The sequence below is a fragment of the Petaurus breviceps genome, unplaced genomic scaffold (assembly GCF_028583685.1).
Source record: "Petaurus breviceps papuanus isolate PSGF00001 unplaced genomic scaffold, PetGlider_PUasm1.0 99, whole genome shotgun sequence".
Classification (NCBI taxonomy): Eukaryota; Metazoa; Chordata; class Mammalia; order Diprotodontia; family Petauridae; genus Petaurus; species Petaurus breviceps.
The window spans coordinates 21,182,101-21,244,692 of NW_027187465.1; the positions used below are offsets into that span (position 1 = coordinate 21,182,101).

The 62,592-nt window shown below is 43.7% G+C and overlaps 1 protein-coding gene across 4 annotated transcripts; it reads right to left on the minus strand.

The window, feature by feature from the left end:
- Window positions 1-7,647: 7,647 nt before the first annotated feature.
- MAPKAPK5 (MAPK activated protein kinase 5) lies at window positions 7,648-57,421 on the minus strand. Of its 4 annotated transcripts, none has more exons than XM_069081423.1 (14): window positions 57,314-57,421; window positions 40,101-40,174; window positions 39,263-39,338; window positions 38,034-38,131; window positions 36,606-36,714; window positions 34,716-34,805; window positions 33,847-33,942; window positions 26,262-26,342; window positions 23,425-23,612; window positions 18,085-18,205; window positions 15,932-16,062; window positions 15,500-15,615; window positions 14,345-14,449; window positions 7,648-11,544 (listed from the first exon to the last, which is right to left on the minus strand). In XM_069081423.1, exons 1-14 carry the CDS (start codon window positions 57,347-57,349, stop codon window positions 11,450-11,452), a joined length of 1,416 nt encoding a protein of 471 aa, XP_068937524.1. In that variant the 5' UTR covers window positions 57,350-57,421; the 3' UTR covers window positions 7,648-11,449. The 4 variants fall into 4 exon arrangements, with proteins under 4 accessions (XP_068937524.1, XP_068937523.1, XP_068937526.1 ...); XM_069081422.1 differs by having other exon boundaries at window positions 15,494-15,615; window positions 34,716-34,801; window positions 36,602-36,714; XM_069081425.1 differs by having other exon boundaries at window positions 15,494-15,615; window positions 57,314-57,416.
- Window positions 57,422-62,592: the final 5,171 nt, after the last annotated feature.

Consider the following 62,592-nt stretch of genomic DNA (forward strand, 5'->3'; position numbering starts at 1 on the left):
AATAAGGCATGCCAAAAGGCACGTCTCCATACGCTGGCTGTCTAGACTCCTGCACCACCACTGGCAGCAATCACCATCTTGCCTGTAGGTGTCTGCTTGGCGCCACAAAGAAGTGCCCTCGAAGCACTCAAGAAGGTCATATTCATCCCCTGGGAGTGAACTCTCAGCAGCAGTGTCCAAAAGCAGTCTGAGCCCTTCCTTGTCTGGCCGCAGTGGTCCTTCCCACAATCCTGCTGAATGCCTCCTCCTTGCCTTCATTTATTTATTCCAGTCTCCAGAGAAGGATTTCCTGAGCCTCCATTAACCTGGGGCAGGGTTTTTGATAAGGGCAAGATCCTTTGTGGGGAGACAGAAGTTCACAGAAAGAATGTGAACCAGTCACTAACACTACCCTCAAAGGTAACAAATCTAATCATGATGCAGGAGTTCTGGTCTAGACTCAGGAAAGCCAAGAGGCCCTGCTTCATGCCTGGACTGTGGATGAGATCGCACTGAACTATGAATGTTGCAAACTTAAGGGCATCATCAGGAGAGAAGCATTTGACCCTTACTAATGGAGTGTGATAGTAATGGCAATTAAAGATTCCCCTGTATTGGCTTGGTTTTCAAATTGATTGTGTTAAAACCCAGAGTTTGTTAATCCCACCTGTGGGATGGGCTTGTTGATGTGAAAAGAAAGTCCTGAATTGGGAGGAGCTGGTGATGTAGATTTGGAGAGACAAGAGAGAGGCGGAAGATCTTTTTGGAAGCAGCACCTTGTGGAGAGAGAGAGACTAAGAGAATTGCTGGTGGCCGCTTTGAATTGCCCTGGACTTTTGAGACCTGCCCCCTGAGCTGCCAAGGACTGAGGAGACATGGCTGTTTTGCTGGTACTTTGTCTGTCTGTTTTGATGTTATTTTGCCAGATTTGTCTACTGGTAAAAGACTGTCCTTTTGTTGAAGAAGTCCTGGAACCTGGCTGTTCGCTAAGAAGGCCTGCGACTGTCCTGCAGACAGAGAGTGAATACTGTCCACTGGTGAGGGACAGTACTGTTGTTGCAGGGGTCTGGAGACTGTCCTGCAGACAGAGTGAATACTGTCCACTGGTGAGGGACAGTGCTGTTGTTGCAGGGGTCTGGGAGCCTTTCTGTTGGTTCAGAAGCCCTGAAGAAGGATTTTCTTGTTGCATGTTTACAGAAATCCTGGGAGAGGGCTTTGCTAATGTGTTCAGGGGTTCTAGGACTGTTCTACAGACAGAGGATAAATTCATGAAGGGACTGGCAATGTATCTTGTGGCTTTGCTAAGCCTTGTCTCCCCAGGAACTAAGATTGCTGAGAACTTGCCTCCTGTCAAGATGAAGAAAAGACCTCCATTTGGGTATTAAGTGCTGTGTTTAAACTTGATGTAACTCTGGGGTAGATTCAATTGTGATCCAGGGGTGGGGAACTTTTGACCTTATGTTTGGAAACTAATCTCCATTTGAGAAAAGGGGCTTTGTGGTGGACTTAATTAAGGTATAGCCTAGGGGTGGAGAAGTATTTAGAACAGAGACTTTGTAATTGATTGAATGATTGGAAGGTCCTGGGGTGGGGTAGTACTTGGAGATTATTTAATCACACTTAGTAAATGCTGTATTTGGAATGATGTCATGTTTCGATCTTCTCTGTTCTGGGTTTGTTACTGAATAAAATAGAGAGCACCTATGCTGGTATTTTGAACCTGGGAAGTTGCCTTTTTTTGGCATTACATTACATGGAGGCATCACCAAGGTTTACAAATGTTCCAGGATCATGTCCCAAAATGAGATGGACATTATCATATTCTGTCCCTGGTCTCACTAGTGGTGAAAATTGCAAAGGACTTCCTGAAAGTGCACAGAATCTTCTGGCTCAGACCTCTCAAAGCCACTGACCACCTTTATCACGACATCCTGTCTGTAGGCACTGATATGTGCAAGGACCATCTTGACCATGTTGCTAGTTTACGTCTGGAACTACTGATTTTCAGTATCCAACAGCTCCTCATTCTGGGGCCCCTCCAGGTCTTCTTTTTAGATTCTGCACTCTGGTTCTAAGTTTTTGGGTCTCTTCTGCCTTAACTCTGCAGAAGCTAAGTGGGCATTCATCCAGGAAGTATGTGATGTGTCCAGACACCCCTGAGACTGAAGCAGATGCTGCCAGACAGGAGGGACCCAGTTACATTGGGATGTCATTGGGTAGGTGAAGGTACGGAAGTTTTTGACAAACCACTCTCTTTTTAGCTTCAGGTGAAATCATCTGCCTCTTGCTTCTCATACGCACCAAGTAGACCACTTTTCCTACAAAGTCTTCCTTCCCCAGAAAGAAAACCTAGGCAAGACCATTCTACAAAAACAATTTACTCAACTTCTGGCCAAGATGGCTACCTGAACAGAAGCAGACTCCTCAGCTTTCACATACCTATTCTAGGAAATTAATGAACTTCCTATCAAACTGAAAAATGGCTCCACAACTACAGTAAGGGGCCTTTTCCCATCCCAGAACTGCACAAAAAGTGTCAGAGGCCCACAGGCAATATGAAGGGAGGCTGCCAGTAAAGCCAATGCCAGTACAAGCAAACAAGACAAGCCTCCCAGCACAACCAGAAGACAGGCCAAAGACACACACAGTCAGGCAGTCAGGCAATACGCATTTATTTATAATGCTTGCTTTGTTCCAGGCATTGCTGAGCAATGGATACAAGGATAATATAACAAAGGATGAAAGGAAAGCAAAACTATCCCTGCCCTCAAGCTTGCAATCTAAAGGGAGGCATAAGCAACAAACAAATATATACAAACAAGCCACATATAGGATAAGTGTGACATCATTAAGCCTGAAGGCACTAAAATTAAGAGGGGTTGGGAAGGGCTTCCTGTAGATGAAATTTTCATTGGGAGACTATTCCAGGTACAGAGGAGAGCCAGAGTTCCTGGACTGAAGACTATGTGGTAAGGAAGGTGGGGGGCAGGGAGGAAGACTAGGTTATGAAGAGCTTTGAACATCAAACAGTGGATTTTGTATTTGGTCCTGAAGTGATAGGGAGCCACTGGAGGGAGCCTGTAAGCCTCTGTATACAGACAAAACAAGAGCAGAGAGCTCCTTCAAGAAAACCCCAGGCAAAGGGAAGATCAGAAAGCCCCAGAGTGGTAAGAAATCTTTAGGACCATCAGAAATCCACAGTAATGGCCTTGTAAGCCCAGGGAAACATTAGTAACCAGCCCAACAAAGTGGCACTCGGCATGGGACAGTCTAGGCACACAGGTGTTCTGAGGTCCCTAGAACTGTCTTGAGATGCCATAGAGATTCAACGCTCTGAATAGAAAAGATGAAGGGAAGGGGAAGGGCTAGCTCCAGTAAGCGGGGTCAACTAAGGTAACAGAGGATAAGATTAAGCAGCACTGATCATCCCAACCAAAAGCACTGAAGGGGGCAAAGTCCAGCACTAGCATAAATCCCCAATTCAGAAATTAGGTTAGAGATGAGTAAACCAAAAAAGAAATCAGCAGTGGAAAAAATTACTGGAGACTTAAATGTGACTAAAAATCTAGCCTAGAAGGAGAAAGTGACCCCCTAACAACTATAAGTAAAGTTTCAAAGGAAAAAATGAGTATGAATATCTAAAATAAAAATTTCAAGGGAAAATAGCTAATAATCAGGAAAACTTGATTCAAATAACGGAATCCTTGAAAACCAGAACAGACGAAACAGATATCAATCACTGCATGCAACTATAAGAAATATTAGAACAAAATTTGAAGATTTAAAAAATAGAAGAAAATGTAAGATATCTGATATAAAAAACAACTGACCTGGAAAACAAGTACAAATATAATTAAAAATCACCGGACTCTGAAAACCACAATTAAAAAAAAAAAAGTTGGATACTCTCTATCAAGAGATCATAAGTGATATCTTTCCCAGATATATTGGAACTAGAGGGCAAACTGAAGATAGAAATGCATTTACTAGGGGCAGCCAGGTGGCTCAGCGAGTAAGAGCACCGGCTCCAGTGTCGGGATGACCTGGATCAAATCCGGGCTCAGATACTCAACACCACACCCAGAAATAACTAGCCGTGTAACCTTAAGCAAGTTACTTAACCCCTATTGAATAAAAAAAAAAAAAAAGAAATGCATTCACTATTTCCTAAAAGGAACCCCAAAAAGTAAAGTCAAAAGAATATCAAAGCCAAAGAAAAATATCACAAGCATCCAGAAAGAAGCAATTTAAGTGCCAAGGGATTATAGACAGGATTACACAAAAACTGGAAGCTCATGCAATAAACTAGAGGAGATCTTGGAATATAGTAGTCCAAAAAGCAAAAACAAATACAGGTTTATAACCAAGAATGACTTAATCTGAGGTAAAGTATACTTTTAATGGAACAGAGGACTTTCAAGGATTGCTGATGAAAAGGTCAGAACTGAGTATGAAATACAAACACACGAGTCAAGAGAAACATTAAAAAGTAAATTAATTTGAGCAATTGGAAGGATCTGTATGATGCTGTAGTGCTAACATTCTTATTAAGGGAAAAAAACAAGTATCCCTTCTGAACCTTAATATCTTCATAATGTATAGAGATAAAATGATCCAAGACAATTCCAAAGGACTCATGATGAAAAATGCTATCCACCTCCAGAAAAAGAACTGATGAGCTCTCAGTGCAGATTATAGCCTACTGCTTTTCAATTTATTTTTCTGTAACATGACTAATGTGGAAATGTTTTGCATGACTTCACACATGTACAATGGGAACCATATTGCTTGCTTTCTCAATGGGTGAGGGAGAGAGATAATTTGGAACTCAGGTATTTTAAAAAACGAATGTTAAAAAATAAATATTTAAAAGAAAAAAGTACATGGAAATCTCTTGGAAAACGTATTGGGGAAAATTAAATAAGAAAAATAGACGGGGTTGGCTAGGTGGCGCAGTGAATAGAGCATCAGCCGTGAAGTCAGAAGGACCTGAGTTCAAATCCAGCCTCAGACACTTGACACACTTACTAGCCATGTGATCTTGGGCAAGTCACTTAACCCTGACTGCCCTCCAAAAAGAAAAAAAAAAAAAAAGGAAAAAAAAATTGACAAAGGGGGTGAATTGGCTCCATTCTGAGAATTTTAAGAGGGGAAGGAGGGTAAAGAAATACACTAGTGTAGAAAGGAAGAAGGGGGTGGAATTTGCTAAGAATATATAAATATGGAAGAAGTGGTAAAGAAAGTTTGATGTATTTCAAGTCAAGTAAGTAAGCATTTATTTCGTATTTATTCAGTGACAGGCATTGTGCTAAGTAATAGACCAAAAAGAAAGTCAAACAGTCCTGTCCTTGAGGAACTCATAATCAAATGGGAAACAACATACAAAATACTATTTACAAACAAGATATATACAGGAAAAACTGGAGACGTCAGACTGAAAGCACTTGCATTAAAGAGGAGTGGGAAAGATTTCCTGCAGAGGACTCAACTTTAGCTGAGACTTAAAACCAGGGAAGCCAGGAGGCAGGCATGAAGAGAGAGAATATTTCAAGCCTCAGAGACAGATAGGGAAAACACTCAGCTGCCATTTAGTACACCAAATGATATGTATGTATTCAATCTCCCTTTGTCTGTTTCAGATAAGAGTGGGGGGTAGAACAGTTTATGTAAAGACAATAATATGGTAAGAATAAAAAACTCCAAAAGGCTCAAGGACTACCATCAGCGGAATGACAAATCAATGGTCCAAAGGACTTATGATGGATTCTGTTCTGTACCTCCTGACAAAGGTGACGGACTGAAGGTATAGACATTTTTGGACATGGCTCCAGGGTGGGGTCAAGTCTTGCTTAACTATGATTAACTTTTCTCTTGGTTCTGATTTTTTATTTTTATTTTTTAAATTAAAAAAAAGTTTTGTTTTTTTTTTGGAGGGGCAATTGGGGTTAAGTGACCTGCCCAAGGTCAAATGGCTAGTAAGTGTTAAGTGTCTGAGGCTGGATTTGAACTCAGGTCCTCCTGACTCCAGTGCTCTATTCACTGTACAACTTACCCACCCCCATCTTGGTTCTGAATGGGATGCAGAGTTAGTGGGGAGACAAGTGGGGTTGGCAAGAGTAATGCCTTGCTTAAAAAGAAACCATTTTTTTTTAACGTGCAGCAAGAAGTTCAGAAGGAAGAAAATTAAAATGGACCAGTTTTTAAAGTAATATGTGGAATTTGTAATATTACATACTTTTCCTTTTTAAAAGCAAGAGGTGAGAGATGGGAGATTCAGTTTCATATACAACCCTCTTTTTGTATTCTACTGTGTATGTGGAAATGCTTGTTTTTGGAGTGTCTCAGTGCAGAAATTTTTAAAAAGCAATTTGTTTTAAAGAAACATACTGATTCCAGGACACAGCACTTACTGGGGAGGACCTCCCCTGAAAGCAAGAAGAGAACCAGTCTGTTAAGGTAGGATGTCAGGCTTGCTCATGGCTGCAGCTTCCTGGGAGAGAGGTCAGATTTCATGGAGCAGCTGACAATTCTGGGTCTTGTTTCTTGGCATCTTACCTCAGTTCCAGACCCCATCATTGACATGGTCCATAATCACGGATCTCCAGGTGACGCCTGCAGTGTGGTTGGTTTCAGCCGCTGAGCATCCCGGCAGGTCAGGTAAACCCTCCGGCTATCTCTTCCCCATGCTGATCTCCCTTTTGTTTCTCACAGTCTCTGACTCTGTGACCTGCCCAGAACCAGAGCAGCTTTAGTAATACTTGGATAAGTGGGCTCCCTGTAAGAATTCCCTCTGCCCGCCCGGTGGGTTCTGCCAGTACCCCAGTTTTAAGGACAAGGTTCAGAGAAAAAAGAATTCTTTCCTTTCTTCTACAGCTCAGGCACTGTGACCCATTCCCACACAGCAGACATCTCTTACTTGATAGAGTCACTGAACTGAAAAGGGTTGTGCTGGGACAGATCAGGTCTGCAGCCAAGGCTGAGGGCTCACACTCCTTTCCCCAAAACTAGTACTATTCTCTGCTCACCTCCCACATTCAACAATCCTTTGGCTCCCAAGGTCTTTTGGAGTTGGCCATTAATATTGGGTACTTATCTTTAGAAACCACCACTCCTCCATACAGACATAGACCTCCCCCAACCCAACTTTCATATTCAGAGTTTTTCTCTCATTGGAAACTTTCTCAGGAGCAGAAAGGTGCATGAGTTCCCCCCCGAACCCCTTTTTAAAAAATAATTTCTGGTGTACACATTTCACAATTGTAAATAAATACAATTTAAAATGTTTTCTACTCCATCACATATTTACATAGGAAAGTACACAATATGTAACAAAGATCTGCTGTCATTTGCTAAAACAAATATGGATAGGCTGTAAGGCATGTGACTTAAACACAGGATCACAGATTCAGAGCTGGAATAGAAGGGTCTTTAAAAATTATATAGTACCGTCCCTTCATTTTACAGAAGGAGAAAATGAGGCCCAGAGAAAGAAAAGGATCAGTCCGGTGACTGAGTGTCTACCCAACAGCCCAAAGATAGTCAAGTAGCAGATCTGAATTTGAACCCATAAGAAGGTTGCTACCCTTCTGGTGAGAACAGTCAAATATCTTCCCGTGGCTTCCCATGGCTTCCCTTTTATTCTAAAAATAAGACTCGGCATCTCTTAGCTTTAGTAAAATCATTTTATATACAACAATGTAGAATATTTACAATATAATACTGATTCCAAAATAAAAATAAGCATACAAGTAACACTGAAAAAGGAGAACACTCTTGACCTGACACAGAAATGAAGGGTAGGTACTAAGTGATATCTCACACGCCATCACTGTTGTAGACCAAACTATCTGGGGTGATGGTTTCATTATCAATTTACAACATTTTTCTCCTTGAACAGATGACAGTTTCTCTTCATCATCTGACAAGGAGATAAACACTGTCAGATACTTGAGTCATTAGTTCTGAAGAACACCTCTAAGGACCAAATGATTTCTAGACACATCTTTGTCTTTGCATTTCATACAAAAGAACATTCCTTTAAAATTGTCCAATGTGAACATTTCAATTTGAAGGATCTGGGGAGAGATTCTTCCAGGATGTCAACAAAAACCATTGCAATTACATATCTGGGTGATTATCTTGAAATCAAAGAGTGGGATGGCTTAAGAGCAATCATTTGTAGGGGAGGGACCATTTGGACCTTTTATTCCACTGGTGTAGCAAACTCCCAGTTTGGAAAATCCCTGCACTTGAGGCAAATCCCAAACTCATCTGTACCTTCTAGTTTTAGACTCAGAGTAAATGACAGCAGCCCTGAGAGGCCAAGTGCTTCGGCCATGGTCACCCAGCCAGCATGTGTGTCAGAGACAAAACAGTTCTCCTGACTACAAGGCCAGCCCCTAGTCATCACTTACACCATGTTCCACAGTAACAGCTGACATTAATGAGTTGAAAACTTACTTCACATCTATTACCTCTCTTGGTAATTAAGTTAATGATTTTTTTCACTTAAAGGATTAAAGCATAATTAGAAATTAAATTACATCCCATCTTTGTTCTAAAACAGTTGTTTTAGATATAACATGCCTGAAATCATAATCATTTGACCTTCGACCTTATGTTACTCTACTCTTACCTACTGATCCTTCAAATTGGTCCTTTCTCAAATGGATAATACACTCAACATGAACTCTCAAAAAAGAAGGGGGGAAGGGTAATTCCTTATATCCACACACTTCAAACACCAACTCCTGACAACCCTCTCCCTGCCAATACACATCAGCTTATAAAGACACACAAGGACACGGGGAGGATGGCTCTGCCACCTGCCAGACACGTCACTCTGGGTGACCCAAAGGCATTTCACTAAAGAACAATGGCTTGCCTAAATAACTCGATGGGGAAAAGTCAAGACAGTCTCTACCTGATGACTCCAGGCAGGAGCAGTCTTCTTATTGACTCTGCAATTCACAAGCCCTACAGATTAGCAATAACGTGTCAAAGCCTCTCAAGAGAAGGATGTTCCCTAATATTTACACAAGAAAGAAACGCATGAAAGTCTCCTTCAGGTTTGGATCACATCTGCTTTTTGCTTCACCGACAAAGGAGAGATTGTTACTTCAGAGTAAGTACAAGCCCCAGGAGGCCAAGAGGCCAGGGCAACAGGCAAGCACACCAAACCCCACCACCCACACCAATCACTCTGCTCTTTTAGAGCCCAGGACCTATACGGTGTCAGCTCCATCCTCTGGTGGGCATCAAGACATTTCCACTTGGTTCGATGTAGAGTAAGGTAAAGTACAGGTAACCTACTGATCACTGCCTCGGAGGCCCCTTACACAACGGTCACAAGTTCACCACTTACAGCCCTAACAAAAATGAGGAGAGTTCAAAGTGATTGTTTTCAGAAATGTATGGCCCATCAGAACTCTGAGGTGGAGATGATGTCCCCAAAGCCACCACAGAAGGAACAGCTGAACAATAGTAAGATGGGGATGACAGTGCTCCTCAGACACAGGTGTCTGCTTTCAATACAGCCTCGTGCCTCCCTTAGCCCTCACCTAGATGCCTCAACCCCCATTTCCTCCTTGGACCTCCCCTCTATCACCAGGACATAAGATGGGAAACTCCTCATGTTTGGCTGCCAGAAACAACCCAGTTGGGGGTTTTCCTGACAGACGTCAGGGTCTTTTCAACTACCTGTGACCTGGATTATCTCCAAACTAGGTTTTTGGATCAGTAAAGAGAAAAGTATCCATTAGACTTTGCTCCTTAACTCCCTCAGGTTTGGGCTTTGCTGATCTCAGTCAAGAGAGAACACAATTATTTGTAACCATGACCATGTAATGGCTCCTCTGATGGCAGAAAGCATGCCTAAAGTGGACTGGCCTCTAGCCTTGCTGGGTGAGCTGGACAGAAACATGATAAGGGGACCCCGGGGACAAGGAACCTCTCTAAATGGCCACTGGCCTTCTTACAAAATGCCAGAGTTGGCCCCATGTGGTTCTAACAATCTGAAGATCTGTTCAGAAAAGAGCTTTGAAAAGGTAAACAGCCATGGAGCAGCAGCCCAAGGGATCCAAATTTCCAACTGGAAATGCAGAACTCTAAGGGGCTCCCCGAAAGCAAGGTCAGTCTCGCTTTGGCCTCTGACCCCGGAGCCTGGCACTAGGAGGGGTTGATCCAGAGCAGGAGGGGCTTTGTCAGGGCCTGCTGGTTAAGAGACTGCTTTGTCCTGACAGAAAGGAAGATCCTTCAAGGCACTGACTGCTGCGCTTTTGCCTCTGTGTCCCCAAGGCCGAGCCCAGCGCCTTTATCAGTGCTAGCTGACTGCCTTGCATGCTACAAAAGGGACCAAACCTACCTGAACGGGATCTCAGGTTACATCACCTAGTCTGCTTGCCTACATAGGTACCAAAGTCTTTCTAAAGGCCTCCATTTATTAAAAAAAAAAACATCACAACAGATTTGTTCTATGTTTTGAGAACCACTTTCTGAATTCTGTTCAGTCTCATGAGTGGCTATGACAATTGAGTGAACATATGGGAGCAGGAGGGAGAGACACAGCTAAAAAGGCTGAGAGAAGAGCAGAGATTTGAGGAGATAAGTCTCTAGTCTCAGTCAACAGATATATACAATGCACAGCCTTCCAAGCCTTCGACCAAGGTTTAGAATCAACAGAGGAACAAGGAAGGAAGAACACCAACAGAGAAAAAGGAAACAGCGAGAGAGAAACTGGAAAAGTAAGGCTAATGTAAGGCTAAGGGCCGTACAAGCAGAAAAAGAATAAATGGACTAGAACCTGTCTTTACTAAACTATTCAATTCCTCTTCATTCCTAACCATCACACAGAGAAAACCTTAGGGAACCTTACTATCCCACCCTAGAAAAACGAGAAGAAAAACAGGAAAGGAAGTAAGACAAGTTCTGCACCAAAGAATCCCGCAAGCAAAGGCAGGCACAATGACAGGCCAGGCGGGCTGAGGAGCTGCTTGCTGGGTTCTCCCAGAGGGCCCCTCCCCCCACCCCCCAGGTGCTCCAGCTGTCCCAGCCCTGATAGGTCAGGGGGGAGGACACAGGGCGCCGATGGAATTCTACTCCACAGAGCCTGTTCCAGCTTTCTACTGAGCAAGAAGGTCCATGGAGCTCCTTAGCTGCTCATCACCAGAAAGGTGCTTCTGCACCCATTACAAGCCAAAGGATCTTGGTGACATCATTGTCCTGTCTGAGAGACATACAAATGAACAATACAAGAGTCACAGTCTATCTCTAAGGACTGAGCTTGTCTTAAAAAAATAGTACAGTACCAATGATTCTTGTATCTACACCTATACAGCATCTTTCAGCAGTATGGAAATTTAATGAAATTATGATTTATTAATTTACATAAAAATTACTTTGTACAGTTAAGGAAGAAATTTTCAAAATGTAAAAAATAAAACAAAAACAAACTAATGCTCTGAGGCTGTGGCTACTGGGACTCATGAGAGGCGGTCTGTTCTTCAATCACTTGTTTCACAATTTCTGCCAGTTTTAGTCGATCAACTTTATCTGTGAATCCACGGCCTGAAAACCAAAAAAAAAGAAAGAAAGAACAGCGTCAGCATCAACAGGTTTGCTGTGGCAAGAGAACACCGCAGGGGCCCAGATCCAGCAGGAGATGGGGTTCCGGGGCCTGAGCCTGGCTCACCACATAACCCAGCTCCACGCAAAACAGACTCAGCATGGAATCCCCAAGGCAGGTCAGCAATGCATACTTTCATTGGTCCTTTAACCACCAATGCCTGGCCAGCCCCATCACCCAGGGTGGAAGAAAGAGATCAGAGAGGTACCTTGAGTCTTCTATCACAAACACACATACAACCTCAATGGAGCTCCTCTCTGCCAAGGCTAGGGGTCTGTAAGCTAAGTGATGGCCACACAGTGAGCCCAGGCACAACAGAGGAATCTGTCCCTTCTCCCAGCATTCTCACAGGTCCAGAGATCTGGAAAACCCCTATCTGCCTCCAAATCATCCCTAAAAAGAAATCATCCAAGTCTGAATGAAGACCTCTTGGGGAGCTGTTACTCATACTGACCCTTCTCCAAGTCCTGTCCTTTGGAGAACAGCAGGACAAATCTAATCTGTATTCCAGTCCTTCCAATATCTGAAAACAGCTATGAACCTCCTCATCTTGGCTCCCCCAATCTTCACTTTCCAAAAATCTCCAATTCCTCTACCTGGCCTTAGTATGGCATCATTAGACCCCCCCCAGTCATCAGCTTACTGATGTTCCTGCTCTTCCCAAAAGGTGGCATCGAGCCTGGCATACATAATTCCAAAGCAGCCTGAGCAGGGCAGAATACCACGGGGCTATCAGTCCTCATTCAGGACATAGCCGCTTTTCAGGCAGCCTAAGATCATGTTAGTTTTTAGGGCAGTCTCATCACCCAGCTGACTCCGAAGGGGGAACAAGCACCTACATGTGCAAGGGAGTGTGCCAATTATTTTACAAACATCCTTTCATTTAATGCTCACACACCCCCAGGAAGTAGATACTCTTATGATCCCCACTTTATAGCTGAGGAAAACAGCCAGAGGTAGAGTGACTTGCCCAGGGTGACACAGCAGGTAAGTGTCTGAGGACAGAGTTGACTCAGGTCATCCCGACTCCAGGTCTAGCTTTCTATTTACTAAGAAACCCAAATCTTTTAAAGATGAATTGCTCCCCAGCCAGACTTCCCCCTTGTTGTATTTGTGGTGACTTTGTCACTATGACCATTCAGCTTCTCAAGTTCAGATCAGCGTTGTAACCTGTCCCAATCTTCTTGCATTCTTACAGCCAACGCGCATGTTAGTCACTAGTGCTTCCTAGATTTGTGATGTCTACAATGCTGAGAAGCATGCCACTGATACCAATGTTCAAAGATCCCGGGGGCATTCCATGACAGCCCTCCTTCCAAGGCAACCTGAGGCGGGGAAGGACTCTTTTGGGGCCCAATTTCAATGCACCTGGGTGCACACTCCTCTAAGCCCATCTGATTCATTTTGTCCACAAGGAAATCATGAAAGTCTTCCAAGCATTCTGCCAAAAGCTCAGGACATTAAAATTCTGGCATTCCTCCAAGCTACCAGGTTGGTAACTAACCTTGCTCAGGAAACAAAGGCTGTAGAATATGATTTGCTCTCTGCAGTCACCACCTACCTTCCTGTCTAGATGTTCACTGACCATTCCTCTGAACTTTGCCAGAAATCAGAATTAAGCTCATTGGTCTATAGTCTATACGTGCCGCTCTCTTCCCTTTTTCTGAAAAAATCAGAAAAACACCTGCTCTTCTTCAGCCCTCCAGGAACCCTTCCAATCTCAAAGACGATCACCACGACCGGCTCAGCAACCACATCAAGAACCCTCTCTGGGGGGAGCTAGGTAGCACAGTGAGTAAAGCACCAGCCCAGAGTCAGGAGGACCTGGCCCGAAACACTTTACACACACACACAAAAAAAACTAGCTGTGTGACCTTGGGCAAGTTACTTAACCCCAACTGCCCTCCAAAAGGCAAAAAACAACAAACAAACACAAAGAATCCTCTCCATGCCCTGGAACAGTTAGTCTGGGTCTGACATCTGTTTATCAGGCCCACCAGGACTGAGAGCAGGTAGCCTTTGTTTGGCTATATCATGGAGAGTACAAGACTCCCCATCGGCTAAGTCCAGACCTAACGAGTTCCTTGTTCCCTCACTACCTCTCTTCTCCTAACTATAGGCTGACATAAGAAGAGACGGGTTCCCTAGAGCTGAGCCCCATCTCCCTGCCCTCTACACTAGGCAGCCTGGTGACACAGAAGACTGAGCCAGGCCTGGAAGACACCTGCTCACCTGGTAGTCCTGGGGAGGTGCCTCAGTTTCCTCATCTGTAAAATGGGGATAGTAACCACAGCTACTTCCCAAGATTATTGTGAAGCTCTAATGAGACAATACTTGTAAAACATTTGCAAACCTTCAATTGCTCTATAAAGGCAAACGACCATTATTGCCCTTTCTATCAGTGGCCAGAGGGCTACTTCAGTTAGACGGTTTCTCCCAAAGTTCTGCATCTTGTGAGTTACTGCACCTTCCACCCTCCCCCTCCTTGGTGTAAATGCTTTGGGGCTGCTCTCCTCCAGGATGAACATGGGGTTCTGAGAATGGCTCACCAAGACTCATTACAGCAGCAGCAGCAGCAGCTACCACCCATGGAGAGCTGCCTGAAGCCCTGCCCCGCCCCACCCCGCAGCTCCCAGCCCAAGGTCCGGCCACCTTCCCTAGACAGTAGGCCCGCCTTGGCATGCCGTGTCAGGGCTGGCCTCAGGCAGACCCATGAGAGAAAGCTCTCCTGGCCTGCCTTACCGTTCCAGCTGAAGGTCTGCAGGGTGTCCCGGAGGAGTTTGCATTCCCGATTGTACTTCCACGCCTCCTGCATCACCTCATTCAGCTTCTCATCTTCATTCTCTCCTATTGAAAGGGATGAACAGGAAGTTGTGTTTTCTCAGAAGCAGCACAGGACAGAAGGAGCATCAGAGAAGTCCCTTTCCTTAGGTGAGGCTTGGAGGGACTGGGGGAGGGGAAGGAGAAAGGAAGCAGGAGGGAAGGAGAGGACCAGGAGACAGGATTCTTGATCAGTTGATTATCAAAGACCAAATATGTAAACCCTCTATCTTACTATCCTTCCCTACTTGGAAACAGACAGTCCCAGGTCAGGAGACACCCTTGGTTTGCCGCAGTCTCATCCATTTCCCCTCAGAGTATAGCCCTAAACCCTTAATGTTGGGAACATAATCTGAATCTAATCCTTAGGCTTGATCAAACCCTGAACAGGGAGGCACAGCCAACCATGACCAGACTCTGAAACCCCACGCCAGGCAGGACAAAGCTCAGTGGACAACCTGACTATATCTTGAGCTCATTTCCTATCTCAAAACAGCTGGATCATTACAGAACTGTCTTAAAAGGGAAATTTCCTAAAATCTGAAAAGTCAGTGAAGAAAGGTGAGAAAAGTGAGGCCTTTCAGTTAGTCCTCTGACTGCTGCAAAGATCCCTCAGTGTCTAACAAGAAGCAAAGAAGAATATACTATGATTATTCCCCACAAACACCAAGGGCCTTAAGCTTGGTACACTTTGTACACATCACAAAGTATCAGTTTTAAACTACTAAATGTGTTGGGTTTTTTTGCTGCCACGATGCTGAGCAAAGTCTTCACCATAGATTCCTAAACAAGAAGCTGGAAGAAACACTCAGCAATCTCCACCCTTCGATGCCATCTATACTGATTCACCTAGATTTCCTTCTCGCCTTAGATTCCTACCCTTGCTAGGCTTTAAAGAAATCTCCCAACTTCATCTATTTCCTCAGAGACAGCGGACACAGGATGACCCTGAAGTCTTTTTAAAACACAAAGATAGAGAAGCTGCTGTAAAAAGAGCCACTAAAATTCCAGGCTAAGCGCGCGCGCGCACACACACGGATGGACAAAGAAAGTATTCTTAAGGAGTGTGACCTTTACCAGCCTGGGGCAGAATGCACTGAGCAATGACATCTCGAAGCTTCTCCAGCGCCACATTGGAGTCCTCTGCTCCATTCTCAGGGTCATGAATATAGACGCCATCCTTTGGCTTCGTGCTTTGAAACATTGGAGGAAAAGTCATTTTTTTAAAAGTCAGATTTCCCGGTCCAAATCCCTGAAAAGATGTTAACCCCACATGCACCCAAGGAAAAAGACTTTGAATAGAAAACTGCTCAAACAATGTCACAGTAACATCTCCCAAATTCTGGCAATGCCTTGAGCAGATTGAATCAGATCCTCTCAGGGCACATGCAAGGAAGGAAGAAAATTGCAGATTCCTTGCACAGCTGGGTTTGGGCAGACAGAACCAAACAACATTAGTCTGGTTGTTTGTAAGGGGAATAAAGCAATCCAGAAACAAAACCAAATTACCCAAGCAATTTCCTCTTTCTGAGAATGGGATTATTTACAGAGTGCAGGGGTTTGAGGCTGACTTTGAGGTCCTGGATCCTCATGTTGGCCAGCTGCTCTGCGTGGGCCTGTTGGATTCCAGCAACTACCGCCTGAATAGAAAGCAGCCAAGTTAGTTTAGCATTTGACACAGTGCCTGGCACACAGCAGGCGATTAATAAAGGCTCACTGACTCACTGAAAAAGGCATTTGGCCATGGAGGAAACTCAAAGCCATTAAAATTCAATTTCACCAAGTATCACAGGGATGGTTCTACCAAACCAAGTTAAGGATCCCATCATGGCAAGTGGGTTACCAAGGACATCTGGGTTAGAAGAACTACGGAGGAATTAAGCTTTCAAAGACAATATAGTAGCAGCACTGGTAGTAACAACAATAATAGTAAAAATGATAGTAGTTGTGGTAGTAATACCCTTCACTTGTGTACTCTTGCTGATACCAAAGCATTCTCACATACAGCCTCACCAGGCCCCAATGAGACAGGAGTGCAAACATTCCCATTCAATGGCTAAGGAAATGAGTGTCACAGACACTAAGAGACTTGCTCAATATCCCAGGGCAGCTACTGAGCTCACAGAATAGAGCACACTTTCATATTTCATAAGATTGCTACCCCGACCTTCTGACCCTAAGTCCAGGGTTCTTTCCATCATCTGAGAGCTAATTTCTGGCACTATGGTGAAGCCCTACAAAGAGGCTGGGTAGAACTAGTACTTAGTAAAGAAAGTCCCAAATCAAGGTTCTTCCTCCCCTGCCACCTGCCCCCTAAATGTGAGCCAGTCTTTGGACCTCTGACTCTCTTATCTCTACATTCACTCCTTTGAACAGTTTGTCTCTTCTCACAGCTTCATCACCCAGACCATCTCTGTGGTAATGACGCCAAACTGGCCCCTCTGGTCCTGACCTCTTGCTTGAGCTCTAGCCCCATATTTCCAACTAATGAGTGCTTCTACCCAGACATCCTACCATCTTCTCAATAAGTCTAAAACCAAACTCAAACCCAATTTCCCCAACATCCCCCCCAACTATCTTACCTCTCCCACTTCACCACTGCTCTCTAGGCTCAAAACCACTAAATCTTCTCTGAATTCCCCTTGTATCTTCTAAATCTAGCCAGGAACCAACTTCTTCTGATGGATTTTTCCTTCCAAATGTCCTTCATATTCCATTTATCTATCCATCCCTTCCTCTTTCTTCCAAATGCCAATAAACTGCCTCCTCCCCTTCTCCCCTCCTCCCCCCAAAGCCCTGACTACCTTTTACCTAGATTACTGCCACAGGTTGCTGGATGACTTCTCCACCTGCCATCTCTCCTTCTAATCAGGTCATACACCAATCACAACTAACCTTCCTAAAACACCACCTTCTCTATAGCCCTACGCCATCAGAAGTCTGTAATGGTTCCTATGGCATTAAGTCCAAACTCTTCCACCTGGCTTTCGAGGCCTTTCACAATCTGGCTCCCTCTACCCAATCAACTTTATCTGCCTTTAGCCCACAACCTGAGTCAAACTCAGCTTCCTCCACGTGCAGATTCTAGGCTTTTGTTCCCTTGCTTCACCGGCCCCTGGGAATGTCTGGCTCATCTAAGGCCCAGCACAAGTCCTAATTCCTCCTGGACCTTTCTCTGATTACTCTAGGACCATATTAATTATCCACTTCTCCACATTCTAAAAGCCTCGTCAGTTCTACACAATGACACAATTATCTACTATCTGACACTATTCTCCAACTATTTTCTACATTAGAAACAAGGCTTTAAGCAGCTTGAGGTCAAGGACTGAGTCTTCTCTATAACCCACAATGCTGAATACAGAGGTAGACAAAAGGGAGGCATTCAAAAACACTGGGAAAAAAAAGTAATTGGGATTAGAGACCTATATTTCAACCACTCCAGGAACAGGTGGGTCACTTGGGGTATTATCTCCCAAGTCTTGGTCTAGTCTTTTATGAAAACAAATACATCCTTTTACACAAATGTTCTCTCTTTGATACCACCTTTCTGAGTACAACAGAAATCTCCTAAAAGGACAGCTGACCATAACATGATACTTTGCCCCTACATTCCTGCTAGAACAGCCTTTCCCAGAAACAAAAGAGGTGTCAGCAAAAACCTTGTCCATCATCAGCTGGGCCGATGGTAACACGTTGTCCAAAGCTTCGTTTGAGTTTAGCCAGGGGTGGTCCAACACCCCCTCAATGGTAAGTCGCTCCTCTGGCTTGACCTTCAGCAACCTGTGGGAAGAAGAGAAACACACGTAACATGTCCAGTTGCTGGTGGGAATTCAAATGGAAACACATGGCCTAGAGCTGGTTTTCATCCTTCCCAGCTCCTCCTCACCTTCCCCAATTTGCCAGTTAAGCTCACTGAAGCTTACAGTATATGAAAAAACCTATGGCTAAGAAATCAAGAAGGCTCTCCTATTCTATCCTGGGGAATTCCAGTGTCGATACTGCTGTTCCTTCAAGAATCCCCAGTCAATTCACACTGGGGCTGAATTGCTAACCTATCATTAGGATCAGACCCACTAGGCTTCAGGTTACAGATGGATGACTTGGCAGAAGCAGAAAGGATATGCCACTGAGAAAAGGATTTAGTTCAGGTATATTTAGACACCCTCTGAACTTCATGTAGCTCTTCAGAGGCAACCTGAGATTCAAGTCTAAATGTCTGAATATTAATTATTCTACACAGAGGATGACTGCAGCTGAATGGTTATTCTGGTCACCGGTGAGTGCAGATGAGGCTACAGAGGGACACAGCTGTGAGCAGGCCCGCAGCCTTGCTCTTACTTTCCTGGGACACAGGCAGTCTAAAGCTAAATGCCAGTATTTCTGAGGGCTGGGGACTGGCACTCAGACTTGGAATACTGCCACATTACTTATGGATGGTTAGATCAGACTTGGGGAACTCACCAATAAAGTTCTGGTTACCCTTAGCAAACATAGTTGGCTTCTGGTGCGTTCCCTCCCAACTGCATAATTCTTCCACCCAAGTCTCAGTTACCCAGATGATCTTTCAAAGTTTGTGACTCTGTGGGTTACTCAGTTCAAGTTTCTAAAAAAAATTATCTGGAATGGATCTATATTTTCCTATCACACTAATTACATATTACAGAGATCATTTACAACACTTTCTAGAAAGCTAGAGACTGCAGAGAAACTACCAAAAAGCCACCCACACAGTAAAGATTTCCATTAGAATCATATCATCACAATTTAGATTTGGAAGGGTTGCTGTCATTGTGTCCAATTTAGAGACACGGAAACTGAGGCCCAGAGAGATGAAGTGATTTGTCAAGACCACCCAGAAAGTCAGTGGAAAACTGAGGATAGGAGCCCAGGCTTTCTGTCTTTAAATCCAGAGTCCTTTCCATTAAGCTTTGCCTGCTGACGGGGTAATGGCATGCAAGCAGATGTGAAGGACAAAACTGGCGAGAAACACTAGGCAGAAGCAACAGTAAATGAATGCCACTGTTCTAATTTAGGAAAACCAGTTTCTCTGTGCATACATCACAATAATGTTGTCTAGTGTAAACAGAAGTTAGATCAACAGGGGTGGCCAGGTAGCACAGCGAGTAAGAGCACCGGCTCCAGTGTTGAGAAGACCTGGAGATCAAATCCCGGGCTCAGACACTTAGCACCCACCCAGAAACACCTGGCCATGTAACCTTGAGCAAGTTACTTAACCCCGATTGCTTTTAAAAAAAAAAAAGAAGTTAGATCAACAAGTGAGATGCCATGGGAAGGGGCACATGGGAATGGCATATAGTAGACTTAAGAAGAAGAGCTGCTTGGCCACAAGGACTGAAATGGCAATTAGAGTGGAACTCTGTAACATATTCATATAAAATATAAACTACTCTTCTGTATGGCTTCTAAAAACTTCTAAAAACCTGGCTCCCACCCTACCTTGCCAGCCTCATTCTATATCATTCCCCTTCACACACTTGGCAGTCCAGCCAAACTGGTGTTCCATTCTACAAAGCTCTCTCTCCCATCTCTGTGGTTTTGCATTCACTATCCCCCCATACCTGCAATCCTCCCTCCTTGCCACAACCTCACAATGTCCCTCCCTTGCTTCAAGACTCCACTCAAGCACTGTCTTCTACAGAAAGCCTTTCCTGATCCCCCTTAGCTCCAACCCAAACCACCTTATATTTATCTGGATGTTCTATACTTCCTATGTACCTGTTGTCTTCCCTGATGGAGGATAAGCTCCCAGATGGCAGGGACTGCTTCCTTTTTGTCTTTGCATTCTCACCTCTGAAAAGAGGGCCAGACAGATAACAGGCATTTAAGAAATGTCTGTTGACTAAATGATAATGATTCAGACCCAGCAGATATTAGTGGCATGACACATCATCAGATCTTCCTGGAGAGGCTGCCAGGGGAGCTGTGTGTTTGTGTATGTGCCCGCACATTTCGTGTGTGCATGTGTCTGCTTCTCCCTCCCTTGAGCATCTTGTGTGCTATGACTAGGCTTAGGCCCTCTCTGAGGCTAAGGGTCAATCTTCCTAAATTAGGTGAGACTGTGAAGATAAGGCCTACTGGAAACAGCCTAGACTTGCAGCTCTACAATAGCAAGAATCTGACCTAGTGAGCTCACAACTCAGTGCTTAGCACACAGTGGGAGCTTAATAAAATGCTTGTTGAATTGAACAGAATGGAATTGGCTTGAGAATCCCAGACATAAAGCATGGAGATACATTCCAAAGGCATTATGGAACATACATAGGCATTAAGAGAAATGGCAAAGATAATTCCCATTTTATAGATGAAGAAACAGACTCAGTTTTGCTTAAGGCAAAGCAGTGCAAGCAGAGCATGGCACTGGAGACCTTAAGCTACACTATTTTATGCAGAGGTGGGTGAAAAAAAAATATATTTCTAATCTCAAATCCCATATTCTCCACAAGGCCTTTTGCCTTTGCCCAAGCGGCCAGTGCCTTCCCCTCTGAAAAACCTCTCATTAACCTTATACATACCTAGTATCTATCTAGCTCCTTTAGAATGTAAGCTCCTTGAGGGCAAAGAATGGTTCTCCCTGGCACGTAACAAGCACTTAATGAGTTCTGACAGAATGATTTTCTATAAAATCTCTCAGTTGCTCACAGGGTCATAGAGCTGGAAGACCTCTGTAGCCATATAGTATATTAGTTCAATCTACACCTGAAGAGGAATACCCGACCGCTGATGGCCAGCAGCGTGTGCCTGGAGACTCCATAAGGAGGATGAGCCCACTGTTCTCCAGGCTGCCTACTGCCTTTCTGGCAGCTCTACGGATGTGCTGCCCTCTCCTCTCCTTCTGTCAAAGCCCAGGCCACCCGCTGCCATTCTCCAGTCCTGCACCCTCTCTCCAGGATCACTGAGGAGGGTTTAGCGAGCACACTCATCAATTCCTTCAGCTTCTTTAGAGTTCATCTGTGCCAGGTGATGTATAAGTCATCCAAGTCTACTAAGTCTGTCTGGCCCTCTTTTCAGAGGTGAGAATGCAAAGACAAAAAGGAAATGGTCCCTGCCCTCTGGGAGCTTATCCTCCAGTGTTTCCTGATTATTTCCTTATTTGTTTAGGGTTTAGATTTCCCTTTTAGCTATTTTCTGGTTTTTCCAGTCCAAAGAATATTCTCCTTGGCAGAGGAAACAGAAATAAAACAAGAATGAAGTATTTCTATATTCTGGTATCATCATCCACCATCTGCAATAGTCACAACCCCTCTTGGATCTGGTTTCCCCAAGACATCACCATCAGTAAGCCAATGACCTGTGACAGCATCATTACAGAGATCCCACACAAGCCATGGACAGCTTCAATTCAACAAGCATTTAGGAAGCATCTTTTCCATACAGGTTCTGGTGTAATAGATAGAGGAATGAACAAAGTCAGAAAAGCCTGGTTCAATCTCTGCCTCTGACACATGCTGGCTTGTAGGACCAAGACTAGGGAGTAACTTAAAGTCTCAGTGCCCCCAGGAACGCTCGAAGACACAAATCGGTTGTTGTTAGGCTTACACTGAAGGAATCTCCAAACCAAGAGACTCCTAGACAAGGATGAAATCAAAGGCCTGGCCTAACCAAAAAAAAACAGGTAATGATTAAGACATGCTTTGGTATGCAAAGACAAAAACTGGTCCTTGTCTTCAAAGAGTTTGCTCTCTACTGGATATAACTCTCAGAGACTTTCCTGAGGCTGGGTAAGTAGTTAAGCAGACTGCTTGTGGTCACAGAGGAAGGATCCAGATTCTGCTCTCTGCTCAGTAGGTCAGTCTGTCTGCTGCTAGACCACCTTCAGGACAGCCAGCTCAGAAGTCAAACAGCACTGAGCCGGGTTACTGGGAGGCTAGAAGCTATCTTCAATCTGCTGCCTACAGCATCCCTATCCAAGCTAGGCCCATGTGGCCATTAGTACTGCTGATTCCAGTCTTCCTGCACCATATCACTTACTTCTCTGTCAATCCTCTCTGCCCTATCCTGCTTCAATCATCTCTTAATAATCAAAATTGGAAGAAAAACCTGGGAGATTGTATATGAAGAGAGCAGAATCAGGTGGTCATTTCTGACTCTACATGACCCCATTTGGGGTTTTTTTGGTAAAGATCCTGAAGCAGTTTGCCATTTCCTTCTCCAGCTCATTTTACACTTGAGGAAACTGAGGCACTTGCCCAGGGTCACAGAACTAGTAAGTGTCAGAGGCTGGATTTGAACTCAGGTCTTCTTGACTCCAGGTCCAGAGTTCTATCTACCTTACCACTGAGCTGCCTCTGAAAACCTTAAAGGGCTGTATCTTTTAAAGGTCAGCTCTTATGTCCCACAAAAGAAGGACTGTACTTGTCCTGCCCAGCCCTGAGGACAGAGCTCAGAGCGAGGGGGAAGGCCTCAGGGAGCCTGGTTTTCAGTGCAATGTAGGAAAAAAAACTTACTCAAAACCATGGCATTCCAGAGTACAACAAGCCAGCTAGGAGCCTCTGGGAATGGGAGGTAGGGGAGAAAAGCCAGAGCTCCTGAGCCAACTCAGAGCAGGGCAGCCCCATCTGCATTTCCAGCCTCGAGGACACAAGAAGACCCAGGTTTCTTTTTATTTTTCTTAAAGTGGACTAGGCTGCCTGGATAGCTAGAGTCCCTGGTCACTACAAATCCCCAAACAGATGATAGATCTGACCACACTAGCCATAACATAAAGGGTATGTGTCCTGTGTATGGCTTGGACTAAATGACCCCCAGCAGGTCTTTTCAAACTGAATGACTCTGGGTTTCTGGCCTCAGGCAAAGCCTCAAGAGTGACGAAGGAAACACTAAGGGTGGTGGTTTGGGCTCCTGTCCCTCCACAGCAGGGGTGGGGGGTCATGTCAGCAATCCCTCCCTAGTCCACCCCACCAATGCTAATCCTCCCCCACCCTTCCCAGTCCCTTGGATCTGCTCAAAGGGATAACAGAACAAAGCCTCTGCAGACTCACTTTCTCACAATGTCTTTGGCCATCTCTGAGATTTGGCTCCATTCTTCCTCAGGAAACTCAAAGCTTCCTGTCATGATCTTTCTCCGCATGTCCTTTGGAATTGTCCGGCTGTGGTGTTTGGAGTAAAAAGGTGGGTAGCCGCACAGCATCACATAAATGATCACCCCCAAGGACCACAAGTCACAGCTCTGAAAGCAAGGAGAAGGTCACTTTGGGGCACAACAGAGGACAGAGAAGAGCCAGGAAACAGACTTCCCGTGACCTACAACAGACAGCTATCTGGTATACAGGCTGGGCTGTAGTTAATTACTGCTGGAGAGAGATGGTCCCAGCTCCTAAGACAGCAAACCTTTCTATTCAAAGAATCTTATTTTTATGCAGCCAAAGCAATATCCAGACACAAAATACATTCAATTCAACAAGCATTTATTACAAGCTGCCCCAGGAGGAAAATGTAAACGATGTCACAGGTCTTCCCCTTTGCTAGCCCCAAAGCATATGTTTAACCACAAGCCTAGACGGAGATGGAAGATAAAATCCTTTTCCTGGGTGGATGTCCTGCTTGGGGAAGAAAAGATACCTGACCTTGACACTCAATCAAGACAAGTGACTTCTGAAAGGGACTGCCAAGGAAGCTCCTGGTACACCTTAGAGGCTTCGTGGACGAGCACTCCAGTCAGCTCTGTCACCAGGGTATCATGAATGGCAAAGCTTAGGACACAGAGGCTCTGGGTTTGAATCCTGGCTCTGCCACTTACTAGCCATGTGACCACGGACAAATCATTTCCTGGGTCTGTGCCTCAGTTTCTTCATCTGTAAAATGAGAGAGCTGGACCAGGTGCCCTTTAAGTCCTTCCAGCCTTACATCTCTGATACTGAGTATGGGCCCCTCCCCCAGCCTCCCTGCACAAATGGAGGCATCCTGACAAAAGCAGAGCTGCTCTCTGCTAAGTATATCGCCAGAGAGGGGCCAGTCCTGGGCTCTGGCCACGGGAACTCACCCTTCTCCAGACCCTAAGCAGGCCTCCCAGGTGACTGTCCTGTCACATGAGCTGGGGTCTCCCCCAGCCCCCACAACGAGCCCTTCTCTGAGAACAGTAACAATGAAAACAGGTCCCGCTGCAGTGCTCCAAGGTCTGCACACTCTCCCCAGGAGGTTTCCCAACAGCCCCACCCCCAGGGAGAGGGGAGCCAGGTTTCCCCAATTGAAAAAAAGGAACCAAAAGGCCCTCCTTGGATCTTTCTGCCCCAAGCAGTGAATGCTTCACTTCTTGTCCTTCTCCCTTCCCTGTCAGACATCTTGTAGAAAGTGCCTGCCCCTCCCCCTGCCGCACCTTTCCTCACCTGTGCCTAGCATCACCTCCTTCCTTCAATTTTCAATTCTTAACTTTAAAAAAAAAGCCCACCTCAAACATCACCTCTTCCATAAAGCCCTTCTTGATTCCCTAGAAGCTAATGACCTTCCCCCACAGAACACTGTGTAGTGCAGCTGGGCCTGGATTCAGGAAAGCCCGAGTTCCAAGCCAGCCTCAGACTTCCTAGCTGTGTGACCTTGGCCAAGTCACTTCATCTCTGTCTGCCTCCATTTCCTCACGTGTAAAATGGGAATTATAATGGTACCGACCTCTCAGGGTTGTTGTGAGGACCAAATGAGATAATATGAGTAAAGCCCTTAGCACAGTGCTAGGCACACAGGAGGTGTTATACAAATACGTGTTCCCTCCTGGCCAGGTCCCAAACAGAAGTTTATATTATAGTTATCTGTGTTCAGATCTTTTCTCTATTATACTGTAAGCTTCCTGAGAAACAAATATTATGTGTGATTCACATTCTGCATCTCCTCTAGTACTATATGTTCAGCTAACAGCAAGCACTTAATAAATAATAAATAACGTACAATAACAGAAGGCTAAATTGAGAGCTAGAAGTCTTCTAGTCCAACCACCTCATGATGAAAATGAGGCAATGGTCACCCAGGGAGTGAGGGGCAGAGCCAGGATCTGAACACAGGTCCTCTTAATTAAACTCAGCATTCTTTACACGTTATCATGCTGGGGGGGGGGGGGGGAAGGCAGCTCCCTGCCAGGGTATCGGGAGACACCCAAGTTCAAATTTCACTTCAGTCATTTATTAGCTGTGGGATGTTGGGCAACTTAGTCTCTTTGAACCTCAGTTTCCTCATCTATACAATGAGGGTTTGGACTTGATGACCTCAAAAGTCCCTTCCAGCTCTATGACAATCCTCTGAACAAGAAGAGATTCTCTTATGTAAGCATCTTCAATACCTCAAGGATCGGTGATTTCACTGGCGTGGGCAATCCAAAGGTGACACCTGCAATGTGTCTGAGTGTCTAGAACATGGAAACTACCACACTTATTTCTGGCACAAATTTCTCTGTTATCTTTCAGAAAACATCAGACAGCCCATCATTACTGTCTCATCAAAAGCAGCCTCACTCTTCCTGTTCATTTTGAACTAACAAAAGGGAGGAGTGTCAATGAAAGTAGCTGAGGGATCTTTTGTCCCAAAAAGAGATGTCCTCAAAAAAGCTTTGAGAAACAGAATCAGATACAGCACAACGTGAACCTGGCAAAACAGAACCAAGTGAGAAAAGCACAAACAAGCCTGAAGTTAACCACAGCCAGTGGGCCCTCCCACAGAAATCCTACTGCTTTGCATCACACATCAGGCAACAGGTAAAAATGTCAAAGCCCTCCCCGGGCCATAGCTCCGGGCTCTTTCTGGCAGATACCAAAAGTGACTAACTCTCTATACCACCTCTCGTGGGTGCCACCCATAAGGAGATAGCAAAGAGATGTGCATCCAAGAAGCTTACCTTATTATAAGTGTAGGGTGTGGGCGAGGTAGGTATGATGCCAGACTTCTCTTTCTGATGCCTTCTTTGTGCCTCCAATACCTGTTGGACCAAGTCAAAAGCAGAAAAATCACCATTAACCATCAAGGCCATTCACCTTGACCTTAGGACTTCTAGGAGAACCAGAGGGTCAAACAACTGCTAACCAGAAAGGTCAAAGTGGCTTTAGTCAGCCTCTCAGTCATATAGATCTCTCAAGTCCTTTTCCTACCCTGCAAGGTTAGGATCTGGTTGGGAAAGTTTATCTCTCCTAAAACATATCTTGCTAAGCTTAGAACAAATTTTAATTATATTCTGCTATGTAAATCATCATCAGTGTTTATTCTACTGAGAAATCTATATAAACTGCTCTCAATCTGTTCCCAGGCTGCTAGGTTGTGAGAAAAGAGCTCTCAAAGAATTTCCTTGAAGATGCATCACAACTCCCTACCCAAGGGAAGGGAGATGATGGTACTTCTTTCATAGGCACCATTCTCTGGATTTAAAACCAGGCAGGGCCCCAGAGATCAATCACCTCATTCTGCACATGAGTTTGCTTGAGGGCCAGAGAAGGAGAGTTGCTTTCTTGAGATCAAACAGTTAGGAAGAAGCAGAGATGGATTCAAACCCATGTTTCCTAACTCCAAACTGAGTGTTTTGCTGCCTTTTTCTAAAGGCGAGGTATTCACTTGTTCAGGCTCCTAAGAGCCCATTCCTAGTTGATAGGATAACAAGCCTCTGCCAAAGTCATGTGAAAAAGAGAACCCAACTAAAGATGGACAGAATCAGGTCTTTGAAAACCAAGAGAGGAGAAACCTGGATGGAATCAATGAGTTCGAGTCACCAGCCTCAGATGAAGTCCTTCCCAGATTCCTCAAGGACTTGGGAGTTTGTGACAACTCAGAGCTGAAAGAACATGGAGAAGGAATGTTTCCCAAAACTAAAAAGGGGGAAATACTGACTGAATCTTCAAAAAGAGAAAGACAAGTAGAGTCAGAAAACTCCGGACCGAGGAGTTTGACTTTGATTCCTTGCAAACCTCCAACATTTCTGATTAAAAGAATAGTTTGTGATCATTTTGAAAGTGTGATGATCAATAATAGGCAGAATGGCTTCATCAAAAACAGGTCATACGAAACTAATCTCATTTATTTTTGATAAGATTATTTGACTGGAAGATCAGGGCAATACCGTGTATGTACCTGAGCCTGGCACTTGGCAGGCATTTAATAAGTATTTGTTCATTACTTGATTCATACCTAATTAATTTAAAAAGACATTCACATTATCCTTGTGAATGAGAGGGAAAAATGTAAGCTGGACAAGCAGGTGCACTGAGAAGTGATGGAATGACTAGACATAAAGAAAAGTAATTGTTGTTGTTGAGTAATTTCAATCATGTCTGCCTCTCCGTGACCCCATCTGGGGGTTTTCTTAGCAAAGATCCTGGAGCGGTTTGCCACCTCCTTCTCCAGCTCATTTTACAGATGAGGAAACTGAAGCAAATAAGGTGAAGTGACCTGCCCAGGGTCACCCAGCTAGGAAGTGTCTGAGGCCAGATTTGAACCCAGGAAGATAAGTCTGCTGATTCCAAGTCTAGTGCTCTGTCTCCTGCACACAGGAAGTAGCAACTTGCAAGGAGAGAAATAAACTACATCTGATCCAGGGGAGCTGACCATGGTGAACTGACTGGAAACCAAGCCATATGAAGGAGATCAATTGAAGACACTAAGAATGTTTAACCTGAAGAGAGAAAACTCAGTAGGGACATCATGGCTATCTTCAAGTACTGAAGGATCTTAACTGGAAAGAGGTACTGGATGTGCTCTTCTCAGAATCAGAGGGCAGAACTTGGAGCAATGGGGGAAAGTTAGAGATTTATGCTTGATGCAAAAAAAAACAAACAACAAAACTTACTAACAATCAGAGCTACCCCCAAGAGTGGAAGGAGTTGTCTTACGGGGGAGTGGTTCCCCATCAACAGGAAAGACAACCACCTATTAGGGACATGGCAAAAAGGATTACAGATCACATACAGACTGGTTTCTGACCAGGGATGCCAAGAGTAGGCACAGAGCCCAAGAAGATCAAAGATAGGAAGAAAGGTCAATAAATAGGCGGAGCAGCTCTCAGGAGATGGCCATCAATTAATGAATGGCTAACCAAACTGGTTGGTGAATGTAACGGACTATTACTACTCTATAAGAAATGAGGGCAGCTGGGTGGCAAAGCAGATAGAGCACCAGGCCAGGAGTCGTCTTCCTGAGTTCAATTCTAGCCTCAGACACTTACTAGTTGTGTGACCCTGGGCAAGTCACTTCACCCTGTTTGCCTCAGTTTCCTCATCTGTAAAATGAGCTGGAGAAGGAAATGGCAAACTGCTCTAGTATCTCTGCCAAGAAAATCTCAAATAGGGTCATGAAGAGTTAGACATGACTGAAAATGACTGAAGAACAAGAAGAAGAAATGATGAATACAGAGAAACTTAAGAAGACTTATATGAACTAATGCAGAGAGGAGAGTAAGAACCATGAAAATGTAAACAGAGAGAACAAAAACGCCAATTAAAGGTTATGTAATGATAGTGACCATTCCTGAACCCAGAAAAGAGAACCCTCCATTCTTTGCCATGCCAAGGGGCCACAGGTATGAAGAATTCCATATACCACGAGCCTCTTTTGATATCTTGGTATATTTTGCATAACTACTTTCTTCTCTTCTCTTCTTTTTTATTCTTTGTTACAAAGGATGCCTTATTGTATAGGATATGAATGAGGAATATAATTAGAAATGAAAGTGATAGGAAAAAACCCCAAAGGATAGGAATTAGATCTAGATTTAGAACTAATTAGATTAGATAGGCATTAGGGGTACTCCCAGCTGAAGAAACTCCTTTCAATGTGAGTAGACACCTTCTACCCAACAGTTCTTACAGCAGGGGTTCTGAACCTGGGGTCCATAATTATTAAGATATCTGAAAACTGTATTCCAATGTAACTGGTTTCCTCTATAACCTTACGCATTTTATTTTATGCATTTAAAAGTATAATTCTAAGAAGGGTTCACAGGCTTCACCAGACTGCCCAAGGGGTCCAGAGCCCAAAAGTGTTTAAGAATCCCTGCCTCAGAAAATTACCCAGGGTCACACAGTCAGAATGTCAGGGGCAGAGCTTGAATTCAGGTTCTTCTGGTTCTGAGTTTAGCTCTCTAACCACTATGTTATACAGCTGCCTCTCCAACAAACAAACAAAAAGTATCCTTAAAAAATGTTTTTAAAAAACATGGTTTGGGAGAACTATCACTTGCTCACAAGTAGGCCCGGTCAATATAAGAAAAATAACAACACTACCCAAATTAATTATGAAAGCATTACTTTATGGAGCTGGAAAAAAAATAATGGCAAAATTCATCTGAAGGAATAAAAAGGTCAAGAATCTCAAAGAAAATAATGGAAAAGAAAAAAAAAAAAGAAGGGAACTTAGCAGTACCAGATCTCAAATTATACTACAAAATAGTAATCATCAAAATGATGATTTTCAGTACTGGTTAAAAAAGAGAAATCAATCAGTCTGAAGAATAAGAACTATTCAACAGAAACTAATATGAAAACTGGAAAATAGTTTAGTGTAAACTTGGTATAGATCAACATCTCATACCACCTACCAAGATAAGCTCCAAATGGATACACGATTTAGATAAAAGGTGACATCATAAAAAAAAATAGAAAAGCAAGGAAGGAATCACCTTTCAAATCTACGGATAGGGGAACAATTCATGACCAAATAGGATAGAAAGAATAATAGAAAATAAAAATTTCAATTACATAAAAATGTAAAGATTTTGTACAAACAAAACCAATGCAGTTAAAATTAGAATGGAAGAAAGTAACCAGGAAAAATATTCCTAGAGATTCTTCAATAAAGGTCTCATTCTCAAGATATATAAGGAACTAATTTAAATGTATAAAAATAAGACACATTCCCCAAATAATAAATGGTCAAAGGATATGAACAGGTAGTTTTCAAAGGAACAAATCTAAGCTATCAAGAATCATGTGAAAATATGCTCCTACTCACTAATAACCAGAGAAATGGAATTGGAGATACTTTGAGGTTCTACCTCCTACCCCTTAGATTGGTAAAGGTGACAAAACAAGAAAATGAGAAATTCTGAAGGAGTTGGAGGGAAATATACACTTTAATGTACTCCTGATAGAGCTGTGAATTGGCCTAGACATTCCGGAAAGCAATAGCACCTACACTCCACAGAAATAAAAGAAAGAGAAAAAAAGATCCTTATGTACAAAAATATTCATGGCAGCTCTTCTCTTCATAGTGGCAAAGAACTGGAAAATAAGAAGGTGCCCAACAATTGGAAAATGGCTTATGGTATCAAATTGTAATAAAATATTGTGATATTAAGAAATGATGAAAGGGAAAGCTTCAGAGAAACCTGAGAAGTCTTGAAATGATACTGAGGAAAGTGAACCGAATGAGGAGAATAATTTTTATAATAACAACATTGTCAAAACAAACAACTGTGAAGGACTTTTAAGAACTCTGATCAATGCAAAGATCAACTTGAATTCCAGAGTTCCATGATTAAGCCTCCTGCCCATCTCTTCACAGAGGTGACAGACCTAGGATGTGGACTGAAACATATATTTTTTGACATTGTCAATGCAGGAATTTGTTTTGCCTGACTACCTATTATAAGGGTTGTTTTTCTCCCCTACCTGAAGAGGTGATAAGAGGGGGGAAAATAGATTTTTGTTCAGTGAAAAAAAATTTAATTTTTAAAAAAGATATATTTTAGACTAGATGGTATCTAAGGGCCCTTTCACCTTTGAGATTTTATGGGTATTAAAAGTAAATTGATGAGGGGCGGCCAAGTGGCGCAGTGAATAAGAGTCGGGAGACCTGGGATCGGTTCCGGCCTCAGATACTTGGCACCTACACAAAAATAACTGGCCGTGTAACCTTGAGCAAGTTACTTAACCCCGATTGCTTTAAAAAAAATAAAATAAATTGATGAAAATCTGGAGTCCCATTTTAAAGAAAAACGTTCAAGAAGAAGAGGGAATCAGTAAGGTATTAGTTTAATTATATCTCCAAAATATTTTATTTCAATCAAAAGAACAAAGCTTATCAACTCTGTATTACAGAAATCACAAGTATTACATGTACAAAAATGTTTATAGCAGCTCTTTTTCAGTTGGTCAAGAACTGGAAATTGAGGGGATGCCCATCAATTGGGGAATGGCTGAACAAAAATGCAATAGAATACTATTGTGCTATAAGAAAAGATAAACAAAGGATGGCTAGGTGGCACAGTGAATATAGCACCAGCCCTGGAGACAGAAGAACCTGAGTTCAAATCCAAACTCAGACATGACACACTTACTAGCCGTGTGACCTTGGGCAAGTCACTTAACCCCAGTTGCCCTGCCTCCACACCTCCAAAAAAACAAAACAAAAAAAAAAGGCATATTCCCTTCCATAAAAAGCAGAATTTAAAAAAAAGAAAGAAATGATGAACAGGATGAAGAGGCAGACTTCAGAAAATCCTGAAAAGATTTATATAAACTGATGCAGAGCCAGGAGAACACTATACACAGTAACAGCCACAATGTGTGATGACTGACTGATAGACTTAGTCCTTCTCACCAATGCAAGGACCTAAAATAATTCCAAAAGATGGAAAATGCCATCTACATCCAAAGAACTATGGAGTCTGAATACAAAGCAAAGCAGACTATTTTCTTTTTTTGTTTTATTTTGTTTTCTCTCTCGTGGTTCCTACCATTCTTTCTAATTCTTCTATATAACATGAATAATGTGAAAATATGCTTAACAGGAATTTATATGTGGAACCCATATCAGACTACATGACGTCTTGGGGAGGGGGGAAAGAAGGGAGGAAAATTTAAAACTTATGGAAGAGCATGTTGAAAACTAAAAATAAATGAATTAACTTTTTAAAAAGTGGGACAATTAAAAAAAAAAGAAAATGCTCTCCATCACTCCCTGTACTAACATACTCTAGCACTTTTTCAGGCACCTAAGTCCCAGTTTACTCGTTATTAAATTCTACTTTCTTTACTATTTTGAAAATCAAGACATTAGAACTTCTTCAGCCCTGTGCCCTCCTCCAAACTGCTACAACCTTTTGTGGAGAGGTCTGTGGCAACGCACATAGGGTGTTAGACTTAGGTTAGGAACCCAGGGGTTCAAAACCCGCAGCTCACAGTGACCAACTGTAAAACCATGGGAAAGTCACTTAAACCCTAAGTCTCAGCTTCCATATCTGAAAAATAATAATAGTATCTACCTCATCAGATTGCTAGAAGGCTCAGCTATTATTGTTACTTTTACAATAATATTATTTTAAGAATATAATGTTAATCATCATCATTATATTAACTATGGATGATCACACTGCTTGCAATTAATTAATTGCCATATAACAGTAATGATATTGTTAATTATCATGACTGAGGCAGCAAAGTGACACAATGAATAGAGTGCTAGACCTGGAATGAGGAAGACCTAAGATCAAATCTGGTCTTAGACACTGTGTGACCCTGGGAAAGTCACTTCACCTCTGCCTGCCTCAGTTTCTTCTTCTATAAAATGGGGATGATAATAACAGGACCTAACCTCAAGAGTTGTTGTAAGGATCAAAATTATTTATATGTGTATTATATTTATATGACAATTATATTAACATAATATGCTAATACATTATATTTATTTATCATATATAGTTATAAAACGCTTTTAAACCTTCAAGTGTTTTATAAATGTTATTGTTATCATTGTTATTATTTCAAAGATAACAGCTCAGGAGGAAAATGAATTCTAGACAATCTTAGAGGCAGGGCCCTGGGTACAAAGCTTAGTCCTGCCATGTGCCCCCACCTCACTAGGTCTCTGGAGCCACTGCCAGCTCTAAGTTATGCTCCCAGGACCTCCCCTCCAGCTCCTTCCTGATCCTGGGATGGAGCTGGTCCAGACCATCTGCTAAGGGCAGTAAGATGCTCTCCTCTGATCTCCTCACTTGTATGGTGTTTCAGCCTCCATTAACCACTTGTGTGCTATGCTTTCCTCTCTGAACCAATGGTATAGATGAAAACTCAAGTGTAAATGAGAAATTTAACTCAAGTCGAAGTGAAAATTATACTATTTTTCTCAAGTTAATCCTGTGAATAACACCCAAAGGAAATACTAGCCAAGCCCTTGGATCTTATTTCTAAAAGCTCTCATTTATAAGACAATGTGTGTGCATCCTAAGAAGGAAAGAAGATGGTTATCAAGAGGTTGCTGATAGGGGCAGCTAGGTGGCACAGTGAACAGAGCGCCAGCCCTGGAGTAAGGAGGACCTGAGTTCAAACGTGACCTCAGACACTCAACACTTACTAGCTGTGTGACCTTGGGCAGGTCACTTAACCCCAATTGCGCTGCCTTCCCCCCTCCAAAAAGCAAAAAAAAAAAAAAGAGGTTGCTGATAAGGCATTCATTTCCTCACATACAAAAATGCCTCAGGGACAGGAAAAGCTCATTCTTACCTGAGGTGCTACATAGTAAGGGGTGAACTGTGGCGTCATCAAGTCTCCTTGGTCAATTTTGGCAAATCCAAAGTCACACAACTTAACTGGAGCATCCTAAAATGAGGCAAGCGGAACATATCACTTGACAGTTCTGCCTTGTGTTGGATATCAGATCTTTGAATAACACCCAAATGAACATCTGGGGTAAGCAGGGTCTGGGGGGAACAGTTCACCTTACTAATGAGACTGAGGAATGTCTTCACTCCCATACACTAACTGTAACTGTCCCAACCAGGAAAAGAAATAATGGAAAAGTAGGCCTGAAACCAAATGTGTCCCAGTCTTAGTGACCTATTACATGCAATAGAAGACTGAATCCCTGACTGCTCCCGAAAAAGACTGACAGTTAAGTGCAAAAAGCTTAATGCTACTCTTAACTTGTCATAAGACTTAGAAAAGCTTAGAAGGAAACACGCCATTAGAACAAGTATGTAGCAATGAAGAGGGTCAAAATATTGATTTTATCAGGTGCTAACAAACCCAAGATTTCAATTCAAGGCCAAGCAACAGCATACACCTTATACTGATAGGACATATTCCTTCCACCTTTTTTCCCTTCTGGCTAGAATCAAACCTAACTGTGGTCCTGGGCTCCCAGCAACTGATCTCTCTTTCAGATCAAATATAGCTATGGGAGCCCACACTGAGCACACAAGGTTTCTGAGGCCCAGGCCTTCAGTGATATATATGGGTGCTGGCAAAGGACCAAACCAGGGCTTTGGTACGCCCTGAAGCCTTCTGGCCTAAGTCATCCCTGCCCTCTCCCATGCAACCCGAGTTGGGATAGGAAGAATAACTTAAAATTGCCAAAAAGCCAGGCTTCTCACCAAAGAGTTATCCTTGAAGAGCAGATTCTCAGGCTTGAGGTCTCTGTGTGCAATGTTTAGTGAGTGACAGTGCTGCAAAGCCAAAGCTATCTGGAAAAGGGCACAATAAATCAACTGAAATTTAGGAGCAAGAACTGGCTGCATTCCCTTTGCTTAGTAAGACCTCGGAGGAAAATAGTAACAATTAGCCTTTTCCCAAAAATGCAGTGGAGACACTTTCAAATAGACAATACTATTGGAGAAACCCAAAGCAGAACATATGAAAAAGCAATCCCACCAAAAGAAATCAAGAACTCAGATTTAGCAGCAAGCCACCAGGAGGCCAGTGCTGGGGAGCCGGGGAGCCCTGGGCTCTCTGACAATACAAGCAGGAAGGGAGCACCTGCAGGGCCGTTTTTCTTTAAAAATGCAAGGCTTGGTTTCATCAGTCTTGTCCTTCTCAGTCCAAGTCAAGGTCCAGAATAAACAGGAACGTTCTTATGATGGAGGGGATCAGAAGCCTCAGTCCATTGCAATGGAAGCTTTACAAAGAACTTTCCTCACAACACCCCTGTGAGGTAGGTCATGAAAGTACTCTTACTCTTATTTTTCAGATGAGGAAACTGAGTCTCAGAGAGGTGAAATGGCCTGAGCATGGTTGCCTATGTTTCACACCCAGTTCCTTAGCTCCAAGTCCTTCATTCTTCCCACTACACATACTGATTTTCCTAGACCCAGGCAACAATAAACAATAGAACTGAGTTCAGAAGCCAGTCACATTCTATGATCTTCAACTTCAGGCTCTGTCTTTGAAGAGAAAAAAAATCTGAAACCATCCAGCTGAATTTTTCCATTTGATTTTCCTCCTAGCTCATGCCAAATGTTGGAAAGTTATTTGTTTATATGGGTTTGGGGCAGGAGGTTGGGTTCTGTTGTCTTCAAGATAACCATAGGGCATCCTTTATTCCAAAAGAAATTTTAATGTAAAATATGTTATGCTAACAGAAGAGCTGATTTTTAAGAGATACCCAAAGTCTGAGGATAGCATTTCCCAGTTATTCCAAAAATAACATTCTTCTCTGCTGCTCAATGGCATCATGGAAAATTTGGCAGTACTTTCTACTTAGAACTATTTGTGCTATGGGAAATGATTTTTTCTCCCCTTAGCTGGCCTGAAAACACAACCTCTGAGACTTAGCTTTTCACCTTCTCAAGAGGCCTATTCTCCAGCTGGAGTTCATGAGGTAAATCTTTTCTATGACAACCAAACATGAGGTCACAAATAGGGAGAATACAATCCTCAACAGGGACAGGCAAGACCAGGGGAAATTGAGAGAAACAAAGCTCTTGTAAACACTGAGAGACTGAAGAAGAAAGAGAAAGGAAGGCGACACATGCATGCACGCACGTGCACGTGCACACACACACACACACACTCTCTCCCTCTCTCTCTCTCTCTCCCCCCCCCCCACCACCCTTAGTATTTTTACAGGCACAACTGTCTTGGAATGTGCCCCAAAAACATAGAGTCCACTAGGCATTATCAGCAGCATTTTAACCCAACAGCCAAGTAACAGTACAGAAGAGATTCCCTATCTCAAGAACAAGACACCCACAGCTAGAGTCTATACACAATATCATCCTCCATCATGAGCAGAATAACTAAAGTCATGTTGCAGGCTTTAGGGAACAGCAATGTCAAAGTGGCCATCCCTAGGGGACCCCCAAAAGGCACCAGATCACAAAGGTCCCAAATCTCCTGTCCAGACGGCTTTTCCGATCACATAACAAAGCAGGCAATGAGAGCATCAGATCAAACAAAGCTTTCCTCGGGGCTTCCTTGTCTCCCCCCCAATGAAATTGTTCTTGCCCCACGTTTGCAGTTGGGTGGCTATGCAGGGGTTCACTTGCCTGCTTTGTTACTTGGCTGGCTTGCTTCTCTGTAAAGTGCCGGTGCTGGCTGATTCTGTGAAATAGCTCTCCCCCTTCCATCATCTCCATTACAATTAAGAGTCGAGCCCTGTTTGAAAGCATTTGATTTTTGTTAAAGTGAAAAAAAAAAAACTCAAACATCAAGTTGTTGACCTAACGATGCACATTTCACACTTGGAAAGTGTGCCACCCTTTTATCCATTTTTAAATACTTCTGATTCAATTACAAGCTGTCTCTCTCCCCTTCCCCTGGTTCTACCAACCAGTCCCTACAATGCCACACAAAGTTAGGCCAGCTAAGACACAGTCTAAGAAACTAGAATGGAAGCAACCTATTTGTTTTTAGGTCCCTGAAGACTTTTTTTATATCTTTAACAGGCTCTTAACTTCATTAGGATTTAAGATGAGGGAAGATCTTGTAAGCATAGCACTTAATAAATATTCCATGGTATTTGGATGGGATCACAAGATCCAATGTTCTAATACTTGGAGATACATTAGAGACCAATACTAGTCCAATACTCTCATTTTACTGATGAAGAAACTAAGGGTGACATAAGAATATTAAGTGACTTGCTCAAGGTCACAGAGCTAGTAAGCCTCAGTGAAACCTGAACCCAGGTCCACTGAATTGAGAGGAAATTATCTTAACACTGTACCATAGAATTATAATGAAAAACACTGTCACTGTCCTCCCCTCCTCACCCCACCCCAAACAAATGTGCTTTGGGGAGCATATGATGGTAATATTACTGATTCTATATCATTAGGATCTGTTCATCTCTTTTTCACCTAGTCCCCAATGTAACCCACTGTGCAAGACAAGGTTACAGACAGGTATGATCTGTGGTCATGGAACAAAGGCCTGGTAGGAAACAGACCTACTACAATTCTCTCTTCACTGGTACCAAACCACTGAGCTACCCAACCACAGAGATCATCTCCCATGAAAACCAAAATTCAACCAGACACTACCTTGTCCCACTGGAGCTACTAAAAGCAGAGTCAGACATTCCCCCCAAAAGTTCCCAAGAAGACTCCTCCTGTTTCCGCCACCTCTTCTCAATACGAAGGCTTCATATCTAAATGTCACTGGCTTCCAAAAGCTTTCAACAATAATGCCTCCCTATCAAATAGGACCGTTTGATTGGTGATCTATATTTACCACTGTAGGCCCATGTCATTCTTTACGTTCAAAGTAAAGTAGTGTTTGTTACAAACGGTGAGAAAGTCGATCTGTGCTGGACAACACGAGGACGCTGACTTTACAAAAAGTAGAAATGTATACTCAACTTCCATTCTAGTAATTGGGTTTTTTATGGCCAGGTTAACTTTGAAGATTTTGCCTTAAACATCACTGAGCTGAGAAATGGGAAGCGAGTGCTCCACCTTTCCCAAGCATCTTACCTTGGGCTGGACTCATGAGGGAACTGCACACTGTTAGCATATACTTCAATAATCTGCACAATATTTGTGTGTGCTGCACACATCATATGCAGACGTACCTTGAAGAGAAAAGAAGAGAGGTTACCATGCAGGGGGGTTTGCAAATGCTTTCCTTACAAATGTCCAGGGTCCTGGACCATGCAAACAGCCCAGTGGAATGAGAGAGCATGTTCCAGTAAAATGCCCAACCCCTGGGACTGACAAAAGGTTTTTTTTTCTGAATAAAAAGAGAAGACTTGGTCTTCAAGGAAATCCTCTAAAGATGCAGTCTGAAGTTAAGAGCTGAAACAGAATGCAAAAGAAACCTCCCCTGGCTGTCGCTGCAGCGAAGCTGAGGCTGACAACTGCAGGGTCAAAGGTCCCGGCTACTCACACACACTCTTTCAGTGCTATTGCCATGAACCTAGTCCCCAGACTGACGGACTTTGTATCTTACTGGCTCATGGAAAAATGAACTGAATAGTAACAATCAGCCTTGGGCAAAGCCTTGCTTTGTTCAATAAGTCACTGCTTCTCATTCAAGAGATTCCTGTTGCAAGCAATCTTTGGCATAAGGAATAGTCCAAACAATAGGGAAAAAAAAGGCATTCAGGGCCCACAAAATCAGCCTCACAACAACATGTAGACTTGATTTCAACCCTCCTAAGCAGCCAAATACACACTGTCGATATCATCCCCCTAAAGCATCAGCTTTCAGGAGTTCTGTGCCCTCTGCTCACTGTCGCTCCAGCTTCTCCCACAAATCCCCTGCCCCCACTCATGCACAGAGCTGTGAGTTCATCCATCCCCAGCCTCCAAATCCCATTTCTAAGTGAGCAGACAATGGAACCAGTATGAACACTTCAGAGATAAAGGACCATACAAACTCAAAGAAGGCTGTGCCCAAAAGGAAGTGTGTGCCTGCCACGCACTAGTCAATGCTACTAAAGCAACACCTTCAAGAGAAGTTTAAATAAGGAGCTGAGGAAGGGAGGAGGAGGGCAGTGAAGTCCCACATGTGAAATCCCAACCCAAGCTTTCTCTGAGTCTAAATGGAATTCTCTTCTGTGTGTCTGTCTCACGTTAGAAAGGCAAAATGTCAAATATCTGGCCACCTTAAAGGTAATAAAGGAGGAAAAAGAATTCTTTCTATAACTGAAAATGGAGGAAAGAAGGAAGGAAAGAAAGAGAAAGTTAGACATGGATCATACCTCATTCCGAGCTTTTGGATGATCAAGAAGAATTTTCAGTGCAAATCGTTCTTGGGTCGATTTTTTCACACAGACCCTGTTAAGGGGGAAGAGGGTATGTGGTCAGAGATCACATTAGAAAGAAAACTCTGCCCTTTATCTGAATATCTACACAGAAATTATATAAACACTCCCAAGCCATTATCCTCCCCTAAAAGGACTGGTTAAACAATTCTTCCCTAGCCAGGTGAACACAGAATGGTCCAGCACCTGCAGAAAGCAGTCTATGTAAGCCAGTGGCATTATGTCCAGGGCTTGTCTGAGGGCAGTGCTCAGCTCTAGTTCCCACATAACACTCTCACAGTGGAAGCCGCAGGCATACAAGTGGCTCTTTTGGCTAAAGCTCTACAAATGTGACTCCATAAACTTAACTCCCCATATCACTGCTCTAAAGCTATGTCAGTGGAAAGCACATTTGAGTGAAATACAGAAACTTTAGAATTCATTTTCATTTCTAAATGTACCAAAAAAAATCTTTTAAACAGCTGTACTGTCATTCTACATGGTAATTCTAAGTTGTTTCCAAATCTGGCTGTCTACTGGATCATATGGGACATCTGATTCCAAAAACATCCCAAACATCCCTTATCAGGGCGGTGTTGCCACATTTCTTGCATGGAAAAATTGTTACGCACTATTAATATAATCACTGCAAGTCACATATCAACAAGGAATCTATCACAAAATGATTTGTATCATCCAAAAAAGGAGGGGGGGGAGTAGAAAGACAACATTCTGGTTAAAATCAATCTTCTGGCATCCATTTCTAAAGCAGACATTCAAATGCAGAGTTTCTTACCTAACTGGACCACTAATTCCAGCTCCCAATTTCTGAGTCCAATTAATATTATATTCCTCTAAAATGGAGGTCTCCTATTAAAATAAAAAGGGGGAGAGAGGGAGGAGGAAACAAAGAATTAGTCCCTCAATTAAGATTCAGAATCTCCCAGGCCTCACACAGAATTTTGCACATGGTACATATCTGATCAAATAAATGTTTGCTGAATAAATTAATTCAGCTGGGATCATAAACATGTCCCTTTCACTTAATATCTCAGTTGAAAAGAAACTATGACATAACTCTGGCAGTGGCTTGATGTGCGAGGTTAATCAATGAAAATTTAGTTACTTTGTTTGGGATATGGTTTACACCCAAAAAAGGAAGAAGAACCAAGAAAAAAGGCTCTTCCACAAAGCTCATGTAAGCATGCAAAATAATGATAATGACAATAAATAACTTTTGTTTCAATACATTGTTTTTTTCAAAATAACTTCAACAATTGCTCTAAGTCACTAACGAAAACAACTCTGAGGTACCACCTTCCACCTGTGAGATTAGCTACTATGACAGAAAAGGAAAATTACCAATATTGGAGGGGATGTAGAACCACTGGGGCACAAACGCACTGCTGATGGAGCCGTGAACTGCTCCAAGCGTTCTAAGGAGCAATTTGGGACTGAAAGGGCAAAAACCTACATACTCTTTGACAGAGCGATAGTGCTATTGGGTCTGTATCCCAAAGAGATTAAAAAAAAAAAAGGCAAAGGACCTATATGTATTAAAATATTCATAACAGCTGTTTGTGGTGGCAAAGAGCTGGAAATTAAGGGGATGCCCATCAATTAGGGAATAGCTGAACAAACTGTGTCTATGATTATGACAGAATACTACTGTATGACAAGAAATGATGCGCAGGATGCTTTCAGAAAGACCTGGAAAGACTTACATGAACTGATGCAAAGTGAGGTGAGAAGAACCGGGAGAACACTGTATAGAGTATTGGCAATGTTGTATGATGATCAATTGTGAATGACTTAGCTACTCTGAGCAAAACAATGATCTAAGATAATTCCAAAGGATTTATGATGAAAAATGCTATCCAACTTTCCAGAAAAAGAACTGATGGAGTCTGAACGCAAAGCAAAGCATACTTTTTTTAACTTTATTTTTCTTGGATTTTTTTTTGGGGGGGGGCAATTTGTGGAGTTTTTTTGTTAATATAGAAATATATTTTGCATAACTACATATATAACACATCAAACTGCCTGCCTTCTCAATAAGGAGGGAGGGGAAGGAGGGAGAGAATTTGGAACTCAAATTTTTTTTTAAATATTAACGTTCAAAACAGTTTCTACTTGTAATTGGATTTTTTTTTTCTTCAACAATTTAGTTATAAAACTGCTAAGAGGTGTTCTTAACCTAGGGGTTAGTGAACTCTTTTAAAAAAAAATATTCTGATATCTGCATTTCAATATAATTGGTTTCCTTTGTAACTCTATGTATTTTATTTTATGCACTTAAAAAAGTTCTGAGAAGGGGTCCATGGGCTTCCCTGCCAAAGTCAGTCAGTCATTAAATTTTTATTAGATGCCCACAACATGCTGGGCACTATGCTAACTGCTGATATACAAGGAAAGGCAAAAGACAGTCCCTGTTCTCAAGGAACTCACAGTCTAACAGGGGAGACAACAAGCGAATAACAATATACAAACAAGATAGAATCAGGATCAACCGTAATCAACCGAGAGAAGGTACTAGCATTAAGAAGCATTATAGAAAGGCTTCTTAGAGAAGATGAGATCTTAGATGGCACTTGGAGGAAGCCAGCGAAGCCAGGATATGGATATGAGAAGAGAGTGAATTCTAAGCATGCGGGAGAGTCAGTGAAAATGCTCAGAGTCCATTGGATTGTAGAATACATTAGAATGCATATGGTGTAAGAAGACTGGAAAAGTAGGAATGGGATAGGTAATAAATAGCTTTGAACCCTAAAGGATGTTATTATATTGGATCCTGAAGGCAATATGAAGCCATTAGAGTTTATTGAAGAGGGGGTTTATGCAGTCAGACAAGAATGGAGTGGATTGGTGAGAGACCTGAGGCAAGGAGACCAACCAGAAGGTTATTACAATAGTCAAACAGGAGATTTTAAGTGCCTGTATTAGGACAGTTGTTAAAGAGACAGGAAGGCATAAGTGAGAGATATTGCAAAGGTGGGATCAACAGAACTTGGCAAAAGATGAGATTTGGGAGGTGAAAGAGAGGAGGAGAAGATGACACCTGGCTAGCAAGCCTAGACAATCAGAAGGATGATAGTGGCCACTACAATAGAAAAAGGAGGAAGAAGGAAGACTTTGGGAGAAAATATAATGACTTCAGTTTTGGACATACTGAATTTAAGATGGCTACAGGACAGCCAGTTCAAGTTGCAAAAGAGGCTGGAGACTGGAAGGCAGGAAAAATTAGAGTTGGATAAGTAGATCTGGAAATGATCACTGGAAATTTTGAAGAGACTCTGTTGAATGATGAAGAAGCAAGACTGCAGAGTTAAAAGAGTGAGAAAGTGGAGGTACTGAATTCATGAATCTTTGATTTAAAACAAAATAAAAAAGTTAAGAACCCATGGAATAACCTGTTTCTGGAAATTCAAGAAACAAGAGTCCATCACATAATACCACATAAAAGGAAGTAAAGTGTGGAAGAGGGAAATATGCTACTAACCAAAATAAATAAGTCAGATAAGAAAGTTCAAATAAAAGTCTTAGTGCTAACTAAAAACAAACATCTTCTAAATCCTCAACAGCACTACTCAGATTAAGAGGCTTATGTTGTTATCAGTCAACAAAGTCTTCTTGGCCCAGAATCATGCCTTGCAGTGGACCAAAGGATGATACAGAAAAACTCCCCAATATCTGTCAAAACCAAGAAGAGATCAAAAAACTGTTCATTCATTTTTTTACAAATATTTACTAAGCTCATACTATGTGCTATCACGGGATATGAAGAGAAATTCTCTGACTTGAAGTTGCTTTCACTGTATTGAGTGACAGGTCACCTAAGCAGATGATGAGTAAATAAAGATAATTGAAGGCAAGTGAAAGCTCGGCACTAAGCAGCTAGAGAGATTAGGAAAGGTTTTTGTAGGAGATGGCTTTCCAAGCTGAGCACTGAAGAAAGCTAGAGATTCCAAGAGGTCACAGTGAGGAGAGAAAGCACTTTATCCACAAATAAGAGGCTAGAACTAAACAAATTTCCCCAACTGACAGATGGGCAAAGGATATGAACAGGAAGTTTTCAGGGGAGGAAATCTAAACTATCAATAATCCTGTAAAAAAAAAAAAAAGCTCCTAATCACTAATGATCAGAAAATGCAAATCTGAGCAACTCTGAGGTTCCACCTTATGACCCCTCAGATTGGCAAAGTTGCCAGAAGGGGAAATGATAAATACTGAAAGGGCTAAGGAAAAACAGGGACATTACTGCACTGATGGTGGAGCTATGAAATATCCCAGCCATTCTGGAAAGCAATATGAAACTATGCCTAGAAAGTCACCAGCCTGTGCATAGCTTTGACCCCGCCATCTTACTATAACCCCAAAAGATCAAAGTAAGAGAAAAGACTCAGATGTGCAAAAATACCGTGTATATTAACAGCAGCACCATCATAATGATGACGATAATACAATGCTTGATGATGATGACGGTAACGCTGATACTTCTAGGCTTGTAAAGCACTGCACATATGTTATATCATTTGATTCTTGTAACAACCCTAGGAGGCAGGCACTATTACAATCCTCATTTCACAGATGAGGAAACTGAGGCTGAGAGATGTAAAGCTATTTGCCCAGAGTTCTTCAGCTGGATCGGATGTGAACTCAAGTCTTTCTGCCTCCAGGTCCAGCACTCTTAGCCACTGCATAACAAGCTGCCTTTGACACATAAAGACAACTCTGAATGTCTTAGGAACGGTAATCATCACAACAAACGACCATCACTCCAGAGGATGAGCGATGAAGCAAGCTCCCCACACCTCCTGACAGGCCACGGGCTCAGGACAAACCCTGAGACTTACTGAGGAGCATGCACACTGCAGGAATTTGTTTTGCTTTGACTACACATATTTGAAAGAAGTTTTGCTTTCTTTTTTTTTTTTTTGCCCCCAAGGCAGGGACAAAAGTGGAAGGGGTAAAGGTAGATTTTTGCTCACCGAAAATGTAATTTAATTTTCAAAATGGAATAATTTTCAAAAAAGAACTAAATAAACTCCTTTTGGAGAGTGGTTTGAAAAGTCTAACACTATACTTGCACCTACAGGTAAAAGCAAATGCTCTCTTCTAGGCCTTCCCAAATCCCCGATCTCCTCCCTTCATTTTCTCAAATACCTCTCTTCTGATAAATAGCTCAGCTTTATTAATACTTCCACGAATATCTGTCCATGTCGAAGACAAGTCTAAATCCTAGTACACAGAAGAGGAAAATAGTTCAACATCCTAATGTTAGACTAACTGTAACTGACATGTTTACTCACAAAACTCAAAGCCAGAAAAGTGGGAAGGGATAGGTAAAGGAATTTTACTAAGAAGAAAGGCTACCTGACAATCAATCCATCAACAAGCATTTATTGAATACCTACTACATGCCAGGTAACAGACATACAAAGACATAAATAAAATGGGCCTCGAACTCAAAAGTATCTTACATTCTAATAAAGGAGACACGAATAAAGATATACACAAGATACAGAGTAAATCAGTCAGCAGGCATTTACTAAGCACCTATTATTATGTGCCAGGCAATGCCCAGGAGATTATATTCAAATAAGGGGGACAAAAACTACATTGGCTCAGTAGAGAGAGCGCTAAATCTAAATTCATGAAAATGTGAATTCAAAGCCAGTTTCTGCCATTCACTAGCTATATGACCCTGGGAAAGTCATGTAACCTGTCTGCCTCAGTTTCCTCATCTGTAAAATGCAGATAATAATAGCACTGACCCCCCTGGGTTGCTGTAATAAGGAGAGAAGAAGGGAAGGAAGGGACTAGAGAGAGGAAGGAGAGATGAATGATATAGACAGATAGACAGATGTTAAGTGCCCTGCTAACTTAAAGCACTAAATAAATACTAGCTATTTTAATAATAGCTAATTTGAGATGAAGGACACTAAAGTTCTGGTGATCAAGAAAGATTTTATGTAGAAGAGAGTGCTTAAGCTGTGTCTTGAAGGAAGACAGGGATTCTGTGAGGCAGAGGTGAGGAAGAAATGTATGCCAGGCCCAGAGCAGTCATTACAAAAGCATCTTCAGATATACTGATGTGTTTTGCTGCTCTGGCTGCTGTGGGGACCAGGAAAAGCCTCTTACAGTAGATGGTCTTCGAGTGGAGTCTTAAAGGCAACTTGGAACATGAGATGAGGAAGGAGAACATACCATGCCTGGGGGTTGGTGAGTGCAAAGGCATGGAGTGTCCTGGGAGAGGAACAGCAAGTAATCCAGTATGGCTGGACTGTAGTGAGCGTGAAGGGGAGCAATGTGTCTGAGAGCTGAAAAGGCAGGAAAGGGTCAGGCTGTTCAGAGTGTTAAATATCACACAAAGGAGGGTCTATTTGAAGCCAGAAGTTACAGGGAGCCACTAGTGAGTTACAAGACCAAACCTAGGCCTTAGAAAATCACCCTGGGAAGTTATCTGGACGATGGTCTGGGGTGGGGAAGAGATCTGATGCAAGAGGGCCAATGAGAAGACTGCTGATGGGAGAAGCTAGGGCCCAGAACTAGAATAGTGGCCTTCTTGTGAGGGGAGAGAAGGGTATTATCTGAAAGAGACTGTGAAGGCAAAGCTGATAAGAGCTGGCAAACGAGCGGATATATGGAACGAGAAAGAAGCAAGAATAACACCACGGCTGGTTGACAATCTGGGTGCCAGGTGGTGCCCTCCACAGTGACAGGGAAGTTCAGAAGAGAACCGGCTGAGGTGAAGTCTGTCCTGCTGGACAGGCATCACCATCAGCACAGAAGTGAGATCATGCAAAGAAAGATAAGAGTGTCCAGCACAGAGCCTTGGGGAATACCCACAGTGAGTTAGTAGTTTATCAATTCAATTCAATAACCATTTAGTAAACACATACAGCGGCTAATTATGTAAGTGCCAGGCACTATGCAAAGCACTGGGGATACAAACAAGAAAAAGAAAAGCCAGTCCTTGCCCTCGAGGAGCTCACTGTCAGGGAAGAGAGCCACAAAAGGAAGTTGGGCAGGCGTGGGGGGAGGGGGCGCCCCAGGAGGTGGCTGGCACAGGGCATCTTGGTCTGGGGAGCTGGAACAAGTGAGCTGCTGAAGGAAACTGAGGGAGCTGGAAAGTCCAAATGCTGCCTCCTAGAAAGGAAAGTTCTGTGAGGAAGCTGATTCTCTGCCTCAGCCCTCCAATACAAGGGAAGAGGAGGCTGAGGGAGGTTGAAGGAAGTTAAGTATTCAAGGATGAGGTAATAGTATGGAGAGAAGATTTTTTTCATGAAGATCCAGCAAAGGAGACTGAGAGAATGCTCAGGTAGGCAAAGACCCAAGAGACAGCAGTGTCACAAAAACCCAGAGAGGAGTGAGAACCCAAGAGAATGGCAAGTGTCAAACGCTGCAGGGAAGACAAGAAGGGTGAGAAGTGAAAAAAGGCCATTCAATTGGCAAGGAGAACAACTTCAGAAAGGGTAGCTGCACGGAACGATGAGGCTGACACACAGAAGAGAAAGGAGAGTGAGCAGAGGCACCTTGCATTTCTAGGTGGTTTGTTCTCTCCTCCAGAGGCAGGTCGGTGGCACAGAATGCAGGACCTGGAGTCAGGAAGACCTGAGCTCCATCTTAGCTCAGACATTTACTAGCTTTGTGACCTTGGGCAAAGAACACAAGTTCTGTTTTAAATTCAGCTTCCTCATCTATAACTAGTAGTACCTACCTCCCAGCATTGTTGTGAAGATTAAATGAGATAATACCTGGAAAGCATTTTGCAAACCTTAAAGTGCCTTATAAATGCTAGCTGTTATACTATTATCATCATCATAGGCTTCACCATCATTATTACAGGATTTATCCAGAGAGCGAAGATATATAGGCCAACAGCTAGTGGAGAAGGTAGGATGAAGTGAGGGTTTGGGGGTTTTTTCAAGGATAACAGAAACAAGGGCATGTCTGTAGGCAGAAGGGAAGGAGTCTGTTGACAGGGAAAGACTGGAGATAAGAAAGAGGGCAGAAATACTAGCAGAGGAAACTGCTGAAAAAGCCCAGAAAGGATGGGATTAAAGGACTTTGTAGAAAAGCTGGTCTTCATCAGAGATTAAAGGAGGAGATAATGGGGTATGATGTTAGGAGGATATGACATGGAGGACAAAGAGAGAACAAGGAGCTTTTGGAAAACAGCCTCCATTTTTTCAGTGAAATATGAGGTAAAGTTCTCAGCTGAGAGAGTGGGGGAAGGAGTCTTGGGAAAAGATGAGGAGCTTTAGCAGAGCTGTTGGGGTGAGTGGGAAACAAGACTGATTAGGGATAGAAGGCCCACCTTGCTGCAGTAAGGGCCCAATCTGATAACAGATTTGTAGTGGAGCCAATCAGCACAGCTCTGGGTGCCCTCCATTCAGCAGCATATATTCAGAGCAAAAGAGATATAGGTCAATCAGGGCAGCAGTCTGGGAAGGCTGGGATGGTGAATGAGACAAGGGAGTTAAGATGAGAAGATAGTCTAGAGCTGAACTGCTGACCTGACCCCAGCGTGCTGGGTCAAGACTGAAGAGGGAGGAGAATATGGTCGGTATAGTATGGAGCTAGCAGACCACTGAGAGGCAGAGGAACTGAACCACAGTGAGGCCAATGAACAGTTTTAGGGGATACAGAACATGAGAAACAGAATTTTGGAAGACTTGTGGGAGACAGCAAGATTAAGAGTATGACCATCTCTCGTGCAGCTGAGGTAGAACAGAGAAGGTCTGGGACACTAAGTAGACTGAAGACCGCAGATGTTGGGGTAGTTGAGGGAACATGAACACTTTGTCCCTTCAAGGCGACAAGGACCAACGTTGGAGTAGAAAGAAAGACCGAGGAAAATGTGAATGGTTGAGCCTGGCTGGGAAGGTCTTTAGCTGCCAAACAGAAATATGTATTTAGTCCTGTGGGTAGTATGGAGCCACCGGACCTTCTTGCCTAGAGGAGCAGCACTGATCAATCAACAAGGCCCCATTTTATTCCAGTTTTATTCTTGTATCTGTGGAATAGAAAGCAAAATGGAATTCCCTGAGCTCAAAGAGCTTACTTTTTATTGAGAGAGAAAATGGGCAAAACTAAGTACATACAAAATGAACACAAAATGACTTGTTAGGGAAGAACAAGCTGAAGGGATCAAGAAAGTTCTGATAAAAAAAGGAGTGCTCAAGATAAATTTTGAAGGAAATGAAGGCCTCCGAGAGGCAGAAGTCTGAAGAGATTACACTCTAGGCACAGGGAAGAGCATGTACCCAAAGCATGGAAATGGGAGAAGGAGCATCCTATCTGTGAAGGGGAGGGACATGAACATAAATCTTCAGAAGGATGGAGCCAGCTTGGGAAGAAGCTTCCAATGCCAAATAGGGAAACTGTATTTGACCCTTCGGGGCAGTCCCCTCATATTCAAATGACTGCCAAACCTTGTCACTTCTGCCTCCCATCTCACGTGTCCTTCTTGCCTATTTTAAGCCTTGATCTTTCATCCAGCCTCCTCTCCATGACTTCCTGATTGACCTCCCAGCCTCCAGGCTTTCCTACACAGCCAACAGTGATTTTCCTAAAGCAGGGGTCTGAACTTTCAACCACAATGCCTTTATCACCACTCCCAATACATCACACTATCTACCATGTGTGTGCCTTTGCGCTGGCTGTCCTCCTCACTGGGAAGACCATCCTTCCTCAGCTCTGCCTCTTTTATTCCCTGGTTTCCCTCAAGGTTCAGCTCAATAATAATAGCTAATGAAAAGAGTTAGCATTAACATGGCAATTTAAGGTCTGCAAAGCTCTTTGCAAATATTATCTCATTATATCCTCACAACAACTCAGGAAAGTAGGTGTTAACATGGGGAGACTAAGGCAGCCAGGTTAAGGGCCTGGATTTGAACTCAGGTCTCCTTGACTCTAGGCCCAGAACTCTATTCACTGACTCCTGAGCCATCCTTCTGGATGACTTCTTTCCTGGTCCCCCCTGATGCTAGTCCCTGCCTTCTCTCCCTCCAGTTTACCTCATATGTGTATCTGCATATATGTTCTATGTATGTGCATACTGTCCCATTCTAGCTCCATGTGTGTGCTCCCTGAGGGTAGGGGCTATTTCATTCTGGCTTCTGTATCCCTGGCATTTAATACAGGGCCTGGAACATAGCAGTCATTTAATAACTACTTGACTGACTAACCATACAGATAACAGGTAGGGTGAGTGACATGATCAGAAGTGTTTTAGCAATCTCCTTTTTTCAGCTTGTGCAGGACTGATTGGAATGGGGAAGATATCTGAAGCAAGGACTGCTAAAGTAGAAGGCAACTGCTCCCATCCGGATGGGAGGTGAGAAGGGCCTGAATACAAGCAATGGCCATTTGGCGACAGAGATGGGGACAAATGTGAGGGGCACTCCTCCCATAGAGAAGTGACAGGAAAGTCTAGCTCTGTATTTGGCAAAATACTTGACAACCATTTGGCAGTTTATTGGATGGGGTGGGGGAGGGCAGGGCAAGGGAGAGAGGAACCATGAGGGTGAGGAAGCTGAGGAAGACTCCCAGGTTGTGAACCTGAGTGATGGAAAGAGAGTTGTGCCCTAGACAAAAATAAGAAAGTTCAAAAAAGATGAAAGTTGTGGAGGAGAAGATGAGACCAGCTGACCAAACTATAAAGCAGATCAGGGGATATTTCCCTGGAGATCTTTACCATAAAATTCCTAGCATCTCTGCCTATGGTGGCCCTGAGGAACTATTTCTTAATAAGCATTTATTTAATCAACTACCATGTGCCAAGTACTTCAGTTTTTTTCTTCTTTTTTCAAATTTTATTATATATTTTGTTTTTAAATCACCTGTATTTCCCAACATATAAACCCTCTCCTCCTGCCCCTCCCCTTCCCAGAGAGCCATAGAAACAAAGAATTTTTAAAAAGGCAAAAAACAATTCGGCCAAACTAACTAACGGACGTGCTGAGCACACCCACACTCCTTGGCCTCTGGACACAGGGAGGGGAGGGGTAAGGCCTTCCCATCTCTCTTCTCTGTGACCTCCCTTAGGTCACCCTTTGGCCACCCACACTCCATCTCAATGGCCCCGCTGTGGCTACTCTTGCTTGTTAAAGTCACTGTGTGTATTATTCTGTAGATGTCGCTTACTTCCCTTTGCATCAGTTCCTATGGCTTCCCATGCTTCTCTAGACTTGCTATATTCATCCCTTCTGAGAGTACAACAATGTTCCGTCAATTCTTGTCCCACGGGCTGCTTAGGTTTTCCCCCATTCACTGACACCTACTTTGTTTCTAGTTCTTTGCTAGGACAAAAAGTTGCTATCAATATTCTGGTGTACATGGGGCCTTTCTTTTTATCAGTGACCTCCCCAGGGTATATGCCTGGCAGTGGAATTTCTGGGACAAAGGGCACAAACATTCTAAATCACTTTCTTCATATAATCCCACACTTCTTTCCAGAATGGCAGGTCCAACTCACAACCCCATCAAAAATGCAGCAGTGTGTCCATCTTTCCACAATACTTCTAACACGGACTATTCCTATGGGGGGGTCATCTCTGCCAACTTGCTCAGTCTAAAGTAAACCTCTTAGTTGTTTTTCATTACATTTCTCTTATTAGTGACTTGGAGCTCCATTTCATATAGCTCTTCAGAATTTTAAATTCTTCTGGTAAGAATTGTTGGTTCATATCCTATGACTGCTTCTCTATCAGAGAACGGCATTGGGTCATATATTCTGGTTAGTCACCTGCATATCTTGGATGCCAGATCCTTACCAGCAGTGTTTGCTATAAAGCTCTTTCCCAAGTGGACCATTCCCTTTCTTATTCCAGCTGCATTAATTTTGCTCATGCATAAGCTTTTCAATTTCATGTATTAGAAATTATCATTTTACTACAGTAACCAATGATCACACCTTTGAGGGTTAATAATTCTCCTCCCAGCCAAGGCTATAGAAGATTCTGGCTCTGGTTTCCTTCTCATATTTTATAATAGGATCATTAATATTTCTGTTGTATATCAATTTTGAGTTTACCACGGCATATGATCTACCTGGATGCTTCTTAAAACAAATAGTCTAAAGGATCTTTGCTCTCACTGACACAATACTCTTCCAACCATCACAACCTGCCTAAGTCATTTAGTTCTCAATTATGTCTATAAAGGCTCCCCAGGGGAATTCTCCTTCTCCACCCCTCCCCCTATAGCATTCACTCCATAAGCTGACAGGGGGACAATCACAAGAGCTCAGTTCTGGGCCACAGTGTGTCCTGTTCCCAAAATATCTGCACTAAATTCAACACCAATAATGGAAAACCCCACACTCCAGTCCCAACAACAGTGAGGACAGTCAAATCGCTTAAAGAGGAATCAAGGTGCCAACATCTAAAACAGACTAGGTCAGGACTCTGGAGCTGATTTCAAAGCTAATCAATTCAAGCAAATAGTGTTCGAATTTAAAAATATTTATTAAGCACCTACTAGGTGTAAAAGAGAATGCTAGAAAATGTGGAAGAATAAATGTGTAAACCTGAATACTATAAAAGTTTACATTCTAATAAAGGAGATAGTATGAGGGCACTAGAATCAAATATGATTAAGGCAGAACAGGAGGGATAAAGGTTACATGAATGATGCACAGAACTAAAAGAATTCAGAGGAAGGACAGATTAGAAATCTAAGATTCTTAGAACTCAAAGTTTTAAAAACAAATGTTAAAAAAATTGTTTTTTACATGCAACCAGGAAATAAGATATACAGGCAATGGGGTATAGAAATTCATCTTGCCCTACAAGAAAGTAAGGGAAGGAGGATATAGGAGAGAACAGATTAGGGGAAGGGGTATTTAGTATGCTTGCCATCTTGGGGTGGGGAGTAGGCGCACTGTTTGAGGCATGCCACTTCCATTATCAACAACCTCCTGTGGCTCCCCATTACACAGAAGGTCACTTAAATCATGAGATGGGGAGAAAATTTGTAACTCAAAATCTTGTGGAAATGAATGTTGAAAACTAAAAAATAAATTAATTTTAAAAAATAAATAAATATGGTTGGAGGAGGGGAGAGAAATCTAAGATTCTCTCCACTAGAGTGAAGGTCTACAGGCACTTATTATTAAGTACCTACTATGTGCTGAATACTGTGCTTTGATGTTCTCACTTCATCTTCTTTTCTCCAAGTTAGCCTCACCCAGTCCTTTCAAGCTCCTTCAACTCTTCAGGAACCTTCAGACAGCAGGGGCCTGAGGCCCTTCTATATCACGTATTACGGCAAAGGCCAAGATGGCCCAATGGTCAAAGTTCTGGATCTGGACTGCTATGCCCTGGGTTCAAAGTCCACCTCTGCTATACATTTATCTACTACCTGTGTAACCTTTCTTAAGGTCTCATGGCCTCCTTTAGAAATGAAACGATGGGGGCGGCCAGGTGGCTCAGCGAGTAAGAGCACCGGCTCCAGTGTCGGGATGACCTGGATCAAATCTGGGCTCAGATACTCAGCACCACACCCAGAAATAATAACTGGCCATGTAACCTTGAGCAAGTTACTTAACCCCAATTGCTTTAAAAAAAAAAAAAAAAGAAATGAAACGATGTCAGCCTTGAAAAGGCCCTCAAAGATGATTGACTCCAAACCACTTCCCGACACAAACTCATTTGGAAAGAGCCACAAAGTGGTCATCCAGCCTTGCTTGGGTATGCCCAGTACCTCCCACAGCTGCCAGGCTTCTACTGGGCACTTCTAATTGTTGGGTAATTTCAAGCGATGTCAAGACTACGTGTGCCTCGGCCTCTTACACCCACTGCTCCTACTCCTGATCTCTGGCATCAAGCTGAACAAAGTCCTCTTCCCCAGAAGACAACTGCTGGGTCTTCCAGTGCTTTCCCCTCCAGGGTACACAGTCCTACTCATCATGTGGTATAATCTCAAGGCCCCTCCCACTGCTACTTCTCCTTTGCTTGGTGGTCTCCAGTGCATCTCCATGCTTACTAAACTGTGGCCCCTCAGCCTGAACAACACCACAAATAAATGAATACACCAACACATCACAGACCCAAGTACTGTGGGAATGAGCTCTTTTCCAAAAGAGCCCCAAACTGGGAAATGATGATTATTGCAAGAAATTTCCATCAGACACTCTTAACTCCACTAATCCCTAACAACACATTTCTATAGAGCTTTAAGGCTTACAAAAAAACACCTGAGCTAGGTAATGCAGGTAGCTTTATTTCCATTTCACTAATGACAAAAATAGAGGCTCAGAAAGATGTGACTTGGCTGCTCCACAGAGCCAGTCTAGGTCAAACGGGGGGTCTTCAGGCTTCAAGGCTGGTGCTAGCTTGTGCCTCGCTGCCTGTGAGAAGGGGCAATGCCTAACAGACCCCTCTACTTTGTACCAACAAACTGTATATAATTATTAACAAGTTATTAATCAAGAAAAGCTGTAAAATACGGAGTGTTTGGGCAGTACTTGAAAAAAGTCCATTTTTCAGAGTTGAAAATTCTGATGTTCCAAACTACATGTCCTATTTACATACCTGAAAAATATAAGCTAGAGGCTTTTAGATGCACATGCAATGTTCCCCCTTGGGTCATCCTCACAATAGCAGATAATTCTGTCGTCCACCTAAAAACTTTTCCAATTCCAAATGAGAGTCAGATACAACAAGGCAGAAAATAAATTTTACACCTTGATGTTTTTAAAGGCACAGGTCTTCCTTAGTATTTAAGCTGCTTCTTGAGCTTCCTACTACACTGAGCAGCCTATCATTTAAGAGAGGTGACATGGCCTAGCAGATAAAAAGTCAGCCTGAGAACCTGAGTTCAAGATCTGCCTTTTACCCATACTGGTGATGTAAATGACCCTGGCCAACCACTGAGCCTTTCAGCACCCCAGGCTGACCTAAGACTCCAAGGTGCAGAGGTGTTGACCTACCTTGGTAATTGGAGTCTCCTCACCCCTGGGCTGCCTAGAACAATGAAGTCCCTGGCCTGGCCCTGAACCCTATGTCATTGCCTATAAAATACATTAAAACTGAACTGATACAAGTACTAAACTAGTTACTGGAAGCTGCCCTTCCAGGGCTCATATGAAGAAGGAAGTCTAAGCTGCCAAAGGAAGCCTGCGCCAGGGAAACACCTGAAGAGGAACGAAAATACTTTGGACCCATTTCTGACAGATCAAAGACTTTGGTTTACAAGATGTCAAGGAACAAATGATGCACAGCAAACTTCACCAAACAAGGCATGACAGTTTCTAGCTTGCCTCTGCTTTGTCAATTAAGCCTTCATATTTCCTAGACATGTGTCCATCAAAATAACTTTCAGACCCGTCAAGAACACTTTGGCTTGTTTCATCTTAAAAAGAAAAAATCCATCCACAAGCATTGAAGTACTTCCTGAGTGCCAGGCACTGTGCTGAGCACCTTAGGATTCAAAGGAAAAGAAGTCCAAACAGGAAGAAAAAAATAGGCTTTAGAAAACTCATTTTATTATGGGCCCTTTAAAAATCCCATTTATTTGTCTCTCCCCTAGCAAAGGAAGCAATAGGGCAGCAAGCACTCTTAGTTCTATTTAAACAAATTAAAGCTCAACAGGGGAACCTGCAGAGGTTTGGAGGTCAAGCCAAGGACTTTCGGAAGCAGGTTTCAGAAGCACATTTCCTATCTCACAAGGGAAATCCTATTATTATGTCCATCCATTTTCCAGATGAAGCTCAGAGCTGTGCGGGGAATGGCCTAGTTCACATAGCCAGGACATCAGCGGAGGCAAGAACTGAAGTCCCCATTCTGGACTCCAAGGTGGGTGCTCAAATTCATCCCCTCCCACCACTTCTGCTCTGAACAGTGGGGATTCCCTTTGGAAAGAAATGCTTTGAAGCATTCAAAATCATCAAAAAGCAGCCAAAATGCTCCCTAAAAACCCCAAAGTAAATGCCTTTCCCTGGGACTCACTTCCAGACAGCCACATGCATATGGTTTCAAGAGAAATAAGCCACATTCATTTGAACAGAACACTTTCCTGCTTGGTCTAATTAATAGTCATGTAAGAACCTTAAATTTTAACTGATCACTTATAGTATCAACATCTTTTTCAAGGAAATGTTTGGAGTTGTTTGTTTTTACACTAGCGGAAGGGGAAGAAAGAAGGACCAAAGTAGCTACAGGAGGGAGGAAACCCAGAGAATGTTACTCCCCCCCCAGACAGTGCCAGATGCTGGGGTGAAGAGGGACAAAGAAGGGGGGAGGGAGGCTCACCAGGACCTTGTGGAAGCAGAAAGGTTGGTGGGGGGCTGCTGGGGCAGAAGTGGTGGGTAAAGGACAGAGACCTCTGAACTAAGCCTCGGAAATCCTGGGTCTAAATCCCATCTCTGCCCTGAATCAGTCTGGGACCACAGCCAGGATGGATTTCGGCTTCCACATCAATGAAGATGGATTACAAACAACTACCCTAAAGCATGGTGGAATGGAAAATCCTGAGGTTCCAAGCTCCCCTCTGCTCCTTGCTACCTGTTGAGACTTTGGAGGAATTACTTAACCTCCTGAAGCCTGATTCCTTCTCTGTAAAAGAAGAGGGATGGACTAGATGGTTTCTAAGTCTTTCCACTCCAAATATACTTTGGGTAAACGTCTTGCCTACTTGATGCCTCAGTTTATCCATCTACAAAATTAGAGCCTTGAACTAGATGGTCTCTAAGATCCTTTCCAGTTTTAAATTCTATGATGCTGCAACCTCCCAGAGTGGTGGTGAGAAAGAAAACAGTCCATACAGGAGAGTTATACCCACATGCCCAGCCTTGAGTAGGAGAAAGGAGAGAAGGACTGAAGTACAGTGTTGTGAGTAGGGGGGGCAGAGATGAATGGGAGGCAAGGGGGTACAGAGGAAAGAGCACTAAATGCAGAGTCAGAAGACCTAGGCTTCAATCTCGGTTCTTTTGCTCACTACCTTTGTTTCCTTGGATAAATCCTTTTCCCCAGCCTGGGCCTCAATTTCCTCAGGTGCTAAAAGAAGTCAGACAAGAAGATCTCTAAGTGGTTATCTTTTCTCATCTAAACCCAACCCTGTGTGATAAGGAAGGCCATCCAAGTATGGTCCTCCTCGGACAGATAAGGAAGCTGTCTTCCTGATACCAAGTCCAGCGCTCCACCCACTAACTTAGTGCACTGCCTTACACGGTGGGATAAAACACACACAAGAGAAAAACAAAAAGATTTCAACCCAACCCAAAGCCAAGGTCAGCACCCTAGCCGGCTAGCCGCCTTCTAGAGAAGCTGGAGGAAACTGAGGTTATCGCCCCTCCTCCTTCCACTGAGATGTAGCTGACATCTACATAACTGGAAGTTTGCCGAACACTTGGTGCCTCCTAGGCGCACGGAGGGGGGACGCTTTTTCTTTCCAGGTCTGAGTTAGAGACCCCTTAGGGTATGCTCTAACACCCACCACAGGTTCCTAACGAACATCCTGTTATCACTCCCATTTCCTGAAGCCCTTCCCTGAAGCCTCCCTGCAGTCTCTCAGCGGGGACGCTCCAGCAGCAGCAGCAGCATCTCCCTTTCTGGAAGGGAAGACACTGAGGCAGCGGTCCCACAGCGAGCTAACCTCAAGAGGTGGGAGGCAAAGACTGCCCTTCCGACTCGGACACTGGGTCAGTCTGCCTGCCTCAGTCCCCCAGCCCGTCAAATGGGAACTCTAAGAGCCCGAGCCCGAGACGCTGCTCGCCGAACGCTGGCTGCTGCCGCCGTCGGCATCTTCCCTGCCATCTCCAGCTCCCCGGCGCCTGCTGCGGACGCCTGCCTACTCCCGGTCTCGTCCGAACCTCACCGCGGGGTGGTGACTACCACTATGCACAGAGGGGCAAACCGAGGCCAGCGGAGGGCACAGTGCCTGGCCAGGTGTCGGAAGGACTCCCCAGGGCGGCGCGCCAGAGCCCGAGGCGACGCCGGGGCTCGGGAAGGCCGGGCCCCCTCCTCCCCCCCCCCCCGGCTGGGGGGCGCTCCCCCCGCCTACCGTGATGCTCTTCTCCATCTCCGAGTCCGCGGACATGCTCCTCGGGGCACTCCCCGCAGCCCGGACGCGGCGCGGCCGGCCCCGGCCCCCAGGGGGGGACGGAGGGCTCGGGGGCGCCGGGGGCGCTAGGCCGGCGGCGGGCGGGGGGCCCTCTCGGGGCGGCGGCTGCTGCTGATGAGGCTGCTGCTGCTGCTGCTGCTGCTGCTGCTGCCGCCGGCGCCGCGGCCTCCCCGCCTCATCCCCGGGCTCCGGGGGCGGAGCGAGGAGAGGGGCCGAGGCCCCGCCGCCGCCGCCCGCCCCACCGCCGCCGCCCGCGCCGCCGTTCAGGCCCGCCGCAGCCGCCAGCTCCCGCCGCGGAGCCGCCGCCGCCGCCGGGGCCGCCGCCGCCACCGCCGCCGCCGCCGCGATCCCGCTCCGGCTCGGGCTCCCTCTCCTGCTCCCGATCCCGCCGCCGCCGCCGCCGTCGCCTCAGCGCCAGACATCGCCGGGACACCCGCGCCGGGCCGCCCGGCCGCCTGCCCGACCGACGTCCCCGGCCCGCCGCCCCCAGCCCGCGCGGTGCGACCGCCCGACGACGCCTCGAGTCCGTCGATGCCCGCCGCCCCGGCACCGGAATTTTCCGAGCCCGCCCCGAGCCGCGGGGACGCTGAGCAGGCGCCCCCGGGACCCGCCCGGCTGCGCGACACCGTCACGAGAGGCCCCCGCCTCGTCTCAAGCCTCCGCCCTCCCGGCGGGCCGCCTGGGGTCCTTCGGCAGCTGCGGTCTCCGTGATGATTGCGTCACTAGAAACCGGAGTGGGCGGGGGAGAAAGAGGCGGGGCAAGGGGCGGAGCCACCTGGAACTTGGCGGAGAATGTTCTGAGAGACTGGAATGCGCACGTGCGAACCACGTGGGCTGTTGTTCCTGGGCTGGGGAGACAGACCAGAACCAAAGGGGAGAGGCCGTCCGTCATTTTACAGAGGAGGAAACTGAGACCCAAGGAGTGACCAGCCCAAAGTCATACAGTAGGAGAGAGAGGATCCAGAGTGTCCTGGAGGGCCGGCCAAACCAACCAGCACTCATTTTACAAAGGAGGAAATGGAGGCCAAGGAAAATTAAGCGACTCTCAGATGTCACACAGCCACAGGAACTCCTCTCTAGAGCAGGAGGAGACCTCAGAAACCATCTGCACCAACCCCTGAATTTCACAAAAAAAAAAAAAAAAAAAGAAAGAAAGGAAAGAAAGAAAGAAAGAAAAAGAAAAAAAGTAATCCCCTGGGAGGCTTGTCAGAGCTCACACAGCACCAAAGACAAGATGCAGAGGATCAGATCCAGCATTTATTATGCCCCGACTATGTACTAGGCTCCATGCTAAATCCTGGGCATACAGAGAAAGACAGGATTAGTCCCTTCCTTCAAGGAAGGAGGAGAGAACATGCAAAGGGCTATTTGGAGATGATACAGGGGGAAGGCTTTAGTGTTCAGAGGGACAAGGAACAGTTTAGTTTTGTTCAGAAGGTGGGGTGTTAGCTGAGACTTGAAGGAAACCAGAAAGAAGGAAGGAGAATGTTCCAGGCATGAGAGGCAGCCAGTGAAAATAAAGGGCTTTACAGGCCAAACAGAAGGTTTCATATTTAACCCCAGAGCTAAGAGACCTTAGAAGCCATCTGGACCAACCCTCCTAATTTTTTGAAAGAGGAAACTGAGATTTGAGGGTATTAAGTGAATTGCCTGAGAGCAGAAGAAACAAGATTCAAAATGTAACTCTAAAGAGGAAAGAGAAAAAGAAAAGATCATTCTAGAGCAACCTCCTCATTTTGTAGATGAAGACAACAAAGATAAGGAAAATTAAGGGGCAGCTAGGTGGCACATTTGGTAGAGTACCAGCCATGGAGTCAGGAGGACCTGAGTTCAAATGTGACCTCAGACACTTACTAGCTAGTAGCTAGTAACTAGTTGACCCTGGGCAAGTCACTTCACCCCAATTGCCCCCAGAAAACAAAAGTTAAATGATTTGTTAAATGGCAGAAGTAGGGTTCCAAACCACCTTTATTATATATCGTCTATTTTAAAATTCCTAAGAGCTTAGGAATCATCTATCCTAACTCAGATGGCTTGGGTTGCTTTGTTTGTGTTTTTACAGAGATAGAAATTGAAAGGATGGGAGGAATTTATTCAAAGTAGTTTACAAGTGGTGTAAGCCCTGTCCCAAAGCACATTGGTGTGGAACTCTTCTTATTGGTAGAGATGAAGGACCTGCCCCCATGTGAGGGATGAGTAGGCATTATCCAGAGCTAGTGTCCTTTGGGACTCTCAGAGTGACAGTCTTCTTTGAGTGGAAGGTGGAATTGGAGCTGGCTTCCAGTTTCTAGAGAAAAGTTAGAAGAAGCCAACACTAGTTTAGGTAGCTAAACGAACAGATTCTGAGAGAACGGGAGGAGAGTAGTCCATCTCCATCATGTTCCCTATTCTGAGTTTTCTAGTAGAGATTTTGGAGAATTTCCCCTTGGATGAAAACAAAGGCACTCCCTCTTGGTTGATCTGAGTTATCTTGCTCCCAATGGAAGAACACTTTCCCTCTAGTGTCTGGTATATAGCTTCCTCTTTATACTGTCTCTGATTTGTGTTTGGTTATGATTTTGGATAAATGGGTTTCTTTATTTTCTTTTAATTAAATTTTATGTTTATTTTTATTTTACATCATTCATTTCCACAAGATTTTGAGTTACAAATTTCTCCCTGTCTTTCCCCTACCCACCATCCCAAAACAGTGTATCAGCAATGCCATATTCACAATGCCTATGGAGATTACAAATATGCTGATATAATTATCCATTGTCATGCTTGCCATATGGGGAAATAAACTAGAAAATCTATTAAGATACCAAAAGACTGAGTCCCAAAACCAGAAAGTGAAAGCCATCAGAGTAGTTATGATATTGGCACAGGTAGATAAAGTAGAAAGCACCCACATTTTCAAGCCTTTAAAACAGAACAGGCTACCTCAGGCAAAGGTCCTCCTCTCCCCACGCACAGCAACCACCCAGCGTCCTGGAAGCGCGCTCCCAGCAGCTCCGGCCCCTGGCAGTCCTCAGCAGGAGTCCTTAGCAGTCCTAACTCAAAAAAGGGCTTCGTGCTGCCGCTGCCTCTGCTGCTGCCGCGGCTGCTGCCACGGCTGCCACCACCACCAGCCACCGCAGGAACGCTAGCTTGGCTTTCGCTTTCTCTGGCTTTCGCTGGCTTTCGCTTTCACTTGCTCCGCCCCTTCCTGCTACATCAGCATGTCCAATGGGGCATGGAAGATCTTTAAATCCCATAACCCTTACAAACATCGATCCCACTGTATACCCCCTCCCCAATCTGCTCTCTCCTATATCCTCCCCCATCCCCACTCCGACTTTCCAGTAGGACAAGATGTATCTCTATACCCCAGTGCCTGTATATCTTATTTCCCAGTTGCATGTAAAAATTATATATATATATATATATATATATATAATATATAATTATAATTTGATTTTGAAATTTTTGAATTCCAGATTCTTTCCCTTCCTCCCTCATCACCCACCCTTACTGGGAAGATAGGCCATTCAATATAGGTTGTACACTTGTAGATATGCAAAACATTTCCAGAGTGGATATATTGTGAAAGACTGACTATATTTCCCTCCATCTTATCCCACCTCCCACTTGTTCTATTCTCTACTTTGACCCTGTCCCTTTTCAAAAGTCTGTGCTTCTAACTTCCCTCCCCCCTCTAATCTGCCCCCCCAATCAGCCCTCCCCTCCATCATACCTGCTCTCATCCCCTTTTTCCTACTTTCCTCTAGGGTGAGATACCCTATTTAGTGTGTATGTCATTCCCTCCCTAAGCCAAATTCAATGAGAGTAAGGTTGACCCATTCCCTTTTGCCTTCCTGTTCTTCCCCTCCATTGTAACAGTTTTCCCTTATCTCTTCTATATGAGATATTTTACCCCATTCTGTCTCTCCCCATCTCTTCTCATTATATTCCTCTCTCACCTCTCAATTTCACCTTTTAAGTATCATCCCTTCCTATTCAATTGGTCCTGTGCCCCCCCGTACATGTATATTACACATATTCACATATGTATTCATACACCCATATACCCTCCTATATAGACATATATATGTATGTGTACATACATATACACACACATTTATGTTCCCTTCAACTATTCTCATACTGAGAAAAGTTTCATAACTTACAATTATAGTTTTTCCATGTAGGAATGTTAATAGTTCAACTTTGATAAGTTCCTTATGATTTCTTTTCCCTGTTTACCTTCTCATGCTTCTCTTGCTTCTTGTATCTGAATGTCAAATTTTCTATTCAACTCTGGTTTTTTCATCAAGAATGCTTGAAAGTTCTGTTTCATTGAATGACTATATTTTCCCCTGAAACATGATACTCAGTTTTACTGGGTAAGTGATTCTTGGTTTTAATCCCATCTCCTTTGACCTCCAGAATATCATATTCCAAGCCCTTTGATCCCTCAGTGTAGAAGCTGCCAGATCCTGGGTTATCCTGATTGTGTTTCCACGATATTCAAATTTTTTCTTCTTGGCTGCTTGTAATATTTTCTCCTTGAACTGGGAATTCTGGAACCTGGCTATAATATTCCTAGGAGTTTTCTTTTTGTGATCTTTTTCAGGAGGTGATCGGTGGATTCTTTCAACCTCTATTTTGCCCTCTGGTTCTAAAACATTAGGGCAATTTTCCTTGAGAATTTCTTGAAGGATGATTTCTAGGTTCTTTTTTTGATCATGGTTTTCAGGTAGTCCAATAATTTTTAAATTATCTCTCCTGGATATATTTTCCAGGTCAATGGTTTTTCCAATGAGATATTTCACATTGCCTTCTATTTTTTCATTTGTTTGGATCTGTTCAATAGTGTCTTGATTTCTCATAAAGTCACTAGTTTCCATTTGCTCCAATCTAATTCTGAAGGAATTATTCTCTTTAGTGAGCTTTCAAGATTCTTTTTCCATTAGGCAAATTTGACTTTTTAAGGCATTCTTCTCCTCATTACCTTTTTGAGCCTCTTTTGCCATTTGAGTTAGTCTATTTTTTAAGGTGTTATTTTCTTCAGTCAGGTTGTTGACTCTCTTTTCATGATTTTCTTGCATCATTCTCATTTCTCTTCCCAATTTTTCCACCACTTCTCTTATTTGGTTTTCAAAATCCTTCTTAAGCTCCTCTCTGACCTGTTACCAGTTCATCTTTTTGTTTTCTTTCTTTCTTTCTTTCTTTCTTTCTTTCTTTCTTTCTTTCTTTCT

Excerpts from the sequence above, each read along its gene's own strand:
- MAPKAPK5 (XM_069081422.1), bottom strand. The coding sequence starts at position 57,349 with ATGTCCGCGGACTCGGAGATGGAGAAGAGCATCACG. Across the intron at positions 16,063-18,084 it reads CCCAGCTGATGATGGACAAG|GCGGTAGTTGCTGGAATCCA; the intron begins GTTTTTGCTGAC and ends CTTTCTATTCAG. Across the intron at positions 11,545-14,344 it reads GCAGACCTTCAGCTGGAACG|GCCGTGGATTCACAGATAAA; the intron begins GTAAGGCAGGCC and ends TTTGGTTTTCAG.